This window comes from Zingiber officinale, chromosome 2B, assembly GCF_018446385.1.
Source record: "Zingiber officinale cultivar Zhangliang chromosome 2B, Zo_v1.1, whole genome shotgun sequence".
NCBI lineage: Eukaryota > Viridiplantae > Streptophyta > Magnoliopsida > Zingiberales > Zingiberaceae > Zingiber > Zingiber officinale.
In genome coordinates, this window is record NC_055989.1 from 9,726,568 (window position 1) to 9,798,656 (window position 72,089).

At 39.7% G+C, this 72,089-nt stretch overlaps 2 protein-coding genes across 2 annotated transcripts; one reads left to right on the forward strand and one right to left on the reverse strand.

Annotated features, from left to right (window-relative positions):
* Positions 1 to 20,901: 20,901 nt before the first annotated feature.
* LOC122048140 lies at positions 20,902 to 22,785 on the reverse strand. The gene is made up of 2 exons (XM_042609741.1): positions 22,567 to 22,785; positions 20,902 to 21,135 (listed from the first exon to the last, which is right to left on the reverse strand). The coding sequence occupies exons 1-2, from the start codon at positions 22,783 to 22,785 to the stop codon at positions 20,902 to 20,904; spliced, it is 453 nt and encodes a 150-aa protein (XP_042465675.1).
* A 9,710-nt stretch (positions 22,786 to 32,495) lies between these two features.
* LOC122048141 (pentatricopeptide repeat-containing protein At1g12775, mitochondrial-like) lies at positions 32,496 to 55,434 on the forward strand. Its single transcript, XM_042609742.1, has 3 exons — positions 32,496 to 32,872; positions 32,988 to 33,070; positions 55,109 to 55,434. Exons 1-3 carry the CDS (start codon positions 32,496 to 32,498, stop codon positions 55,432 to 55,434), a joined length of 786 nt encoding a protein of 261 aa, XP_042465676.1.
* Positions 55,435 to 72,089: the final 16,655 nt, after the last annotated feature.

The following is a 72,089-nucleotide window of genomic DNA, read 5'->3' on the forward strand; positions in this document are numbered from 1 at the left end:
TTATTCAAAGTCCGGATGAGTCTTGTGTATATAAGAAGTGTAACGGAAACGTGGTGGTATTTCTTGTACTATACGTAGATGATATTTTGTTAATTGGTAACAATGTCAAGGTATTATCAGACGTAAGGGTATGATTGTCCAAACAATTTGATATGAAGGACTTAGGAGAGTGTGCACACATTCTTGGGATCAAAGTAATAAGGGATCGCAAGAAAAGAATGTTGTGTCTGTCCCAAGCTTCATATATAGATACAATCCTTGCTCGTTTTAGCATGCAGGATTCCAAGAAAGGTTTCTTACCTTTTAGGCATGGAATAGCTCTATCTAAAGAGATGTCTCCTAAGACATCAAAGGAGATAGAAGACATGAAAGCAGTTTCTTATGCTTCGGCTGTAGGAAGCCTTATGTATGCAATGCTATGTACGAGACCTGATATTTGTTTTGCCGTGGGCATGGTCAGTAGATATCGAGTAACCCGGACAAGGACATTGGACTGTCGTAAAGCATATATTAAAGTACCTGAGAAGGACTAGAGATTATATGCTAGTTTACCAAGCAGACGATATGCTCCCTGTGGGTTACACGGATTCAGATTTCCAATCAGATAGGGACAACAGTAAGTCTACATCAGGCTATGTGTTTTCTTTAGGAGGTGGAGCCATTTCATGGAGGAGTGTTAAGCAGAAATGTGTTTCGGACTCAACCATGGAAGCAGAGTATGTAGCAGCCTCTGAGGCAGCTAAAGAAGCAGTATGACTCAGGAACTTTCTAATGGACTTAGATGTGATTCCTGGTTTGCCCAAAATCATCACAATTTATTGTGATAATAGCGGTGCAGTTGCAAACTCGAAGGAACCACGAGCTCATAAGGCAAGTAAACATATAGAGCGCAAGTACCACCTGATACGAGATATCGTGAAGCGAGGAGAAGTTATCATCGCCAAGATTGCATCAGCGAATAACCTGGCAGATCCTTTCACTAAGGCCCTTCCGGCGAAAGCTTTCGATCGGCATGTGGAGGGAATGAGAATCAGATGTATGGTAGAAGATATGACAGCTTAGTCATTAGTATAAGTGGGAGATTGTTGGAGTTTATACTGAAAACCTAAGCTTTGTAAACATTCATTATGAATAAAGAATCACATTTGGTCAAATTATCTACATTTGTTTGTAGTTGTTCAATTAATTTATATTGTAGATAACATAGTATGTGGTGTCACATATAGAAGATGATGTTATCAGTACCTTATAAATTATAAACAGTAGCTCACGACCAAAATGGAAAGGAACAAATCATTGGAAGGTCGTAGTGTACTTAGGAATTAGTTTATCTTGACTATATAATTACACTAGTACACTTAGAGTGTATTGAGTAGGACCATTTGAGGTTGTTTCTTATATACTGACTTTATAAAGGAACAAATACCTAAGTTATTATAGAAGTGTGTGCTCTTAATCCTAATATAATAACAAGCACATATATTTGATATTTATTTCTTTAATTTATCAATGGGTGAGATTTAGTTCGATGAATCAATAAGCCCGATAAATTGGGAAATGGTATCACTTATAGTGTGTGTTGTTGATTATAGAAGGAAGCTGTGTTCTAGAGATACTAGGTTGATAATGTCCTCAAGAGGAGCTCATAAGGATTGTCATATTAAACCCTGCAGGTGGACTTAGTCCGACATGATGATAAGGTTGAGTGGTACTACTCTTGGACTAAGATATTAATTAAATGAGTTGTCAGTAACTCACTTAATTAGTGGACATTCGATATCTTAAACAAAGGGAGACTAACACACTCATAATAAGAAGGAGCCCAAAAATATAATTTGGGATTGGTGCGGTAGTTCAATAATAGTTCTCTAGTGGAATGAATTATTATTGATAAAATTAAGTTGTGTGTTCGGGACGAACACGGGATGCTTAATTTTATCGGGAGACCAAAACCAATTCCTCCTCTCGGTCCCTATCGTAGCCTCTTATTTATAGAGTACTATATCCACCTATACCCACCTTCTATACCCATCTAAAGGGGGTCGGCCAAGCTAGCTTGGAATCAAGCTAGGGTCGGCCTAAGCATGGGTTTAGGGTGGCCGGCCCTAGCTTGAACCAAAGCTAGTAGGGTCGGCTATAATTAAATTAAAAAATATTTTTAATTTTAATTTTAATTATGTGGAAGATATAATTTATTAAAGAGAATTAAAATTAAAATATCTCTCTTAAAAAGATCTACAAAAGATTAAAGAAAGAGATTAGATCTCTTTCCTTATTTGTAGATTGGAAAGATATTTTATTTTTTCTCTTTAAAAATTATTCACATGATTGAAAATTAAAATTATAGAAATTTCTTTTTATCAACCATGAAGGGATTTTAAAGGGAAATTTTATTTTTTAAAATTTCCAAAGACAAATAAGGAAGTTTTAATTGTTGATTAAAAATTGGCTTATTTGTTCTCCATGAGGTGGCCGGCCACAATTCAATTAATTAGGAAATTTTATTTATTTTTTCTTAATTAATTATTGTCAAATAAAGTTAATGAAATTTTATTATAAATAAATTTCCTTATTTGACAAAGCCAAGGAATATAAAAGAAGGGGTAGGGGTGCCTTCATGAGGTATAACTTCTATTATTTCTCTCCCTCTTTTGTTCCTTGGTGTGGCCGGTCATTATCATCCTCTCCCTCTCTTCCTCTTGTGGTGGCCGAACCTCTCTCTCCCCATGGAGCTCTCGTGGTGGCCGGATACTACTTGGAGAAGAAGAAGAAGAAGGAGAGAAAGCTAGCATCCCTTGGAGCTTGGTTGGTGTTTTTCCTTTCATCCTTGGTGAAGCTTTCTTTGTGTTGGCCGAACCTAGCTAGGAGGAGAAGAAGGTTCATTGGTGGTTTCTCATCTCGGAATATCGTTGCCCACATAATGTCCGAGGTTAGAAGAGGAATACGGTAGAAGATCAAGAGGTTTTTCTAAAAGGTATAACTAGTAATTTTACTTTCCGCATCATGCTAGTTATTTATGGAAATAATACCAAATACAAGAGGCTTACGTTCTAGTATTTCGAATATATTTTTCGAAGTTGTGTTCTTTTGTTTTATTTTTCCTTGTGATTTGATTGTTCTTTTCGGTTAACCTAAAGTTATTTTAGGAAATTAAATATTAAATTTCTATAAAAGGTTTTGTCTAGTCGGTGGTGGTTGCTCCCATATCCAAGAAGGTCATGTGCCTCGCCACGTCAGTACTGGGAACCAATTATGGAAATTAATATTTAATGGAATTAATAACTTAAGGTGATTTGGGTCGAACGTGTTAAGTTCCGTAGGAGATCCAAGTCAAAACCTAAAAGAACAAATAGATTAAGTTTTGGATCAAACGTGTTAAGTTCCGCAGGCGATCCAAAATTTAATTTAAAAGAACACATGGTAGCTAGGAAAAGGTTCAGACCTTTGTCAAAATTTTTGTATAGTGGAACCTCTAGGCTTTCCGAGTAGCAACCAACAGTTGTGCTTATCCCAAGCTTCATACATTGATACTATCCTAGCTCATTTTAGCATGCAAAACTCCAAGAAAGGTTTTCTACATTTTCAGCATGGAGTACCTTTATCTAAAGAGATGTGTCATAAGACATCAAAGGAGATACATGAGATGAAGGCAGTTCCTTATGCTTCGGCTGTAGGAAGCTTAATGTATGTGATGCTATGTACGAGACCGGATATCTATTTTGCCGTGGGTGTGGTTAGTAGATATCAAAGTAACCCAAGACCGAGATATTGGACTGTCGTAAAGCATATATTAAAGTACCTGAAAAGGACTAGAGATTATATGCTGGTTTACCAGGAAGATGATTTGCTCACTATGGGTTACACGGATTCAGACTTTCAATCAGATAGGAACAATAATAAATCAACTTCGGGGTATGTGTTTACTTTGGGAGGTGGAGTCATAGTATGGAGGAGTGTTAAGTAGAAATGCATTTCAGACTCCACCATGGAAACTGAGTATGTGGCAGCCTCTGAGGCAACCAAAGAAGCTATATGGCTCAGAAACTTCTTGATGGACTTAGATGTGATTCCTGGTTTTCCCAAAGTTATCACAATTTATTGTGACAACAGTGGTGTAGTAGCAAACTCGAAGAAACCACGAGCCCATAAGGCAAGTAAACACATTGAGCGCAAGTACCACCTGATACAAGACATCGTAAAACGAGGAGAGGTTGTTGTTGCCAAGATTACATCAGCAGATAACCTGGCAGATCCTTTCACTAAAGCCCTTCCGGCGAGAGCTTTTGATAGGCATGTTGAGGGGATGAGAATCAAATGTATGGCAGCATTTATGGCAACATAGTCTTTTAGTATAAGTGGGAGATTGTTGGGATGTATACTATAAGCCTAGCTTTTGTATGTGTTGGAACCCCAAGGTTGTTTTGATGTGATCAATAAGTTAAGTTAGGTCCTGTGTGTTTTAACCTTATGTCTAAGTGTGCAAGAGCTTAGGAACACAGGTACTCGAGCGGAAGACGCGGCTAGAGAGAAGGATGGCACGCAGTGCGTCCGAGGGATGTGGTGCTGCGGAAGAGTACCCCGGTGGACGAGAAGGAAGCGTGCGATGGTTCCGAGGGAAGAAAGTCGGAGCGGAAGATTGCTCAGGGAGCAAGAGATGCAGCTAGCGAGAAGGTCGGCACAAGGTGCGGCTGAGGGACGAAGACTGCGGATGAGTACGCTGGTGGACGAGAAGGGAACACGCGGCGATTCCGAGGGACGAGAAGCCAGAGCGGAAGGCTGCTCGAGAAGACCGGAAGTTGGGTTCAGGTGAGCCCTATTCCAGATGGCAGAGATCACCCAAGCGAGCGGATCCGGAGCAGAAGACCCGGACCGAGGCGGGACTGAACCAGAGAAGAGGTCCCAGATAAAAAGTCAACTACTGTTGACTTTTTGCTCCGGGGCGCCCGGAACCATTCCGGGCGCCCGAACCCGACTTTTGACCAGGATCGAGATTTGACTCGATCTAATCATTGGGGGATAAAGTTTATCCCCCCCAGGGCACCCGGAACCCTTCGGGGCGCCCCGACCAAGGCTATAAATATAGCCTTGGTCCAGAAGCTTTTCAACGAACTCATTACTTGTAATTCCAACGCTTGTGCGCTTCTAGTTGTAGTTGAGCTTCTGTTTTCTGTGCTTCAACACTGTAAGAGGCTTCTCCGCCTGAAGGAGTTTTAGTGCTTAATCTTCCTTGGATTAACAACCACATCGGTTGTAACCAAGTCAAATCTGGTGCCTCGTCTTTTAATGCTTTATTTATTTGCTCTGCTTTATTTATGCAAGTGTTAGCTTACAGAGTTCGAGAAAGGTTGTTTGTTTTTATTTTATAGGGTTGTCCAACAACCCCCTCCTAGCCGACCGTAACGGTCCTACAAGTGGTATCAGAGTCGAGACGTCTCAGAAGGACTAACTGCTATTTGAAGCAACAAAACGATGGCCGGAGCTAGCGACTACCCACCAGCATTCGAGGGGGAGTTCTCCTTATGGAAGCAACAAATGGAGTATATTTGAATTCAGATTTTGGTATTTCTTTAATATTGAAATGTGGTTATGAAGCACCAAAGACAACGAATGGAGAAGAACTCGATCTACGCCTCTGGAACAAGAAGCAACGTGACAAGTCAATGGCAAACGGTCGGGCAGAGTTTCACATTCTAACCGTAATACCAAAAAAAGATCTTGATAGAGTTCGCGAATATAAAAGTGCAAAAGAACTTTGGGAGATGTTTTTGAAGCTCTACAAAGAACCTTTGGAAGCCAACAACTCAATGGACACCAAACCGCCGACGGAACAGTCCGAGAATGAAGAAACTGGAGAAATAGTCGAATTCCATCCCGAAGCCACAGAAAGCTCATCCCAGATGAGCATCGATGAAGGGGGAGAGACTTCGGAGGAAAGCAACTCGACAGGGGGAGAAACAACAGCTGATGAGGTAAGTAAGGTATGGCCTCTACCCTCTGAGCAACTAGTTAATTCAATAGAAAAGTTGCCTGAAGATTTTTGCGATTTAAAAATTGAATTATCGAAAGAGTGCTTCGGTTTACTAATCATTTTGAAAGAATTTTGAAAATTAAAAAATACTTTGACAAAAGAATTTTGCAAGTTAGAAATTTTACCGAAAGACTTTTGTGAATTACAAAACATTTTTTCGAGAGAATTATGCAAATTAGAAATATTATCAAAAGAATTCTTCAAATTACAAAATGTTTCGACGAAAGATTCTTATGAATTACAAAATATTTTGATAAAAGAATTTGCAAGTTAGAAATATTGCCGAAAATTTTCTTCGAATATTCTTTTGAATTACAAATTATGTTATCGAAAGAATTTTGTGAAATAAAGTCTATAAAGTCAAAAGAAATAGCTTGTCGATTAAAGTATCTCGACAAACTATTAATAGAAATTAACATGATACAATTTGTTGCATGTTTAATATTTGTTGCTTTAAATCTGAAAAAGTGTGATTTAAGAAGTTTTGATATATTAAAATGAAAATTTAAGACTTTCTGATAAAAGCATTAGAATAAAATATATAAATAAATGCATATAAAATTTCTTTTAATGTTATCAATTTTCTTAAATTTTCTTACATAAAGTTTTGGGCTTAGAAAGATTTTTTCAAAAACTTAGAAATTTTTCAAAAGTCATTTTTGACTTAGAAATTTTTCCTTGACTTGGAAATATTTTCCAGAAAATCAATGAAATAGATTTTGAAATCTGGTGTCAACCCTTAGATTTTTCTTGCAAACCCAATTTTTTATGTGATCAAAGGGGGAGAAGAAAAAGTATAAGTCTAGTGGGAGGTAGTGTTGGTTACTACTCGAAAAACCTAATGGTTCCACTGTACAAAATTTTATACAAAGGTCTGAACCTTTTCTTAGCTACCATGTGTTCTTTTAAATTAAACTTGGATCGCCTGCGGAACTTAACACGTTTGATCCAAAATTTAATCTATTTGTTCTTTTAGGTTTAGACTCAGATCTCCTGCGGAACTTAACACGTTCGATCCAAATCACCTAGGTTATTAATTTCATTAAATATTAATTTCCAAAATTGGCTTCCAGTACTGACGTGGCGAGGCACATGACCTTCTTGGATATGGGAACAACCACCACCGACTAGACAAAGCATTTTAAGGAAAGTTAATATTTAATTTCCTTAAATAACTTTAGGTCAACCGAAAAGAACAATCAAATCATAAGGAAAAGAAAAAACAAAAGAACACAACATCGAAAACAAATTCGAAATACTAGAATCGCATGCCTCTTGTATTTGGTATTATTTCCAAAAATAACTAATATGATGCGGAAAAGAAAAATACTAGTTATACCTTTTAGAAAGACCTCTTGATCTTCTACCGTATTCCTCTTCTAATCCCGGACGTTGTGTGGGTAACGATCTTTCGAGACGAGAACCACCAAGGCACCTTCTTCTTTACAAGGTTCGGCCACCACATGACTCCAAGAAAGGATGAGGTTCGGCCACCACCATCAAGCTCCAAGGGATGCAAGAGCGAAGCCACAAGAAGGACTCCAAGAGAACAAGATGGTTCGGCCACAAGAAGGAGAAGAGAGAAGAGGAAGAGGCCGACCACCAAGGAAGAGAGGGAGGAAAAGAATAATAGAGTTGTCTTGCATAAAGCCTCCTCTACCCCCTCTTTTATAATCCTTGATCTTGGCAAATAAGGAAATTTAAATAAAAACTTCCTTAATTCTTTTGCCATGAAAAGGAAAATTTTATTTAATTAAAAATAATTTTTCTTTTCATTATAACATGGCCGGCCACTTATTTCCCCAAATCAAGGAGAGTTTTAATTAACAAGAATTAAAAATTCCTAATTTGTTTCTGGAAATTTATAAAAATTTCTCCAATAATTTTATCCCTTCATGATTGGTTTATAAAAAGAAAATTTAATAAATTAAAATCTTTCTTTTAAACATGTGGATAAAAAGAAAGTTATCTCTAAAAATTAAAATCTCTTTTAATCTACAAATAAGGAAATATATCAAATCTTTTCTTAATCTCTTGTAGAAACATATAAAAGAGAATATTTAATTTTTAAACTCTCTTTTAAATCATGAACATGGTTAAAAAGGAAAGTTTTCTTAAAATTTAAAATCCACCTTTTAATCAACAAATAAGGAAATATTTCAAATTTTAAACTCTCTTTTAAACATGTAGATGATTTACAAATAAGGAAAGTTTTTACCAAAAATTAAAATCATCCTTTTAATCTACAAATAAGGAAAGAGATTAATCTCTTCTCTTAATCTTTTGTAGAAAGCTATAAAAGGAAATTTTTAATTTTTAAACTCTCTTTTAAAATCATGATATCCATATAAGAAATAATTTTAATAAAAATCCTTTTTAATATTCTAGTGGCCGGCCACCTAAGCTTGGGACCCAAGCTTTGGTAGGCCACTTAACTCATCCACTTGGTCTTGGCTGACTCTAGCTTGGGTTCCAAGCTAGCTTGGCCGACCCCATTGGATGGGTAAGAAGGTGGGTATGTGGTGGGTATAAATCTCTATATACAAGAGGCTACGGTAGGGACCGAGAGGAGGAATTGGTTTTGGTCTCCCGATAAAATTAAGCATCCCCGAACACACAACTTAATTTTATCAATAATAATTCATTCCACTAGAGAACTATTATTGAACTACCGCACCAATCCCAAATTACATTTTTGGGCTCCTTCTTATTATGAGTGTGTTAGTCTCCCTGTGTTTAAGATGTCGAATGTCCACTAATTAAGTGAGTTACTGACAACTCATTTAATTAATATCTTAGTCCAAAAGTAGTACCACTCAACCTTATCGTCATGTCGGACTAAGTCCACCTGCAGGGTTTAACATGACAATTCTTATGAGCTCCTCTTGGGGACATTCTCAACCTAGATTACTAGGACACAGTTTCCTTCTATAATCAACAACACACACTATAAGTGATATCATTTCCCAACTTATCGGGCTTATTGATTTATCGAACTAAATCTCACCCATTGATAAATTAAAGAAATAAATATCAAATATATGTGCTTGTTATTATATTAGGATTAAGAGCACACACTTCCATAATAATTGAGGTCTTTGTTCCTTTATAAAGTCAGTATAAAAGAAACGACCTCTAATGGTCCTACTCAATACACTCTTAGTGTACTAGTGTAATTATATAGTTAAGATAAACTAATACCTAATTACACTACGACCTTCCAATGGTTTGTTCCTTTCCATTTTGGTCATGAGCTACTGTTTATAATTTATAAGGTACTGATAACATGATCCTCTGTGTGTGACACCACACACCATGTTATCTACAATATAAATTAATTAAACAACTACATTTATCATAAATGTAGACATTTGACCAATGTGATTCTTATTTGTAGATAAATGTTTATACCAAAAGCTAGACTTTTTGTATACATCCTAACAGGTAGAAATTGAAAATTGGAATTTTTTTGAAATTTAATTTTTTTATCTTGTTGCACATTATTGCAAAATAAATTGTTTAATTTTCATATCTATTTTTGTAACTTGGGTTGATCACATCAAAAAGGGGGGAGATTGTTGGAACCCCAAGGTTGTTTTGGTGTGATCAACAAGTTAAGTTAGGTCCTGTGTGTTTTAACCTTGTGTCTAAGTGTGCAGGAGCTTAGGAGCACAGGTACTCGAGCGGAAGACGCAGCTAGCGAGAAGGATGGCATGCGGTGCGTCCGAGGGACGAGGTGCTGCGGAAGAGTACCTCGGTGGACGAGAAGGAAGCGTGCGGTGGTTCCGAGGGACGAAAGCCGGAGGGGAAGATTGCTCGGGGAGCAAGACACGCAGCTAGCGAGAAGGTCAGCACGGGGTGTGACTGAGGGACGAAGATTGTGGATGAGTACGCTGGTGGACGAGAAGGGAACACCCGACGATTTCGAGGGACGAGAAGCCGGAGCGGAAGGCTGCTCGAGAAGACCGAAAGTTGGGTTCGGGTGAGTCCTATTCCGGATGGCAGAGATCACCCAAGCAAGCGGATCAGGACCAGAAGACCCGGACCGAGGCGGGACTGAACTAGAGAAGAGGTCCGGGATAAAAAGTCAACTATTGTTGACTTTTTGCTTCGGGGTGCTCGGAACCATTCCGGGCGCCCGGAGCAGTCCGAGGCGCCTGGAATGCTTCCGGGCGCCCGGACCCGACTTTTGACCACGATCGAGATTTGACTCGATCTGATCATTAGGGGATAAAGTTTATCCCCTCAGGGCACCCGGAACCCTTCGGGGCGCCTCGATCAAGGCTATAAATATAGCCTTGGTCCAGGAGCTTTTCAACGAACTCATTACTTGTAATTCCAACGCTTGTGGCTTCTAGTTGTAGTTGAGCTTTTGTTTTCTGTGCTTCAATGCTGTAAGAGGCTTCTCCGCCTGAAGGAGTTTTAGTGCATAATCTTCCTTGGATTAACAACCACATCGGTTGTAACCAAGTCAAATCCGATGCCTCGTCTTTTAATGCTTTATTTATTTGCTCTGCTTTATTAATGCAAGTGTTAGCTTATAGAGTTCGAGAAGGGTTGTTTGTTTTTATTTTACAGGGCTATCCAACACCCCCCTCCTAGCCGGCCGCAACGGTCCTACAGTATGAACATCTGTCTTGAAATATTTTGAAATGAGAATCACTTTGGTCAAATGTTTGTATTTTATATTTATATATATATCAATGCAGTTGTCCATTTAATTTATATTGTAGATAACATGGTGTGTGGTGCCACACAGAAGATCATGTTATCGGTTCCTTATAAATTATAAATAGTAGCTCACAACCAAGATGGATTGAGACAAACTATTGGAATGATTGTAGTGTAATTTGGTATTAGTCTGTCTTGACTATAAAATTATACTAGTACACTATGTGTGTATTGAGCAAGACCATTTGAGGTTGTTCGATTTATATTGACTACATAAAAGAAGAAAACCTCTGTTATTATGGATGTACGTCCTCTTAATCCCTATATAATAACAAGTACGTATACTTAGTATCTATTTCTTTAACTTATCAATGGGTGAAATTTATTCGTTAAATCAATATGCCCGATAAGTTGGGAGATAGTATTATTTATATAGTGTGTTGTTGATTATAGAAGAAATATGTGTCCTAATTATTTAGGCTGATGATGTCCCCTTGAGGAGCTCATAAAGATTATTATGTAAACCTTGCAGGTGGACTTAGTCCGGTATGATAATGAAGTTGAGTGGTACTACTCTTGGAATTAGAAGTTAATTAATTGAGTTGTCAGTAACTCAATTAATTAACGGACATATGATATCTTAAACACAAGGAGATTAACACACTCATGATAAGAATGAACCCATCTTGTAATATGAGATTGGTGCGGTAGTTTAATAATAAGCTTTTAGTGGTATGAGTTATTATTGATGGACTTAGGTTGGGTGTTCGGTCCGAACACAGGAAGCTCAAGTCCATCAGGAGGCCTAAACCAATTCCTCCTCTGGGTCCCTATTGTAGCCTCTATATAAAGTGTAAAATACCGAAAATAGACGAATATTAATAAGGGAATTTTCTAGAATTTTTGGATATTTTTCGGAGCTCGTATGGACGAGTTTACGGGAATAAAACGGAGTTCCAGAAAAGCCTGTTTAGGTTACTCATTTAAGCGAGGAAATGTTATTTTCTTAATTTCCTTTTCTATTTTCTTTTCTTTATTTTCTTTATTTGCTTTCTTTTCCCTTCCTCGCCGAACCCCGCGACCCTTCTTCCCCATCGCGATCCCTTGCCCTAACCGCCGGCCACAGCAGTTCCTCCTCCTTCTATTTCTTCTCCTCCGCGCGGCGCCAAAACCTCATTTTTTTCCCCTCCGCTGCCGAGTATTTCCCTTCGTTTCCCTTCCCCATCTCCACACCAGCGACGCCGGTTCACAACCCAAGCGCCGGTATTCGAGCCCTAGCCGCCGTCGTCGCCCGGAGCAGTGCCACCGACCTCCCTCTCGAGTGCCCTAGCCGAACCTTGCCGACGCTGCTGCCCTCTCTGGACCGGAGCAGCGCCAGCCGTGCCCTAGATTGGGTTGTGCCACCGCAGAGTTTGCTTCACCGCCACCGACCCAGCGCTGCCGCCGGCCTTCCTTAACCCTAGAGCCTTCCCTCCGATCGTTGAGCAGAGCCTCTGCCCTAGCGACGACAACCAGCCACCAGGTTCTGCCGAGCACTAGATTTCCACTGACGGGTTCTTTCTTCACCCATCACAGCAACCATTTCAACTTTGGTTTCGTCTCCAAGAGCAAGAGTCTCTCCAGCATTCAGCAGTGGGTTTTCCGGATCATGAGCCAACAGTAGAGTGTTATTGGTTAGATGCACAATTTGCCAAAGAGGAAGCCATTGGCACCGCTTTAGGTAAGACATGGTTGATATTAGATTTTTGTAAGTGATGTTGTGCAAATTGGCGTAGTTTGTTTTGGCAGTAACATCTCTTAGGGTTAATCACTTTGCTCTATAGTAGATCCTATTCGGCAGTGACCTAATAGTTGGGCATTCAGTTTTGGGGCTTGTTGATTTATTGCAGCGATCTTGCTTCAGTTGAGGATTGAAAGAAGGAGGTTACTAAGGTTAGTTTCCATGTTGAGCACTAATCCGATCAATGAATATTGTGGAGTTGGTTATGAAGTGATTTAGGTACGTTTTGATACATGCTAAATTATAGTTCATGTTTCGAACTTGATATTAGTTAGGTATTATTATTTTATTGTAGGTGGGTTATACTCGATGGTTAGGTTGGTTAGGGTTTTATCCTAATTTAACCTTAAGGATTTTATTTAGCCATTCATTTGAATATTAGCTAAATAATATATATATATTTTGGTGACACAGGACTTTGACGCGAGACGAGTATCTCGGAGTCAGATTTTGGACCATTTTATCGGAGGCGGGTACTTTTGACTTATGTCATTTGATATACATAGTAGTGAATATAACAAGTTGCATTAATTATGTTCTTATTTGTTCCGGTTAATCACTACCCGATACTTGTTACATGATTGATTGATTGCTTGTTTTGCATCTCATGTATTCCTTACCTATTGATACATGCTTATAGGGGTAGTGATATACCATGCTTCACCATGTTCAGGACCTAGGTTTTATACCTTCTGTGTACCTTTGATTTGATTTGATTCATTGACCTATGATGCACTTTTATATATATATGGATTAGGTCAGGATATTTTGTGGTTAGTGCCATGCACCATTTGCATGATTGCATGCTGTGCGATAGTTCGCTCCATTATTGTTGAGCACATCGCCAATTACATGGATCTGCACACACCACCACTCATGGGTTATTGGTCGATTCAGGCAGAGTGTGTTGCAGCAGGGACTCTGTTAGGCACCGTTGGTCCGCTCATGGGTAGTGTGACACAACGTGTTATCCGGCAGGGATTCCTCCCCGTCATCGTGTACCGGGAGTTGAGAGCATTGCGCTCCCCCATTTATGATTTGGGGTAGGAGGATAGGTGTACTCCAACAGCATCCCGTCCACTCGATCACTCATCAGGAGTAGTGACGACAGAGTGCACGGTTGTCACAGCCCTACCCACTCGGCCTCACTATTGTGTGAGATGATCGACTGACGTCAGGGGTGACCAGGACGCATCATTGGCATCATATACATGATGCATTTATTGCTTGTGTTTGTGTTTGCTGCATTTATATGCTGCATATTGTTTGGATACCTATGTTTAACATGCATACAGGATTTCCATATCACTCGGACTGTTTGTCCTTATACTCAGGTCCTGGTTAGTACAGTTTCTCTCCTGTTTACTTCAGATGCATTTTTATCTTTCTTATATCAGGAGACTGTACGCATGATTAGTGCTAGGTGTTATTTCCCTACTTTGTATATCAGTTGTACCTGCTGAGTGTTAGACTCACCCCGCCTCCATTGTTGATATTTTCCAGGTTGATGCTGTCAGGAGAGAGTTCCAGTTGCTAGTCCCCTGCAGACCACGAGGACTTATTGATCTTTTGGTTTTCTTCTTTATTAGACTATGTTTTGAACTTGTTATGTTTTGGATTGTTTTACTTATGGATCTTGTATGGATCCTTATCGTTGATGGACTTTGTTGTGGTTTGGATATGTTTTACTCCATGCCTGCCTGGATGGCAGAAGAGGTGAGTTTGTCGGATTTGAGCTTTACGAGTGTAGTGGAGTAGGGTTGATTTCGAGTCAGAGTATTATTCTTTCGTTTACTTGTTATATAAACTGCGTGGAATGTCTGTGTATTGTATTTTATTTTTGCTATTATTCCAACCGCCTGTGGCTGAGGTATATAGATATGTAGAAAGTTTCAAATTGTCCGTCGTACAGGGGAGATGCTGTCGAAATTTCTTCGGACAGGGACTCCTCCGGGGCGTGACATAAAGCCTCTCATTCACCCATCCATATCCTGGTTTGGTTTAACTTGGTTTGGTTTAACTTGGTTATAAAAGGGAGATTTTTTATAAACAGAATTATGTTATTTTTCTTTCTTTGTAACCGACGGCAAAAGTTATAAAAGGAGTAGGTGGTGCCCCCTAAAACCTAATTGTCCACAATTCCCTTCTCCCTTGCTTGTGGTCGGCGCCACCTCCTCTTCACCTAGGGTCGGCGCCACCTCCACCTAGGGCCGGCGCCACCTCCACCAAGGGTCAGTGCCCCTTCCTCCTTACCTAGGGTTGACGGTCTCCTCCACCTTGCTAAGGGTTGGCGCCCCCTCTACTCCTTGGTGGGCGTTGGTTTAAAGAAGAGGAAGAAGAGGAAGAAGAAGAGAAGGAAGAAGATTAGAAGTTGTCCCATCCTAGAGCCTCCTTTTGTAGCTGACGGTTTGGAAATCGAGAAGAGAAGGAGGGTGGTGTTGTCTTGGTAGATCATCGCCCACACGACGTCCAAGAAGAGGAGAGGAATACGGCAGAAGATCAAGAGGTCTTTAGCTACAAAGAAAAAGTACAACTAGTTCTTTAATTTTGCTACGTAATTAGTTTGGTTTTCTTTGTATCAATTTTGAATACCAACACAAGAGGCCAGCGATCTTGTACTTTGATCAAGGTGTGCTTTGATTCGTTAAGAACTTGCTTGATTGATCAAACACATGTCTGATCGAACATGCGGGTTGTTAGAAAAAGTTCTGTACTTGTACAGTTTTTGTACATGGAAATTTAAACAGAACAGAATTCCAGGGCCCTTCATATCTATCTTAGTCTAAGCATGTATAATAAAGATAGTAAAGCAAGAATCAAACAAATTTATTTATCTATAAAGATGATCTTTCTATTGGCTCCCCCTGGATCATAGCCTCGATAGGGTCTATCAAGGTAGTGGATTTGATCCTTGGTGATCCAATATTGATCAAGTCCAACTTGATTAATCAAGTTCGACTTGGGGACCCATGCTTGGACTAATTTTCTATTTGATCGATTTACTAATGATAAGTAGGATCTAAACCTTTGTTTGACCTTGTGTCCAAGCCCAGTTCGATTATATACGACCCTTTGTTTTCCAAGAATCAGATCAAGATTCTTGGAACCCAAAGTGAACCATTCCAATGAGTCCTTGAGTTCTTTGACTTGAGTTTTCAAATTGTAATTTTCTTGAACTTTCTCAGCCAAAGAACTTAGGTTAGTCTCCTCCTTATGGATTGTTACCTCCTTTTGGAGTGACTTGACCTGAACGTTGGATTTGACCAATTTCTTCAATAAATATGAAACTAAATTTTGTAAATCATCTATGTTAGTACCAGAAATTAGAGAGCTTATAATGTGATTAGACCCTTCAAAAATGGATATGAATCCATGGTTTCTCTCAGACTCGATTTCTGATTCACTCTCGATATCATACTTGGACTCAGTTTTGGCAACACACGCTTGTACCGGTAGAGAAAGGTACCTTGCTTGCTCGTGTTCTTCGTCAGAATCTTTAGAGGACTCGTACTACGTTGCTTTCAAGGACTTCCTTCATAGTTACTTCTGGTCCGGACACTCTGGCTTGTAGTGTCCCTTCTGGTTGCAGCCGTAGCATATAACTCCAGACTTGACCTTCGTATTCGATTGAGTCACCTTCTTCTTTTTACACATTTTCCGTACCAGTTTTTCGAGTTCGACGATAATCTTATCATCTTCTGAGTCTGATTCATCTTCGATCTTGGGTTCAGTTATGTGCTTTGCTTTTGATTCTCGTATTCTGTTTGTTCCTGCAATCAAAGCAATACCTTTCTCAGTTGGAATAGTATTAGTTTGTTCATGAAGTTTGAATTTAGAAAATAATTCATCTAATTTGATTAATGACAAATTCTTAGATACTTTATAAGCATCTACCATGGATGCCCACAAGGTGTTCCTCGGAAATGCATTTAATGCATACCATGGATGCCCACCTACCCCCTAAAATGGGTAGGTGAGAGCTTTCCCGCCATTCTCAAGGGCGCCTCGCTTGTGTGGGAGGCGCCTCCGAGAGGCGCCTGAGGTTTGATTAAGAATGATTTTTTAAAATTTTTATAAGTTTTTTTTAAAATAAGTTTTAAAAAGTTTTTTAAATAAGTTTTTAAACGATTTTTAAATAATATTAAAATATTTTTAAATAAGTTTTTTAAAAGATTTTTAAATAAGTTTTTAAAATGTTTTTTTTTTAAAAAAGATTTTATTAGATTAAATTATTAAATTAATTAATTGGATTAAACTAAATTCAACCTAAATCTATCTCACCCGATTCTAAGTTATCAATCAGGGAACCTTGAGTAGTTTTATGATATGGTTATCTTTGATTTAGATTATTTCTAAGGATTAATTTACATTTGAGTTAAACTTAGGTTTTCTAATTGGTTAATTAAATATACATTTCGAAGATCGGCTCCCAGGCTATGGCGAGGCACTAGGTCTTCTTAGGTATGAGATCATCCACCACTTGTAGACAGAGCTTTTCAAAGAAAATATATATTTAATTTCCCTTTTGAAACCCTTAGGTTTAACTAAACAAGTGTAAATTACGCCTGGGTCCTTAGTCTATCCTAGTCTAAACATGCTTATTACTAGGAAAAAATAAACAAGCATCAAGGAATTTTATCTATTTATTAAGACAGTTTTTCTATTGGCTCCTCCTGGATCATAACCTCGATATGGTCTATCAAGGTAATGTACTTGATTCCTGGGGACCCAATATTGACCAAGTCCAACTTGATTGACCAAGTTGGACTTAGGTACCCATGCTTGGACTATCTTTCTATTCGGTCTGTTAACAAGCGATAAATAAAACTGATATTTCTTTTTAGTTCTAAATCCTAGTCTGGATCAATTGTATACGGCTTTCTGATTTCCAAGAATCATGTCGAGATTCTTGGAACCCAGTGTAAATTATTCCAATGTTAACTTCAAATCTTTGACTTGACTTTTTCAGGTTGGAATTCTCCTCCTCAAGCTTTTAGACTTGATTTGAGGTTCCAATCTGAACTGGGTCAGTCAAGGATTCGGAGTTAGTCACTTCTTTAAGGGAGGTTACTTCCTTTAGAAGTGACTTGATCCGAACATTAGACTTATCTAGTTTACACATTAAATAATTTATTAAATTATATAAACGAAATGTACTTACAGAGGGGTTCGACCTTTCAGAAACGGATACAGATCCATGACTTCTCTCAGACTCAACTTCTAATTCGTCCTCGCTTCCGGATTCGTTGATTTGGTCCCGGACCGTCATTGCGAGGAAACTCGTCTGTTTGAGTTCTTCACCGTCGGACTCTTTCGAAGAATACTCGTCCCAAGTTGCTTTCAGGGCCTTCTTCCTTCTGGGTTTCTTTGCGTCTTTCTGGTTCAGACAGTTGGCCTTGATGTGCCCCTTTTGGTTGCATTCGTAGCATGTCACCTTGAACTTCACCTTTGGTTGGGCCTCCTTGGATTGGATCACTTTTCTAACATCCTTCTTTTTGAAGCCCTTCTTCTTTTTGTAGAGCTTCCTCACCAAGTTGACAAGTTCGGTCATGAGCTCATCATCATCATCATCTGAATCTGGTTCTTCTTCCAATTCTGGTTCGGTTCTGTGCCTTCTGCTTGTACCTACAACCAAAGCTTCACCCTTCTCGACTGGGCGTGCATTAGTCTGCTCATGCAATTCAAACTCAGAAAAAAGTTCAAATAACTTTATTGACGAGAGATCCTTGGATACCTTGTAAGCAACTACCATGGATGCCCACAGGGTATTCCTAGGAAAGACGTTGAGTGCATACCTTATAATGTCCTTGTTCTCCACCCTTTGACCGATGCGTGGAGTCCGTTCAATAGGTCTTGTATGCGAGCGTGCAGTTGGCTTGCTGTTTCATTTTCCTACAATTTAATGTTATACAGTTTATTTAAAATAAGGTCTCTCTTGCTTACCTTTGTGTTTGATGTACCCTCATGTAGTTCGATCAGCTTTTACCACAACTCCTTTGCACTTGAGAAAGGCCCTACTCTATTGAGTTCCTCCTTTGTCAGGCCACACTGGAGGGTGTAGGTTGCTTTGACATTAGCTTCTACCTTCTTGATTAGGGCTACATCCCAGTTCTCGTAAGGTAGTGGCTTGTCGGCGCCGTCAGTTGGTAATTTCAGCCCAATTTTGACGATCATCCAGACTTCAAAGTGAGTATGGAGATACGCTTCCATCCAACCCTTTCAGTAACCAAAGTCATCTCCGGTGAAGAGCGGTGGGCGGGCGGTGCTATATCCTTCTTGGAGAGCCATTTGAGATCTTGCATAAAAAAATAAACAGAAAACGAGTCTCAGGGCTTAGGGGTGTCAATTCGGGTGGGTCGGGTCAGGTTGGGTCGGGTTGAGTTTTTTTTTTTTTTTTTTAACCCAACCCGAACCCGACCCGAACCCGAGTTCAACCCAAAACACCTCAACCCGAACCCGAACCCGACCAACCCGATCAACCCGAACCCGACCCATATAACCCGAAAATCCGATTCAAAATGACTTTTTTTTGACTATTTTCCCTATAATTCTTCACTTTTATCTCAATACTCCATCATTATCATACAAACATGATATTAATATACATTAAAACATCTAAATTTTTAAAATAAAATTTGATTTAACCCCAAAAAAACCCAAAAAACCCTATATTTAAGCCAACCCGGGTCAACCCGAACCCGACCCGACCCAACCCGACCCAACCCGAAATTTTTTTGCTCTCCAACCCTCCAACCCGAACCTGACCCGAACCCGAAAATGCCCAACCCGAACCTGATTTTTTTCGGGTCGACTCGGGTTGGGTCGTCGGGTCGGGTTCATTTTTGACACCCCTATCAGGACTTGATCTTGGATTAGCAATGCGGTATAAAAGTAAAAATAAATTACGATCTTGAGTGGTGTTGCACCAACTTCGAGACAAATCCGATTACGAAAGAAAACTAGATCGAAAGACGGTAAGAATACTGATTCCGATCAACTCCGAAAAATTGAAAAATACCACGAAAAAGTGCTTGACTGGTGGTTGCACCAAGTCGAAGCACCTCTGCACTGATACCAATTATTGGATTGAGAAGCGCTAGAGGGGGGTGAATAGCGCTCGTGGCTTTCACTTTTCGTATTCAAAAAACATACGAGTAAATGCACAGCGGAATAAGAAAAATAAACACAAAGACATCAAGAATTTACTTGGTTCAGATCCTAGGGTGACTCTGACTCTAAGGCCCGCGATCGTTGATCGCTTTCGGTGGGCAACAACTATAATATCGTAAATTCAGTATATTAAGTGTTTACAATTAAATGTGGAGAAATCTTATACCGACAACAATAAAATGTAAAATCGCAGCTCCAGGTTGTCGGGGACTTGTCATAGCTAAATCGGAACGTCTCTTTCATAGCTTGTTGCAGAAGGATTGCTTGGGAATTGATGCCTCAAGCTACCGGTCGAGATCTTCTTAAATAGGTTGTTGGAGGTGCCTCAAAGCCCCTTGAGGGCGCCTCCAATATGCCGAGTCAACCATGTGGATGAGCTGAGAAGAGGTCTTCATCTATCCTCTTGAAGGCGCCTCCATAAGCCTTGAAGGCGCCTCCAACCTGCCGTCTGAGGCACCTCAAGCTTCCATGAGGGCACCTCCAATGTTGCTTCCAGCGCAGCTTCTAACTCGCACCCGAGGCGCCTCAATCTCCATGAGGGCGCCTCGGGTACTATTCATCCGAGGCTAATCTTGCTCCTTTGTCCCTGCAAAACATGTTAGTCCACAAACCAACCACATATCTTGTAAAACAAAGTTAGCACACACAATAAACATAATAATGTGAAAGTTTGACAGTTACGGACTGTCCGATTCTGACTTCGAATTTTCGACCGGAAACCCTAGGTCGAACTGACGCTTACTGTTCCCACTTCTGGGGAACGCGTCCTCACCTACTCCACTCAGGAGAGCATACCTGATGCCAGTCCGATCCTCCAGACCGACTGGACTTTTTGCCTAGGGTTACCACCCCCTAAGACCTAGGGTTACCACCCCCTAGGGTTTTTCGCCACCTAGGGTTACCTCCCCCTAGGACCTAAGGTTACCCCCCCTTTTAGAATTTCCTCCACCTAGGGTTACCACCCCCTAGGACCTAAGGTTACCACCCCTTAGGGTTTTTCACCACCTAGGGTTACCACCCCCTAGGACCTAAGGTTACTGCCCCTTAGGATTTTCCATCTGCCTAATCGCAGTTAGGACTTTCCTACAAACTCATTCAAGCACATAAGATAACACATAATATTAACTTTGAATCCTTTGCCATTATCAAAACTTGAGTTCAATCGTCAGATGCTTCCCACACCAACATCTAACTTAGCCAATTCGTCTGCTGCTTGATTGTACGATCGGGGGATCTTTTGTATAGTGACCTCTTAAAAATTTATCTTCAGCTTCTCAAAAGCTTCTACATATAACTTGAGTCGGGAGCTGCTAATCTTGAACGTCCCTGATAGTTGTTGGGCGACCAATTGATAATCCGAGTGAATGAGGACTTTTGTGGCTCCGACATGTCGCGCTGCCTGTAAGCCGACTATCAAGGCTTCATACTCAGCTTTGTTGTTGGTGGCCTGATAATCCAGCCGAATGGAAGGTTGCATCCGGTCTTCCTGTGGTGAAATAAGCAGAATGTCGATCTTGCTGTCTTGTCGAGTGGACAAACCATTGACATATATTCTCCAAGTTACTACTGACTCGGCATTCTGTACCTCTGTAAGAAAATCAGCCAAGGCCTAAGCTTTGATCACCGTTCGGGGTTGATATTGAATATCAAGCTCACTTAGTTCGGTTGTCCATTTGATTAGTTTCTCGGATGCATCTGGGTTGAAGAGAACTCTTCCCAGGGTACTGTTGGTCATGACGATGATCAGATGAGCGAGGAAGTATCGGTGGAGTCTCCGAGTGGCAAGAACCAAAGCGTAAGCTAATTTTTCCAGACCAGTGTAGCGGGATTCGGCGTCTTTCAATATATGGATTAAAAAGTACACGAGTTGTTGTTCATGGTCGTTCTGCTTGACTAATGTCGAGTCGACTGCATACTCGATCGACGATAAATAAATCTAAAGCGGTTCCCCAGCGCTCGGCTTAGCTAACACATGCAAGGAGTTAAGATACTCCTTGAGCTCTTCCAACGCCTGGTCGCACTCCGCGTCCCACTGGAATCTTGTTGCTCGGCACAACATCTTGAAGAATGGTAGGCTTCGATCGGATGACCTGGATATGAATCTGGACAATGTTGTGATCCGTCCGGTCAGCCGTTAGGTTTCTTTCAGGCTACGGGGCGAGGGCATGTCTTGCAGTGCCTTTACCTTGCTCGAATTCGCCTCGATCCCTCGCTCAGTGACAATGTATCCGAGGAATTGTCTACTCTTAGCGCCGAATAGATACTTGTTTGGGTTCAGCTTCATCCCGTATATCCTTAAGGTTCGGCGTGTTTCTTTGATATCTGCACACAGATCAGCAGCTCGGACTGACTTTATTAATATGTCATCAATGTATACCTCCAAGTTGCGGTCGATCTACTTCTGAAACACCTTGTTCATGAGACTTTGATAGGTGGCGCCGACGTTCTTTAGTCTGAATGTCATGATATTGTAGCAAAACATTCCGTCGGCCGTGATAAAGCTAATCTTTTCTTGATCTTCTTTAGCGAGCAAGATTTGGTGGTAGCCTTGATATGCGTCTAGCATGCAGATCAGCTTGTAGCCCGCCGTAGAGTCCACCATCTGGTCTATCTAGGGTAGTGGATAGAAATCCTTTGGGCACGCCTTATTCAAGTTGCAAAAGTCGATGCACACCCGCCATTTATTGCCTAGTTTGGAGACCAATACAACATTAGCGAGCCAACTCAGGAACTGGACTTCCCGGGTGTGGCTGGCTTCCAGTAATTTCTCTATTTCTGCCTAGATGATCAGGATCTGCTTCGCGCTGAAGTCCCTTTTCCACTACTTAATAAGCCAGACATCTGATCGGATATGAAGCTCGTGCTGAGTGATGCTTGGTGAGATCCCAGGGAGCTCGTGGGTTGACCAGGTGAATACGTCATGATTTTGCCTGAGGTAGGCGGACATCTCCGCCTTTTTCTTGCTCTCTAGATCGGCGGCAATGAAGGTGGTCGGATCCGACCGGTTTGGGTGAATTTGGACTTCTTCCTTTTCTTTATAAACCCTGGCAGGGGGCTTCTCAATGATGGCGTTCACCTCTAGGCGTGGATTTTTCGAGTGGTCCTTGCTTCTGATCTGACAATCTTGATGTAGCATCGCCGAGCGGCCAATTGGTTACCTTTGACATCTCCCACCTTGGCATCTACCTAGAACTTAATCTTCTGGCAGTAGGTGGACACCACCACTCGAAACTTGTTTAGGACCGGTCGACCTAATATAACATTGTATGCTGATGGTGCGTCTACCATAATGAAGTTCGTGGTCCTTGTCCTCTTTAGGGGCTCCTTGCTAAGTGAAATGGCTAGGTTGGTCTAGCCGATCGGCAACACTTCATTGCATGTGAAACCTTAGAGCGGGGTCATCATCGACAGCAGTTCGCTCTAGTCGATTTGCAACTGATAGAATGCCTTTTTGTATATGATGTTCATCGAGCTCCCTATATCAATAAAAGTTCGATGGATTGTATAATTGGCAATTACCACTCAGATGATCAGTGCATCATTGTGAGAGATCTATATTCCCTCCAAGTCTTTGGGGCCGAAGCTGATTTCGGATCCTTCAGCTTTCTCCTTGCTGCAGACAACAACGTGGATCTCTCGAGTCGGCGAGCATGCAACTCCCTTGCTCGGTTAGAATCTTCGCCAGTCGGCCCGCCTGCGATCATACATATCTCCCCCCGAGTGACGTAACTCCGGTTCTCTTCCTCCTGTGACAATGGTTCGTTCTGCTCCGCGAAGCATCGGGCGGGACTTGGATTGCTCCCACGCTGAGGCCAATGGTGGCATGATTCGGGCGTTGTCCTTTCTCCCTCCCTTCGGACAATTGATCGGTGCCTTTGTCGCCGATCAGGTAACGGTGATTGACAGTGATATCCCTGAGGGGTTGGCCTGCTGGCTGTCAGGTTATAACAGTCCCGGGTGTTGTGCGTCGTCGACTAGTAGAAGGAGAAGAACATCGGCGTCCACACCTTGCCTTTTGTATCCTTTGGACGAGCGGTCGCCACATGCTGTACGACATGTGTCCTAAGCTCGTGTGGTAGGGCTCCTCCTGATCAAGGCCCCTTGGGAGGTTGATGGCTGCTCGGCTGCCGCCGTTCAGATACTCTTGCAGGTTCGGCATGCGTCTCCTTCTTCCTTGCCGCTTGGGCTTCTTCCACGTTGATATATTCATTATCCTTATTTTGAAGGTAGCCAAACTCCCTTGGCATCCTCGAAATGAGCAACCAGAAGAACTCTCCTTTGGTGAACCCTTGGGTGAAGGTATTCACCAACACGTCTGAGGAGACTGCTGGGATGTCTATCGCCACCTGATTGAAGCGCTGAATATAGACTCTTAATGCTTCTCAGGGATTTACACTCGTCTTCTGATGGCGGTGACTACTAGCAAAGTGGTGCAGGAAGTAGACCTGACCACGGTTCGGAACTGATGGTTCGACTGTTCAGAACCGCCGGTTCGACGGTTCCAGACAGGTCGACCCTTAACCTTAACCGCTCAAGATGGTTATGGTTCACGGTTCGGAACCGTCGGTTCATGGTTCGTAACATTTCACCATGGTTCAAGATTATTATGTTAAAAAATTAAAAATTAAATATTACAAATTAAATATTACAAATTACAAATTAGAAATTAAAATTTATTGGAAAAAAGGGCTTGCACTTATTTAAGTTGCCTACGTATCCCCTTAGGGGAATCAAAGCCCACGTAGTTCTTTTACATTTTTATCCTTTTACATTTTCACCCACTTCCATTTTCTGTTCCTGTTGTATTTGTTCCTTCAGTATCAAAATCTTCAACTTCGTCATCTGAAAGTTGCATCCCTTGGATTCTTTTCTCCGCTCTGGTCCAATCGCCCAGTAATGCTTGGGCTTCTAATGAGTCGGGAGATAAAGTTAATCGTCGTTCATCTAATATGTTGCCGCCGGCACTGAATGCCTGCTCCACAGCAACAGTTGACACTGGACAAGCTAATATTTCTTTAGCGATCACGGAGAGGACGGGAAAGCTTTGAGCCTTCTGTGACCACCACTTTAAGATATCGAAATTTTTGCTATCTGCTTTATTAAAATCAAAAGAAGTCGTAAAATAATTCTCAAGTTCCTGTGTGGAACTTGAGGATCCTCGTGGACGTTTTGTCCATTCTTTTAATAAGAGTTGTGCTTTTGTAAGTTTTAAATTACTACTAGTAGTTTGTTGTATTTCAGAAATATTAGTTTGTGTTCCATATTTTGCATAATATTGATTATAAATATCATATACATAAATTCTAACATTATATATAATATTAACTAGATCAGGGAAAGAAGAATCTTTAATTGGAATTAAAGGGTCATAATATAAAGTTAACATTTCTTGTAAAACTTCTAATTTAAATCTAGGATCTAAAGCGAATGCAATTAAATAAATTTCAGAAATCAAATAAAAATATTTTTCCCATTTAGTTTTCATAGCTAAGATGCAAGAAGATAAAGATTCATTATTAATATTTTCATTTAAAACTAATACTATATTAGAAAAATTTTCTAAAATTAATTGAGCAGTGGGGTAATAAATACCGGAAAGTTGTTCAGTTGCATCATTAAATACTTTTAAAATTTCACAAATACTACTACAAATATTTCATTGTTGTGAAAATAAATATATATTAGTATTAGTATTTTGTGCAAAAAATGAACATAATAATTCTTTATATTGAAATGAATCTTGTAATAATTGGTATGTTGAATTCCAACGTGTTGGTACATCACGTGGAAATTTTTTAGGGCTCATTCCATTAATTTTACAAAACCTACCCCATTGTTTCATTATAGATGGATGAGACCATAAATAAGAAATTGCAATTCTAATTGGTTTAATAACTTTCTAAAATTTTTAAACCATCTTGAACACATAAATTTAAAACATGTCATACACAACGAATATGAAAAAATAAACCGCCAATAATAGGTTGACAAATAAATTTTAGATCATCTATACAAGCGGTATTGGAACTAGCATTATCTAATGATATTGAAAATATTTTATGAGTTAAACCATATTCTTCTAAAATTAAACATAATAATTGTGCGATATTATGAGCATTATGTGATTCATCAAAAACTCTATAAGCTAATAATCTTTTTTGGATGTTCCAAGAGTTATCGATCCAATGACAAGTCACACCCATATACGTATGTGTTTGCCAATGATCACTCCAAATATCGGAACATAAAGAAACTTTATTATCTAATTTACTAAATTCATCAATTAAATTCTTTTTTCCTTGTTTTACTAATTTTTTAATTATACGAGTAAGTGTAGTCCTAGGAACACGTTTAACACATGGATTAAGAGATTCTTTACAAAAATCTTCAAATGTGCATTTAAATCCAAAACTAAAAGAAAGATGTTCTACGGAAATAAATTTAGTTAATGATTCTCTTAATTTATTATCCGAATATAAAACTAAACCGAAATCGGTATTATCGCTAGTTGAAGAAAATCTTGATAATTGTGTTTGAGAACGGTCGAGTCCATATTCCGTCGGGTGCTTCGTTTCTACATGTCGTTTCAACGACCCATAGCCGCCACCGACTTGGAATTTGTAGGAAGCATTGTAGTGCTTACATTTTGCACGCATTTCTTCTGACGGAAGAGTGACCTTCTCAAAATGTTTAGTGAAAATAGAAGACTTTAGAGGAGGAAGTTCCCGAACCTTAGAAGTAATTGCATCGGTACTTCCTTGTGTTTCGGGTGTCGGATTCGGAAGATGCTCGATCTCATCATCGGTGGATTGAATGTTGGGGTCCTCCTCCCGCGGATTCATTATTTGCTTTCCCTTCCGAGATCGAGATGATGCACCTCTGCGGCCTCCTTCCATTGTAATCGAAAATTGGAAACGAAAGCGTGTAGAGATTAGAGAATACGACAATGAGATTAAGAGTAGAGAAGATGTGTGTGAAAAATGATGAAATGAGCTATCTATTTATAGAGTTTTGATAGTAACGGACACTAAAGCATAGCCATTGATCAAAAAACGGTCAAATGATCCTAACCGTTGAAAAAAAATACCCAAAAAATCCTCCCAACGACTACAAACCACCGGTTAACCGGCGGTTCCAACGGCTATGAACCGCCGGTTCAAGCCGTTCAAAAAAATAATAATTCTTTTGCGGCTGAACCGCCGGTTCAACCCACCGATTAACCGGCGATTTGCCGGTTTTTACAGCCAATGAACCAGAACCGGACCAACAACTTGCCGGGTCGGTTTCGGTTCGACCCGGTGAACCGGGTCAACGGGAAACCGGCCCGTTGACCCGATTACGAGCCCGGGCCGGGTCCGGGCCAGACCCGACCCGGGGTTGAGTCTAGCAGGAAGGTCGTTCGGAAGTCCTTGAAGCTGTGGATCGAGTTGCTCGGCAACCGCTTGAACTAGCGTTGCGCTGATCTAGATAATGTGGTGAGGAAGACTCGACATTTTACCCCATCCGTGTACTGGTGAAGTATGGCCGCATTATCAAACTTGGCTAAGTGGTCATCGGGGTCGGCCACTCCATTATATTCCCCGATCGTCAGTGGCGTATAATATTTCGACAGAAGGTCATTTAGAATCCCCTCCGAAAGCTGTTGATTGACCCGCTCGGGAGAATTATCCTCTCTGGGTGCCTTCCTTTTCCTTGTGTCTCGAGCGAGTTCCTCATCTGAGGAAGATCCCCGATCTTTGTCCGCTCGGGCCCTCTCTTTTGCTGGAGTCCATAACAGTGCTCGATGTAAGGGGACTGGCGCATGAGGTGCTTCCCCATAGGTGCCGTGCCGATCGGCCTCTTGTTCGGGTCCCGAATGGAAAGTTGTTCCGTTCGGTCCCCTTGCTCAGCCCGGCGACCTACCGCGGAGGTTGCAAGCTCTTGCGCTTGGCGATCGACCTACGCCTATTGTTGTTGTTGCTCCAATATCTGTTGGAGTGTATACTGAAAGCCTAAGCTTTGTAAACATTCATTATGAATAAAGAATCACATTTGATCAAATTGTCTACATTTTGTAGTTGTTCATTTAATTTATATTGTAGATAACATAGTATGTGGTGTCACATGCAGAAGATGATGTTATCAGTACCTTATAAATTATAAACAGTAGCTCACGACCAAAATGGAAAGGAACAAACCATTAGAAGGTCGTAGTGTAATTAGGTATTAGTTTATCTTGACTATATAATTACACTAGTACACTCAGAGTGTATTGAGTAGGACCATTTGAGGTCGTTTGTTTTATACTGACTTTATAAAGGAACAAAGACCTCGGTTATTATGGAAGTGTGTACTCTTAATCCTAATATAATAACAAGCATATATATTTGATATTTATTTCTTTAATTTATCAATGGGTGAGATTTAGTTCGATGAATCAATAAGCCCGATAAATTGGGAAATGGTATCACTTATAGTGTGTGTTGTTGATTATAGAAGGAAGCTGTGTCCTAGAGATACTAGGTTGATAATGTCCTCAAGAGGAGCTCATAAGGATTGTCATGTTAAACCCTGCAGGTGGACTTAGTCCGACATGATGATAAGGTTGAGTGGTACTACTCTTGGACTAAGATATTAATTAAATGAGTTGTCAGTAACTCACTTAATTAGTGGACATTCGATATCTTGAACAAAGGGAGACTAACACACTCATAATAAGAAGGAGCCCAAAAATGTAATTTGGGATTGGTGCGGTAGTTCAATAATAGTTCTCTAGTGGAATGAATTATTATTGATAAAATTAAGTTGTGTGTTCGGGACGAACACGGGATGCTTAATTTTATCGGGAGACCAAAACCAATTCCTCCTCTCGGTCCCTATCGTAGCCTCTTATTTATAGAGTACTATACCCACCTATACCCACCTTCTATACCCACCAAATGGGGGCCGGCCAAGCTAGCTTGGGAACCAAGCTAGGGCCGGCCTAGGTATAAAATTGGGTGGCCGGCCCTAGCTTGAACCCAAGCTAGTGGGGGCCGGCCAAATTAAATTAAAAAGGGATTTTAATTTTAATTTTTATTATGTGGAAGAAATAATTTATTAAAGAGAATTAAAATTAAAATATCTCTCTTGTAAAAGATCTACAAAAGATTAAAGAAAGAGATTAGATCTCTTTCCTAATTTGTAGATTGGTGAGATATTTTATTTTCTCTTTAAAATTATCCACATGTTGATAAAATTAAAATTATAGAAATTTCCTTTTATCAACCATGAAGAGATTTTTAAAGAGAAATTTTATTTTTTAAAATTTCCGGAAACAAATTAGGAAGTTTTAATTGTTGATTAAAACTTGTCTAATTTTTTCCTTCATTGATGTGGCCGGCCATTGGAGTTTGATTTGAGAAATTTTATTTTATTTTTCTCAATTAAATCATGTCAAGAAAATTAAGGAAATTTTATTATAATTAAATTTCCTAATTTGCTTAGGCCAAGGAATATAAAAGAAGGGGTAGGGGTGCCTTCATGAGAAACAACCTCTATTATTTTCTCTCCCTCTTTTGTTCCTTGGTGTGGCCGGCCATCCTTTTCCCTCTCTTCCTCTTGTGGTGGCCGAACCCCTCTCTTTCCTTGGAACTCTTGTGGTGGCCGGATACTACTTGGAGAAGAAGAAGAAGAAGGAGAGGAAGCTAGCATCTCTTGGAGCTTGGTTGGTGTTTTGATTTTCTTCCTTGGTAAAGCTTCTTTATTGGCCGAACCTAGCTTGGAGGAGAAGAAGGTGGTTGGTGGTTTCTCATCTCGGAAGATCGTTGCCCACACAACGTCCGATGTTAGAAGAGGAATACGGTAGAAGATCAAGAGGTTTTTCTACAAGGTATAACTAGTAATTTTTCTTTCCGCATCATACTAGTTATTTATGGAAATAATACCAAATACAAGAGGCTTACGTTCTAGAATTTCGAATATGTTTTTCGATGTTGTGTTCTTTTGTTTTTTCTTTTCCTTGTGATTTGATTGTTCTCTTCGGTTAACCTAAAGTTATTTTAGGAAATTAAATATTAGATTTCTATAAAAGGTTTTGTCTAGTCGGTGGTGGTTGCTCCCATATCCAAGAAGGTCATGTGCCTCGCCACGTCAGTACTGGGAACCAATTATGGAAATTAATATTTAATGGAATTAATAACTTAAGGAGACTTGGGTCGAACGTGTTAAGTTCCGCAGGAGATCCAAGTCAAAACCTAAAAGAACAAATAGATTAAGTTTTGGATCAAACGTGTTAAGTTCCGCAGGCGATCCAAAATTTAATTTAAAAGAACACATGGTAGCTAGGAAAAGGTTCAGACCTTTGTACAAAATTTTGTACAGTGGAACCTATAGGTTTTCCGAGTAGCAACCAGCAATATCTTCATCACTCGAGCCTGTATTAGTATGTCAAGATCCTCTTGTGTTAGTGTTACTGTTGTGAGTCGTCTAGCATCTTCCATCTTCTTGTTCGAATGCAGGCTGCGTTCCCACAAACGGCACCAAAATGATCATGTTCGAAGGCGTGAAGCTGGAAAGCTGGGGATGTGGTGGTTCCGCTGACTGAATGAAGACCTCGCTCCTATCTGCAAAACAAATCAAACCAGGGAAGGAGTCTCTGGTGTTGGTCCTCCGATGCTCAAGTTAGAAATAGAAGAAGAGGAATCGAAAATAATAGGGATAGAGATGAATCTTGCCTTTTTTTTCATACCTAGCATACTCTTTTATACCTTTCTTGGTGACTTTCCATCTCCCCCTATTTAATGATATTAAATTACCGACAGAAGGCATCTTTGTCTTAGTTTCTTTGCATTTAATGATAGATGGAGTGTTCTCCTTTGCTTTCTTTTCCCCTTATTAAATATCTCAGTATTTTCCTCTTTTATTATATCGGTTCATTATTTACTGTCAATGACGTACCCTAAGCCGGACGGATGACCCGCTCGGCCGGCTCTCCTGTCGATCGGGCAGATCAGACGTTGTTTCCTCCAGATGGCCGACCGGACATCGGTTCCTCCGATCGGCCTGTGTATTCCCCTCTTGCTCTGGTGACGCAGTTGAACCACGTTGATCGTCTTGACTTTAACTTCCATCGTGACCGTTGACCCATACCAGGCGGGCCCCTTCTTATCGCCACATCAACACCCTTAAAGTTTTATTAAGTATTGCAGCTAAACACATCCTTACATGTTCTTGATATTATTTTGCGGCAAAACAGTATGTGTTCCTTTTAGTCATTTATTATTGAAATTAGGATTACATAATTGTCGGTTTGTTTGTTGCAAAAAAACATTCTCGATAGTATTAATTCGATTTTCCCCCTATTTTCATTTGCTTCATATCACAAATGCCTATGTCTTATATTGTTTATTTCTCGATAGTAAAATGAAGCATCAGAGTGATATTGATGCTAATCAACATAAATAAAGGATTCAATTTAAAGTTTAGAGTCTTAACAGACACAGTGAGAGTACATGTTCAACCAGAATCAATTTTTTGTGGTACCATAACTCGCTGGAGATTATTCGAGTAGCCTCGATATCAATGGAGTTAAGGAAATGAATCATCCTTGGAGATTCAACAAAGTTAATAGTGGAACTCAGCTGAATGTGAGTAATTCAATAAACTAACTCACTTCCAATATGAGCTGATTGCATACCAAATATGTTGACGGATTACCTATCAAATTTCTCTCAATAAAAGGAAATGTTCATGGAATGTTCTTGCAATTGAAAACGAAGAAGAATAAATCATTACCGGGGGAGCTAAAAGAGGTAAAAGAGGCATCAACTCTTCAAAAATATTTATTTTGCATGTTAATTAAATGTAAATTGAGTTATAGAAAGATAATCGATATTCAAGGTAAACACGTATATATGATAATATTTTCTTCAGATACTAGCTCGTCTTTATCCCTATTGGACAGTTCTTTTTCCCTACCAAACACAGTGGTCGCCATAGCATCATTCTCCTAGAATTATATGTATAAATTAAGAAGATTTTTTATAGCATGACAAATTCAAACACAGTGGTCACCTATGTATTTATGTCAGCAGTATGTGTTATCTTAAATGAATAAGGACAAATAATTGAAAAACTTTATAATATTCATAAAGCACTCAAAAGGTTCATAGACAGTGAAATTGAAGTTTGGTTTGCTCCATAATAATCATATTGCCTCTTTATATATTGTTGAGAGAAGTTTATTCTTTAGATGTTGATAAGTTATCATCTAATAATGGATATTAAGTTATTTGTATGGTGATCAATGATGACATGAGTCTCCTCTATTACTATCTGCAGTGAATATTCAATGCAACTGGATATTAAGTTATTCTTTACGCTGAATACCTTTGTAAATGGAATGTGCAGGCATGGGATGATCGGAAGTGCCCTAGATTTTTTCCGAAAGAAAAAGGTCAAGTGGCCGGAAGTTAAAGGCAATGCTATCACCTATAAAATCCTGATTGGTGCTTTTCTTCATTCCAACAAAGTAGGAAGGGCGATGGCGTTGTTTGATGAGATGATCAAGGAAGGAGTTTCCCCTGATTCTACAACATACTCCACTCTCATCTGTGGGTTGACTCAAGTTGGTAAATTGGATGATGCTTATTCTAATGCGTTGTTGATGAGAAAGAATGGTTTTCGAGTAGACATAAAGAGCTATAACATTTTGATCAGTGGGTTTTGCAAGAAGAAGATGTTGGATAATGCATTCGAGATATACGACTGAAATGTGCAAGGAAGGGCTTAGGCATAACATCTTCACATACACTACCTTGATTGATGCTTTTTGCAAGGCTGGTGATTTTTCGAAGGTTGATAAATTCCTCAGCGAAATGGTCGATCATGGATGCAAAACCTAATGTTGTCACTTATGGAACTCTGATCAACGGTTACTGCAAGGCTGATGAACTTGACCAGGCCATGAGGAGCATGGAAATGTCAGTGGTGCCGGCCACTGTTATTTATACCATCCTCATTGATTCTTATTGTAAGAATCAAAAAGTTGACCTCTTCAATGAGATGCAGAAACAAGATATATTGCCCGTCGTCAAGACCTACACCTCCATTTTCAAGGGTTTTGAGGACCATAACATGTCTCAGAAAGCCTTCGAGCTTATGGACAAGATGAGTTCACAGGGATGCAAACCGGACTATGTGACAATGAATCTTCTTACAGGATGGTTAACTGCGATCGACGAGGAGAGACTGAGACTATTTGTGTAACGAACGACATCTTCTGATATCCAATCTGGCAATCCTGATGTTTCATAAGCTTCTACTTAGTATGATTTCTGAAGCTTCTTTTCATGATTCATACCTGTCACTGTGTTTCAGACCATTGTCTGAACTTGCAAAGAAAATTGGATTGAAATTGGATTTAGTAAGTCTTTTGCAGTTCTTTGTTGAACAAAATCTGTGTATAATTGCACATTTTAATTTGTAATTTGAAACTGTTTAGTTATTCCATAAGTATTTCCTTTCTCATCCTAATCATTTTCAACCCTTCCAATATTTCATAAAGTTCATGCCTCAAGTTGCAATTTCTCTGTGCTTTAATGTATGACAGTATTAGTGTGATGGGTTTGATTAGGACACTTCACATCTACCTGGAGTTAGATTTTGTATGGATTTTCCTTTGAATAGAAGTTCCATATTATAGCCTATTTCGATTGAGTCATCTAACCGCGACAATCCTATCATCTTCCTTTTAGGGCATTTGATTCTTGGTCGCCTCTAGGGCCTTCTTTTCCTTTCTTTCATCCCATGCCCAACAATAATCTACTTTGTTTACGGTACGACATTTTGGGTCGTCATCAGTTCCTAACAGAATTCTGAAACACTCAAAGTAGTTAGGGACAAGGTTAGGATTATGGTAGATAACTAGGGAATGCACCAGTTCCTAACAGAATATCTAGGACAGCAAACAAAAGTCTCAACTGATAAATGAGAAAGAATAGAAAATGCATTTTTGTACTGCTAAATAAGGCAGTAGAAAAACTTAATGAAAGACATGTTCCCATAAACTACATTCATAATATTATGCATTCATAAAAACACTTCCTCTGAGCCTATTAGATTCATCAAAAATGCATGCCTTAGACTCATTCCTCCTTCAATTCGACTTGAACACAATCAAATCAATAACTCTCACATAGCAATTCCTTTGTTTGCATCATTACTGAGATCGAGACTCATTTCACTTCGTAAGATGACCAATCTAACCAAAAAAAAACTCAGTTAATTTAATTAATATTAGAGCAAACTCCCAAAAAAGAAAAGTATTATATTATAAATATGCAAATTCATATATGTGCATAAAGAAAGACACTCAAAGGAACTCTAAGGAGACTTGATTAACTTTCTTAAACGCTCAAAGGAACTCTAACATCACCCTCCCCCTTCATTCATTTAATTTAACTAAAATAAAATTATATACTCTTGATTTAATGAACACGAACCAAATCAATATAATTAAAATTCAAACAAACTATTGGTTTGCAAATCAATATAAATTATAAATTTTCAAATCTTGACCAGAATATCATTTTTGAAAACAAAAATTCTAGAAAAAAAAAAAATTATAAAAACAATCAAATCTATTGGTTTGCAAATCTAGATTAATCAAACAATCAAATCTATTTACTGTTGGCTTTTGTTTTGTTCTTTGAGAAAATTTATTTTCGTGATAAAACTCCTATCTCTATTTATTTATTTGGTCGTTATGATTTACTTTTTTTTCATATAATTTAAAATAGACTGTGAAGAGATGAATGTAATCATCTTTACTAAAGATACTACCTGGTATTTGCAATGTCATAGACATCCATTGATGATGTCATTCCACTTCAAAAGGTTCTGTAAAAAAAATGATGTGCGAAGGATTTTTCCGTAGGATTAGATGAGAACAAAATGACATTAGGGTCTAAGATATCTCTTTTGTCAATTGGCCTCGGGACAATTTATGTAGTCACATAACTACGGCCAGAACTTTGTTGACTGCTATGACCCGATGCCCATCAAAGAACTATTATCATTCTTGTGCCAAGTCACTTAGGGTTTGTTGGCATGCTCATGAACTAAAAAAAGCAAGGAAAAAAAAAAGATGAATATGATTATGAATGAGAAACTCCATCAAAGAACTATTATCACTCTTGTGCCATGTCACTTAGGGTTTGTTGGCATGTCATGTTCATGAACTAAAAGCAAGTTAAAAAAGAAAGAAAAGTTAAAAAAAGAAAGAAAAGTTAAGAAAAAAATACGAAACCAAGTAACACTTGTTGATTATTATCAAGGTTAGGAATCTACCTATGATGTGGTCTTCTTATCTAGAAGGTTGTTAGACTAATATGATGTAGCATATGTAGGTTTTAGAAAGTTAAACAAAGGATCCTTATCATTCCAGTAAAATATCATGGATCGTCAAGTCTGTTGGTGCAACCTTAAGTCAAGGTTGACCTCGGTGACCCGACTCGAGTTGACCTGATTCGAGGTATATTTTGATGTTTGACAAGAATAGAGAAGTTGTATTTTGATGTTTGACAAGAATAGGAACTTGGGGGATTGTGGGTGCAACCTTTGGTCAAGGTTGACCTGGTTGACCCGACTTGAGTTGACCTGATTCGGGAAAAGTCCAAGTATGGAGACTTGGCACGGAAAAGTCCAAGCAGGGAGCTTGACACGGGAAAAGTCCAAGTAGGGAGCTTGGCACGGGGAAAAGTCCAAGTATGGAAGCTTGGCATGGGAGGTCGGAGAGGGCTCGGTAGCTCGTTCTCTAGACCGGACGAAGTCGGAGAGGACTCGGTAGCTCATTCTCCGGACTAGGTCAGAGAGGGCTCGGTAGCTCGTTCTCTGGACCGGACGTGGAAGTCGGAGAGGGCTCGGTAGCTCTGTAACACCCCGCCCTCCTCACTACTAGACTGTGAGGGCGGAGCGCTACTGGCCTACTAACTTATCTTAACTAACATTGTACACATGTTGATAGAAATTCCTAAAACTCTCGGAGAACTCAAAACTTACAATTAACTAACAGCGGAAGACTAAATGACTCATCTAATACATTCTACTCAACTCTTTGTTAATAAATTCTTATGCTAAATCCCAAGGCTTCTATAGTCCAGGCATCACACATCCATCCGCACCTCCTTGTCGTCTTCCTTTGCTATAACTTTTCCTTTCCTTTATCTGCAGTAAGAGGAAAATGCATCTATAAGCAAAATTGCTTAGTAAGCACTATCTAACTCACAAAACTCGAATATGCATGTGAATATACTGAAATCTAAAAGCTGAATGCTCAAAAGGAAAACTACTCATGCTCATCTACAAGCAAAAGAAACATACTGAAATGCTAAACGTGTATAACAAATCTATACAATCATGCTAGCATAATCTTGCTGAATTTTAAACACTTATCTTCACTTGTTTAAAAACTTATACTTTAATACTTCAAAATAATAATCAACTTTCTTCTTGGGCCCAGGCGTAGTACCATCTTATGCGCGTTCCCTAATAGGTTGGGGTAGCGAGCCACCAATCCTAAAAGAGCATACCTCGGTCTACCAGGGCCAAGACCTCGGGATTGGACACCTGGATTTGTTTAACGACAACCTCGGAAGTCGGGTACTAGCCTCTTAAATAAAGTAAAATACTTGTTATCTTTTATTACTTCTAATATATAATGCCTCGGCATTTTCTTTAAGCACCTTGTGTGCCAAAATCCCTAAAGTCTTGACTTTGGGATCTACTTAAGGCCTTGACCTTTTTCTTTCTTTTCTTTATCTTTCTTATACTTGTTAATACCTTTAGTAAAATAATGATTCTTTAAAAACTGAAATGTTTAAACAAATTCTAACTTTGAAATGGATAAACAAAAATCTGCATACTATGCTAATCAAAATTCTGCATACTATTCTAATCAAGATTTTGCATTTTATGCTACTCTATTTCTACATACTATGCAAACATAAAATCTGCACTATAAGCTTAATTAAAATCTGCAATATAAGCTCTACATAAAAATCTGCATTATAAGCTTAATTAAAATCTGCACTATAGGCTTAATTAAAAATCTGCACTATAAGCGCTTAATTAAAATCTGCAATATAAGCTCTACATAAAAATCTGCATTATAAGCTTAATTAAAAATCTGCACTATAGGCTTAATTAAAAATCTACACTATAAGCGCTTCTTATGCTTCGAATTCAAGAAGAACAAAGGTCCGAAACTACTCCTACTGCAGGTGAGAAGCACTTACCTTGCTTCTTGGACTCACAACCGAACAAAAAGGGTTTCTAGGACCTTAGCCGTCCGCCGCAAATGATGCCCTAACTCCCTTTCGTTTTCTGCCCGAGCTCCGCCATCGTACGCAGAAGAGAAGGAGAGAATGGTTTAAGTTATGGGAAAACAGAGCATCAACTTATCCCTTTTTATAACTTAATATTTCTGTTAACTCCTTAAATAAATTCGCTATCTTTTCTTAGCAGACAAATCCAACATCAACTTATCCCTTTTATAATCCAATATTCTGTTAATTATTTTAAATAAATTCGCTACTTTTTCTAAACAAACAAATCCAACATCAACTTATCCCTTTTATAATATTCTGTTAACTATCTTAAATAAATTCGCTACCTTTCTAAACAAACAAATCCAAGATCATCTTTTCCCTTTTATAATATTCTGTTAACTATCTTAAATAAATTCGCTACCTTTTCTAAACAGAAAAATCTGTTTTGCCCACCTGGTCAGCTGGGTTTTGACCGAGTCAAAGGTCGTGGGTTCAATTCTCGGCTTGGACATTTTTTTGTCGAAACTTCCTTCGTTTAGTAAAAATACCAAACGACCTCCAAAAATTATATAAAAATACTCTAAAAATTTCTAAAAATCCCTAGAATATTTCTATAGTATTTTTAAATATTTTTAAATTACTTTTAGGACTCTAATTGAGGAAATTTGGGTCGTTACAATTCCCCATATCTTATAAAAAGTTCGTCCTCGAACTTAGAATAATTCTATAGCATGTTCTCTACCTTCTACATGCATTAGTTAGCGTCCATAATCTAATATACTAAGGAAAACTACATCAAAGGTATCTTAGGACCTCCTAACCTACATACAATGAACATAAGCATAAGCAGTGACATAAGCATGAAAACATAAACGTAAGCATGGTAGATGAACTAAACATGATGATAGACTCGATCACAAGCATGTCCATATGCATAGGCAAGAACATAACATGAACATAACGTGGACCTAAACATAAACGTAAATATAAATATAACATGACTTGAACATACTTGCATGCATACTTATAAACATACTATTGTGGTGGCCTAGTTGCACTTAGTAGTACTGTAACATAAGTTGTTGATCAGACAACTACCCTAGCGCTAGGTTGGTAGGGATCCGAACTTAGGATCGGAGTTCCCCTTTATTCTGGCGCGCTCACCGGGCTTAGGTCCCCGGATCATACCACCATCCCAGAACATATCTTGTTTGATTCTGGCGTGCTCACTGGGCTTAGGTCCCCAGATCATACCACCATCCCAGAACATATCTTGTTTGATTCTGGCGCGCTCACCGGGCTTAGGTCCCCGGATCATACCACCATCCCAGAACACATCTTGTTTCTAACGCGCTCACCGGGCTTAGGTCCCCGGATCATACCACCATCCCAGAACATATCTTGTTTGATTATGGCGCTCACTGGGCTTAGGTCCCCAGATCATACCACCATCCCAGAACATATCTTGTTTGATTCTGGCGCGCTCACCGGGCTTAGGTCCCCGGATCATACCACCATCCCAGAACACATCTTGTTTGATTCTGGCGCGCTCACCGGGCTTAGGTCCCCGGATCATACCACCATCCCAGAACACATCTTGTTATGTACAAGAAACTAAGCAGAATTCTTAACTTTATAAGCACTTCTAAACATCTCCCTATTCTGTACATATAATCTAATACTTCTAAGGATTTCTCTTTACTGTAAAGAATAAAGAAAAGCATACTAAAAATTAAATACTTTCTTACTTGAAAACGGCAAGGTTGGTGCTGATGTGTGATGCTGGAGAATAGGAACTGCTCTGATACCAACTGTAACACCCCGCCCTCCTCACTACTAGACTGTGAGGGCGGAGCGCTACTGGCCTACTAACTTATCTTAACTAACATTGTACACATGTTGATAGAAATTCCTAAAACTCTCGGAGAACTCAAAACTTACAATTAACTAACAGCAGAAGACTAAATGACTCATCAAATACATTCTACTCAACTCTTTGTTAATAAATTCTTATGCTAAATCCCAAGGCTTCTATAGTCCAGGCATCACACATCCATCCGCACCTCCTTGTCGTCTTCCTTTGCTATAACTTTTCCTTTCCTTTATCTGCAGTAAGAGGAAAATGCATCTATAAGCAAAATTGCTTAGTAAGCACTATCTAACTCACAAAACTCGAATATGCATGTGAATATACTGAAATCTAAAAGCTGAATGCTCAAAAGGAAAACTACTCATGCTCATCTACAAGCAAAAGAAACATACTGAAATGCTAAACGTGTATAACAAATCTATACAATCATGCTAGCATAATCTTGCTGAATTTTAAACACTTTCTGAATCTTCACTTGTTTAAAAACTTATACTTTAATACTTCAAAATAATAATCAACTTTCTTCTTGGGCCCAGGCGTAGTACCATCTTATGCGCGTTCCCTAATAGGTTGGGGTAGCGAGCCACCAATCCTAAAAGAGCATACCTCGGTCTACCAGGGCCAAGACCTCGGGATTGGACACCTGGATTTGTTTAACGACAACCTCGGAAGTCGGGTACTAGCCTCTTAAATAAAGTAAAATACTTGTTATCTTTTATTACTTCTAATATATAATGCCTCGGCATTTTCTTTAAGCACCTTGTGTGCCAAAATCCCTAAAGTCTTGACTTTGGGATCTACTTAAGGCCTTGACCTTTTTCTTTCTTTTCTTTATCTTTCTTATACTTGTTAATACCTTTAGTAAAATAATGATTCTTTAAAAACTGAAATGTTTAAACAAATTCTAACTTTGAAATGGATAAACAAAAATCTGCATACTATGCTAATCAAAATTCTGCATACTATTCTAATCAAGATTTTGCATTCTATGCTACTCTATTTCTACATACTATGCAAACATAAAATCTGCACTATAAGCTTAATTAAAATCTGCAATATAAGCTCTACATAAAAATCTGCATTATAAGCAAAATTAAAATCTGCACTATAGGCTAAATTAAAAATCTGCACTATAAGCGCTTAATTAAAATCTGCAATATAAGCTCTACATAAAAATCTACATTATAAGCTTAATTAAAATCTGCACTATAGGCTTGATTAAAAATCTGCACTATAAGCGCTTCTTATGATTCGAATTCAAGAAGAACAAAGATCTGAAACTACTCCTACTGCAGGTGAGAAGCACTTACCTTGATTCTTAGACTCACAACCGAACAAAAAGGGCTTCTAGGACCTTAGTCGTCCGATTTTCTGCCCGAGCTCCGCCATCGTACGCAGAAGAGAAGGAGAGAATGGTTTAAGTTATGGGAAAACAGAGCATCAACTTATCCCTTTTTATAACTTAATATTTCTGTTAACTCCTTAAATAAATTCGCTATCTTTTCTTAACAGACAAATCCAACATCAACTTATCCCTTTTATAATCCAATATTCTGTTAATTATTTTAAATAAATTCTCTACTTTTTCTAAACAAACAAATCCAACATCAACTTATCCCTTTTATAATATTCTGTTAACTATCTTAAATAAATTCGCTACCTTTTCTAAACAAACAAATCCAAGATCATCTTTTCCCTTTTATAATATTCTGTTAACTATCTTAAATAAATTCGCTACCTTTTCTAAACAGAAAAATCTGTTTACCCACCTGGTCAGCTGGGTTTTGACCGAGTCAAAGGTCGTGGGTTCAATTCTCGGCTTGGACATTTTTTTGTCGAAACTTCCTTCGTTTAGTAAAAATACCAAACGACCTCCAAAAATTACATAAAAATACTCTAAAAATTTCTAAAAATCCCTAGAATATTTCTTTAGAATTTTTAAATATTTTTAAATTACTTTTAGGACTCTAATTGAGGATATTTGGGTCGTTACAAGCTCGTTCTCTGGACTGGATGGAGTCGGAGAGGGCTCAGTAGCTCGTTCTCCGGACTGGGTCAGAGAGGGATCGGTAGCTCGTTCTCTAACCCGGACGATGGAGTCGGAGAGGGCTCGGTAGCTCGTTCTCCGGACTAGGTCAGAGAGGGCTCGGTGGCTCATTCTTTAGACCAGGAAGACATTAGGGTTTAGGGCTGAGAAGCTCTAAAACCAACAGAGGCATTGGATCGGTCTGTTGACCGATCCAGTGATACTTTGGCTGTCTGGATCGGTCTGTCGACCGATCCAGTGATACCTTGGTTATTTGATCGGTCTGTGGACCGATCAGTAACTACACAGAAACTTTCTGTGAGTTATCTGATCGGTCTGGTGACCGATCAGTAAGAAGGCGATATGATTCAGATCTATAGGCTGATCGATCTGTGGACCGATCCACCTATAGGCTGATCGGTCCACAGACCGATCAGGGATCGCAACCAACTCTCTGTGAGAGTTGGGATCGGTTTGGGGACCGATCAGCGTAGGGTCTGATCGGTCCCCTGACCGATCAGATCCGCCCTGGACCGATCAGGGTGGAGCCTGATCGGTCCAGGTCTAGCCGTTGAGTCACAGCGGCTAGATTTCTGCTTCTTCTTTGTCTTCTTCGCAGGTTCAGGATATAAGGGCCTCTACATCAACAATGCTGGGAACTGATTACTCTTCTTCCTACTTGCGATCTGAGCTTTGTTGAGCGCTCCACTGCTGAAGCTTCGTGTGAGCTTCTCTCGGCTGGGTTTCCAACTGAACAGTTGCTGCTGCGGTTGGCATCCGTGAAGTTGCTGCTTCATCAACAGTCGACGAGAAGGCAAGCAAACTAGTGTTTTACATTCATATTGTTCTTGACTTCTTGCTGTATTTCTTGTACTCTGATCTTGCTGTTACAAGAGAGATTGTGGCGAGGTTTCTCCACCCAGAAGGAGTTTTTATTAGCCGGTTTTCCGGGGTCTCATCCACCGACGGATTGATAGGATTCGTCCACCTTACGGACACGCCGAGGAGTAGGAGTATCATCTCCGAACCTCGTTATATCGTCGCGTTTGAGGTTTGATCTTCTCCATTTTCGTTTCTACTTTTTATTTCTGCTGCGCTAACTCAAATTGTAGGAAGAAACGAGAATTTGGGGTCGGCTATTCACACCTCCCCTCTCTAGCCGCTATCCGAAGGTCCTAACAAGTGGTATCAGAGCGAGGTCGCTCTTCGTCGGATTAACACCCCGGGGAGCACGAGCTAGAGAATGGATCAACTTGGAGAAGACATCACGATTCCACCCTTCTACGATCGCGATGACTTCGCTTATTGGAAGGTAAGAATGAAGTATTTTCTTATGACTAACCTAGTAAATTGGAATTGTGTACAAGTAGGTTTTATTCCTCCGGTGGATAAAGATGGAGAACCTCTCGAAAAGAAGAAGTGGACGAAGGAACAAATCCACCAATCCATAATCAACGACGAGGTAACGAAAATCTTTGAATTTTCATTACCTAATGATATCTTGTGTAAGATAGGTAGATACAACAATGCCAAGGAGTTGTAGAACAACTTGGCTAAGTTCCATGAGGAGAGCTCCAATTCAAGTCATGAAGAGGAGTCAAGTGAGCTAAGTAGCTCCCATCATGGAGGTATGGAATTAGAAGTTGAGGGCTACTCAACATCTAAGGAAGAAGAGGAGGAGAGTTCTTCTTCAAGAATGGAGCAAGAAGAAGAAGCCTCTACCTCCGGAAGGGATGAAGGAGAGAGCTTATATCCATCCTCAACCCTAGGTAACTCAAGCAACTTAATTTCAAATAAATCACATATAATGTGCTTTGAGTGTAGGGAATATGGGCATTACAAAAGTAAATGTCCAAAGAGGATTAGGAAGACTCCACCGGCACCAAAAGTCAAGGAAGTCGGAGTCCCGATACGCAAGGGCAAGGAGCACGTGGTGTGCTTCCAATGCAAGCAAAGGGGACATTATAGGAGTCAATGTCCAAGGGGGAGACAACCTCACAAGGACAAGAGACCAAGCACATCTATGTGGGGAGCTAAGGCAAACCCTAAGGTATCCTTTAAGGCACATTCTTGCAATTCTAATAAGACACATGCTAGTAGTTTTATTGCAATTGTCAATAATGATAAGCATGATAACCATAGAAACCGATACATGTGCTTAGGTGCCAAACATGTTAGCCTAGATAAGGACAATGCTAGAAATGTCAACCCTAGAGTTAACTCATCTAAGGTTAAGGAAAACCTAGATAGGAATCCCAAAACAACTAGACATATGCCTAGGAATACCTCAAAGAAAAATGGAAAATTAAAGCTTGAGGTATTAAAGAAGGAAAATCAAGTCTTGAGGTCAAGACTTGACACTTTAGAAAAGGCCCTTAAGAATTTGGAGAAGTCAACTCTAGGGTCTAAGGGTCAAAAATCAAAGCCCAAGGACATGAGAGGTTTGGGTCACAAACCTAAGTCTCAAGTGGTCAAGCCCGCTTATCATAATGTTCCATTCGATTATGGAACAAGACCTAGGGCTAAGAAGACCATCACCAAGGTCACAAGGGGAGTCACCCCTAGAGTTGATCTTGATGAGTCCCAAATGACCAAGGCTTTAAAGCCTAGGAGGGTCATTAGGAGGGTTGCTAGGGAAGTCATCCCTAGTGAATATTTAGTGAACCCAATGAGCTCAAATAGGTATTGGGTTCCTAGGAGCGTGATTTCTTCACGTTAGATGGTTTAGGGTGTGCCAACCTTAATTGGATAGGTAGTTAACCTACTCATGGCAAAAGGTGGCATTTTAGGAATTTTCAAGGTGTAATCAGACCTTGAAAATGAAATTAAAAATTATTACTAAGGTGATTAGGATGTGTCAACCACATTTGAGGAGTTTTCTAGGGTCAATCTAATTGACACATAGTGATCTAAAAATCTTTAGTATATGACTTTAGGTCTATTATACTTAGGAATATAGAATTTATGGCAAAATGATCAAAATTATCAAAAATGGCAACTAAGGCTAGAATTAGGTATTTTCTATACCTTTATATGTTATTTGTCATACATTGTTTGTCATAAGCCATGTCATGACATCATATTTATTTTATTATCATTTGAAATGTTATGATAATACTTGGGTTAGTTATATGTCATGCCTTATTTAAGTTTCATACTTTATGCCATGACATCATGACATTGGCACATATTTCCACTTATGATATTATTTTATGTCATGTCATCATCTCTTGCATTTATGATCAATTAAATTGATTTAAGGATAAAAACACAATTTGATATGGAGATCAAATTGTTGTTTAGAGAATGCATGAGAACTTAGCTTAAGATGACCTAAACCCATATCTCACATCAAAATTGACTTGGATGTGTTTGATACACCTTAGATGTGTGTGAGATATTAGGATTATGAGTTAGGATCAAGGTGCATAGTTCTTGTACCTAGATGAGCCTAATTCGAAATTGAGGATCATAGGGAAAACTTGTGTACAAGTCATGTACATTTAGCCCTAAGATTGTGGTCATAAATTGAATGGTTTAAGATCATTTCAAAATTGATTTGAAAAACCTTGATGAAGCTTTTCTAGTGATAGCATTCATCATTGAGCAAGTTGATACAAAGATGGATTAACCAGCTATTTCAAAGTCTTTCGAACTTTGTATCAAGATTTAAAAATGGGAGTTATTTTCATAGAAAACTATTTTTCCATGATAATATATGTTATGAGGAATGTATCCTCAAGATTTTACAATTTTTGGAATTTTCTGTAATTTTTTAGGGGCTTCTGAATTTCGGGAGAAAAAATAGAAATTCATATCAGAGAGTCGTGGACCGATCAGAGGAGATCCTGATCGGTTCAGGGAAGTCTGGATCGGTCACTGGACCGATCCAGGGCAGTGTGGATCGGTCTGGTGACCGATCCAGTGAAGTCCTGATCGGTCTGGGGACTGATCAGAGTGTGCCAAAATGTTGATTTTCGACTGTTGTCTGAAATTTCAGCTATGGAAGTTGGTGCTTTAGATTTCTAAAGGGTTGAAACTCTCCAAGACATTGTTGGTGCAATGGTCAAGGAGGAGTTGACCTTTAGGGGGAGTTTTTACTTGTCAAGATTTCTGAGGATGAGTGATATGGGATTATCACTAAGTTGACTGTGGATTTTAGTATCAAGGGGGAAATTAAGGGTTTCAATGAAAGGTATGGGACTTTCATTAGGAAGAAACTCTTGACCTTGATTCACTCTTTTTGATGTGTGTCAAAAAGGGGGAGAATGTCCAGAGAATGTTCAAGGAAGAACATTGGAGTTTGGGGAGAATGTTCAGAGAATGTTCGAGGAAGAACATTGGAGAACTATTGGAAAGCCTAAGTTAGGTTATCGGGTTAACCTAACTTGATTATGGTTTTTGTCAAACATCAAAAAGAGGGAGATTGTTGGTGCAACCTTAAGTCAAGGTTGACCTGGGTGACCCGACTCGAGTTGACCTGACTCGAGGTATATTTTGATGTTTGACAAGAATAGAGAAGTTGTATTTTGATGTTTGACAAGAATAGGAACTTGGGGGATTGTGGGTGCAACCTTTGGTCAAGGTTGACCTGGTTGACCCGACTTGAGTTGACCTGATTCGGGAAAAGTCCAAGTATGGAGACTTGGCACGGAAAAGTCCAAGCAGGGAGCTTGGCACGGGAAAAGTCCAAGTAGAGAGCTTGGCACGGGGAAAAGTCCAAGTATGGAAGCTTGGCATGGGATGTCGGAGAGGGCTCGGTAGCTCGTTCTCTGGACCGGACGAAGTCGGAGAGGGCTCGGTAGCTCGTTCTCCGGACTAGGTCAGAGAGGGCTCGGTAGCTGGTTCTCTGGACCGGACGTGGAAGTCGGAGAGGGCTCGGTAGCTCGTTCTCTGGACTGGATGGAGTCGGAGAGGGCTCGGTAGCTCGTTCTCCGGACTGGGTCAGAGAGGGCTCGGTAGCTCGTTCTCTAACCCGGACGATGGAGTCGGAGAGGGCTCGGTAACTCGTTCTCCGGACTAGGTCAGAGAGGGCTCGGTAGCTCGTTCTCTAGACCAGGAAGACGTTAGGGTTTAGGGCTGGGAAGCTCTAAAACCAACAGAGGCATTGGATGGGTCTTTTGACCGATCCAGTGATACTTTGGCTGTCTGGATCGGTCTGTCGACTGATCCAGTGATACCTTAGTTATTTGATCGGTCTCGTGACCGATCAGTAACCACACAGTAGCTTTCTGTGGGTTATCTGATCGGTCTGGTGACCGATCAGTAAAAGCGATATGATTCAGATCTACGGGGGATCAATAGGTGGATCGGTCTGATCGGTCCACAGACTGATCAGGGATTGCAACCAACTCTCTGTGAAAGTTGGGATCGGTCTGGGGACCGATCAGCGTAGGGCCTGATCGGTCCCCTGACAGATCAGATCCGCCCTTGACCGATCAGGGTGGAGCCTGATCGGTCCAGGTCTAGCCGTTGAGTCACAACGGCTAGATTTCTGCTTCTTCTTTGTCTTCTTCGCAGGTTCAGGATATAAGGGTCTCTACATCAACAGTGCTGGGAACTGATTACTCTTCTTCCTACTTGCGATCTGAGCTTTGTTGAGCTCTCCACTGCTGAAGCTTCGTGTGAGCTTCTCTCGGTTGGGTTTCCAACTGAACAGTTGCTGCTGTGGTTGGCATCCGTGAAGTTGCTGCTTCATCAACAGTCGACGAGAAGGCAAGCAAACTAGTGTTTTACATTCATATTGTTCTTGACTTCTTGCTGTATTTCTTGTACTCTGATCTTGCTGTTGCAAGAGAGATTGTGGCGAGGTTTCTCCACCCAGAAGGAGTTTTTATTAGCCGATTTTCCGGGGTCTCATCCACCGACGGATTGATAGGATTCATCCACCTTACGGACATGCCGAGGAGTAGGAGTATCATCTCTGAACCTCGTTATATCGTCGCGTTTGAGGTTTGATCTTCTCCATTTTCATTTCTACTTTTTATTTCCGCTGCGCTAACTCAAATTGTAGGAAGAAACGAGAATTTGGAGTCGGCTATTCACACCTCCCCTCTCTAGCCGCTATCTGAAGGTCCTAACAAAGTCACCGGTCAATGAATGATCCAACTCACGCATTCTCTGGAGATTGCTAGTGTGGATGATGAAAAAACCCTGAAACACACTTCAACAGAGAGTTAAACTAGAGCCAGGGAGATTCTGACATGCCACTCTGATGCTCAAGTTAAGATTTGCTTGAAGTGGTATACAGGAAAAAGAAAGTAGAGAAGGAGAAGAGGACCTGGTGGAATCGTAGAGAGTTCGAAATCCCTTTCCATTACTTTCGTAAGTGGTTATATAGCTGTCGAGAAAGCATCTCCATATCAACTGCTGCAAAGCATGCCCCTCCATCTTCCTTGTATGAGTTAGCCAAGGGGACCAGATTCGATAGCCATTAGTTACCTTGTCATTCACTAAATGTCAAGTGTTTGGAGGGAGGTATCTAAGATACCAGATCTGATAATCGTATAATTGCCTCTCCATTCATCAAGCAACACGTGTTCTGGAGTATTTGTAGAGAAATGATTCTCAATGATGAAGCTCCTTACCCAGATGCTGTTGGATCGAAAAGCGCTAGAGGGGGTGAGTAGCGCTCACGGTTTTCACTCATTTCGTAATCGTAAAACAATCGAGAAGTAGCAGTGGAAGAAGAACAATACACAAAAGACACCAAGATATTTACTTGGTTCGGAGCCTAGGGCGACTCCTACTCCAAGGCCAGCGATCGTTGATCGCTTTGTGTGGGCAACAACTATATCACGCAAATTTAATTACAAAGGTATTACAGTAGTGCAGTAACAATAACAGAGTTATACCGACGACAGAATCAAAGTCTCGAAGCTTCGGGTCGTCGGGGACTTGCAATAGCACTTCAGGGTGTCTTTTGGAGCAGCACGTTGTAGTATAGATCTCTAGAATTCGTTGAATTAGCTGCTTCCTTGAACACTCCTTTTATACACTGTTGGAGCTGCCTCCAAGACCATCCAAGGCGCCTCCAGGCCTCCGAGTCACCTGCGTGGATCATTGCTGAACTCGTCGCACCGATAGCTTGAAGGCGCCTTCAAGCCACTCCAAGGCGCCTCAAAGCCTTGGTCCAAGGCACCTCCAGCTCCATCCGAGGCACCTTCAGCACTGCTTCACGGTCAGCTCACATTCTACACCCGAGGCGCCTCCAAGCTCCATGAAGGCGCCTCCAAGCTCCATGGAGGCACCTCGGACACTGTTCATCCGAGACTTGCCTTGCTCATTTGTCACTGCAAAGCATGTTAGTTCACCAAACACACACATACCCTGCAAGACAAAGTTAGCACACATAAAATATAGTAAATTAAGTGATTGACAGTCATCAGACTGTCTGGGTCTGACTTCAGATTTCCAACCGGAAACCCTAGGTCGACCCAACGCCTACTGTTCCCTCTGAGGGGAACGCGCCCTCACCTACTCCCCTCAGGAGAGATTACCTGATGTCAGTCCGGTCCTCCAGACCGACTGGACTTTGCGCCTAGGGTTACCGCCCCCTAGAGTTTTTCTCCACCTAGGGTTACCACCCCCTAGGACCTAAGGTTACCCCCCCTTAAGATTTTCCTCCACCTAGGGTTACCACCCCCTAAGACCTAAGGTTGTCGCCCCTTAGGTTTTTCCTCCACCTAGGGTTACCACCCCCTAGGACCTAAGGTTATCCCCCCTTAGGATTTTCCTCCACCTAGGGTTGCCGCCCCCTAGGACCTAAGGTTACCACCCCTTAGGATTTTTCACCTGCCTAACCGCAGTTAGGACTTTCCTGAAACCTCATTCAAGCATGTTAGAAAACAAGTAATCTTAACTTTGAATCCCTTTGCCATTATCAAAACTCGGGTTCGATCGTCGGATGCTTCCTGCACCAACAGATGCCACTCCCATGCCTTCAATAAGCCACGCAGAGTGTGGGCTTTATCTGAGAATGAGGGAATAAGAAATTGAAGTCGGTGTTAGAGTTGCCTTAAGAGTAGACAAAGTCGACGACTAAGGCTGAGCTAGGTAGATCGTGTCAGGAGCTGAGATTGAACAAGGGTGGATGTAGCGATTGAGGTTGAGTCAGGTAGGTGGTGCCGGAATCTAAGACTGAGTTGAAGTGGATGTTGACGATTAAGGCTGAGATAGGTAGGTGGTGTCGAGATCTGAGACTAAGCTGGAGTCGATGTCAGTGATTAATACCAAGACATAGGCAATGTCGACGACTAAGGCCAAGCTAGGTAGGTGGTGCTGGGATCTGAGACTGAGGTGGAGTGGATGTCAGCAACTGAGGTTGAGACAGGTAGGTGGTGTCGACGACCGAAGGCGAGCTAGATGGCGGTGCTAGGATATGAGATTGAACTTGATGGTATGTCGTGGTTGGGAGTTGAGAGAGATGGAGGATGTCTAGATTTGAAGTTGAGATTGGATGCATTAGAGGCGTTGAGAATCAGAGGATGTCTGAGTTGGAAGTCAAGACAGGAGCAATGTTGGTGACTGAAGCCGAGATGGATGTCATGATCAGGAGCTGAGATAGGAGCCACTGTAACTGACTTACACTTAACCAAAACTTGAATCTTTGGGATGAGCATAATGAGCCAATTCAATTGAACTCGACTCTCATCTAAGCAGAGTCCAATTCCCTTTGGGTTATATTTGACTATCTTGACTTTGATTGATAAATCAACATGATTTTTGACCCCGCGAGACATGTGGGGGTTGTAGAAAATTGTCATATCGCAACACTTCCCTCCAAGTCTAGTTAAAGAAGGCGTAGTTTGACTAATTGGATTGTGTTGAATTGTCATTATGCCCACTAATGTTGACCTATTAAAAATGTTGAGCTAAGGTGGCGACATTTCAACTGGACAACTGGTCGAGTCTTGGTCTCCGGAGGGATAAAGCATCACATTTAATGAACGCAATACGCGAGATCGCGTATCATGTTTATAATTGGTGCATTGTACCACTACAGTAATGGGTGACATGTGGTATCCATCTCAATCTACAAGAGCACATTACTACCTTAATTGTATAGGCATGTGGTGGCATTACTGCTGACATAACCTTGTATCCGACAATGATGATGTACTAGCACCTATTTAACCTTTGCATTTAATGGTTGCATTTGAATTACCTCATAGGTTGATGCGTCACTTCGTAACTTATCAGTATTGTGCTTTAATAGGGAGAGGTTATGTCATAGTCATAACCGTTCGGCTGAGTGAGCTAATGGCTATGCTGAGACTTTGTGACTTCATTTTCTCTATGCAATGGCTTGGTTGGTTGATGCAACAACCCTACTGCACCACTGCTAAGGTATATTAGGTCATCCGAAAGCGACTTGGCCTTCATCCATTTATGCTTATGTCTTCGTCTTTGCCACCCTTTTTTGTCTTCTCTGCTTTAGCCAATATAGTGAGTTTGTCATCTTTCGTCCTTCATTTCCAATCCCTTCCTTCTTGACCTCATGGCTACCAAAAGTGTTAGTATTAGTAGACCGACTAAAGGGGGGTGAATAGCCTGCAAGTTAGAATTTTGATTCTCTTGCTAACTTACTTTAACAATGACACACAAATTAATTAATAAAGTAACATAAAATAGAAAGTAGGGACTCAAAAGATTTACTTGGTTACAACCACGATGGTTGTTCATCCAAGACTATGGAAAGCACTATCAAGTTCCTTTGACAATGGTCGGAAACGGAATAACCTCTTACAATGTTTGAAAACAAGAAATGAAATACAGAAATTAGAAATGAAGAACTTAGTGTGATGTTATAATTTAGAGCTCAAGAGCTCTTTTTATAACGTCCTAGTCAAAATAGTCATTTTTTCATGACGTGGCACATCAGAGACGCCTCGGTTCAATTAGAGGCATCTCAGCTCGGCTGATTGTGATCTACAATGTCTTACTAGTTGATCTGGAAGATTGGAGTCATCTAAGTTCATCTGAGGTGCCTTGAGTCAGTTGACATGGACTTCACTACTTATCTTCGCAGTAATGACTCCAACTCTTCGGAAGCACCTTGAGTAATCGGAGGCACCTCAAGTCCCATCTGCGACAACAACTCCTCTGGGTATCCGAGGCATCTCGAGTCTTCAGGACGCCTTGAGTCAACCGAGGCATCTCAAGTCAACCAAGGTGCCTCGAATGCTTAATCTCAAAAGTTGACCAATCTACATTCCATTCACTTGGGTGATGCATCAGTCATCTAGAGTTGAATTCACCTAAACCGAACTCTGATTTTCTCCTCGAACAGACTTTTTTTTAACTTGTCGTCCCTCAGATGTGTCTCACGCGTCCTTCTCGCTTCACCAAAGTACTCTTTCGCAGCTCCTCGTCCCTCGGATGCACTGAGCACTCGCTTTCCATGCTACTCTTCTCGTTCACTGCGTATTCCATTCGACTTCTTGTGTTCCTAAACCTCTGCACATTTAGATACAAGACATCAAACATATGACCTAACTTAACTCAATTGATTAATATCAAAACTAATCCAAAGTACTTGCAATATCGTATTTTTTGATGTGCATCAACCCAAGTTAATTTTAGTGAAATCAAACAAGAAATTATATATATATATATATATATATATATATATATATATATATATATATATATATATATATATATATATATATATATATATATATATATATAACAATTATAGTATCTTAACACAAATATTACAATTAAGTCCTCCCCTTAACTTAACACTTATTAATTCTCCCCCTTTAATCATGTCAAAAATATGGATAAAAAAATAAAAATAGTAGAGAAGAATTTGAAGAAAAAAATCTAGGGGATGTACATATGTAACGCAAGTTTGTGTATATGTATAGAAATTATTTTTAAAATAAAATAATATTGAAGAATGAAACTTCAGATTTTCTAAAAAAAAAATAAAATTATTTTTAACTTTTAAAAAAAAATACTAAACATGGTTTGTCAATGTAAAGCATATAAATCTGATCATAAAAAAATTATAAGAAAATCTCTTTTTCTTATAGTTAGAAAATATTTTTATTTACAAAAATAGTTATTTTTAAAATTAAATACTTAAAAATAGATTTTAAAGTTAAAACAATTTTATATTATTTTTTTTGAACATTCATCATATAACAGTTATATGTAGAAAAATCAAGTTTTTCAAAAATCAATCTTTGATAATTTAAATTTTAAAATTTTAATTTTTATTAAAAAATTCATAAAAATTATTTAATAGTTAAAGAATTTTGAAAATTTTCCTTGTAGACAATTTTCCAAAAAAAAATTTTGAACATAATGTTTATGAAAAATATTTTCAAGTAAGTCATAAATTTCTAGCAATTAAATTTCTTATAAAATTTCTAGCAAATACTAAAGGAAATATAATAGGTTAATAAAGATTTTAGAATCTAAAATAAATTTTACCTATTGGATTAACTAAATATTTTCTAGGAATATCATTTTTTTAACACTTTTATAATTTGATCCCTATGATTTCTAGCATACTAATTAAGTCTTCTACAATATCTAAAGTTTCTTGTTGGAGCATGTAAATTTGAACATATAGAATTGTTGTTAGATTTTAAAATTTTTATTTGTTCTTTTAATTTTATATTTTCATCTTTAATTTTACTAAATTTTACTAATAAGCATGCATATTCTTTCTTCAAATTTATATATTTGGTCCTTATTTTATATAATGTTCTAAACAACATTTTTACTGCTTCATACAATTTATCTGAGGGAAGTATGCGTACCTCACTTATCATTTCTGACTCATAGTTTGAGACTCCTCCTTCATCGTTGCTCTCCTTTGAAGAGCTTTGGTCATCTTTAGGCAAGTAATTGGCCGTTAGTGCTAGTTCGGCATATTCCTCGATCTCTAACTCTTTTGACAATGAGTCGCTTCAAGTTGCCTTAAGATTTTTGCGCTTAGACTTTCTTGATCCTTGTTCTTTTCTTTTCCCATCTCTTTTAATTTGGGGCAGTTGTCCTTGATATGTTCTTCTTCATCACAGTTACAACACCTAACTTTCCTTTTAATTTATAAAAGCTTCTTTGCCTGTTTCTTATTAAAATTGTTAGAATTAACAATCTTTTAAATTTTCTTACCATATATGTTTCTTCATCTTCATCGACAGATGATTCTAAATTTAATTCATTCTTCTTAGCTGTTAGCGCTAGGTTCGGATTTGACTCCTTTTCTTTTCTTAGTCATGTACATCGAGATTCGTGAAGTTTGAAAGTCGAAAATAAATTTTCTTAACTACTTACCTCGAGATCTTTGGAAATGTAGTAAAAGTCTACGTTTGATGTGCATTCCAGGATTCTTAGAAAGACATTTAATGCATATCTTAGCAAATATCTTTTTGTTACTATTTCACCAAGGTCATTGAGGCTAGTTATTAACTACTTTAATCTGGCATACAGTTGTACTACTCTTTCTCCCTTTTTCATCCAGAGGTTGCTTAGCTGATTTTTGAGCAAATCTCATCTTGCTAGCTTGGCCTTCGAGGTTCTTTCATGTAACTCTAGGAACTTCTTCTAAAGTTCTTTGGCAGAGGCATAAGTGCTGATCTAGTTGACTTCTTGCTTAGAAGATAGAACTCGGCCTATTTACTATGAACTCAGTCTACTACTTCTTGTTCTATTGGAACTCTTCTTTTTCTTCTTCATTCTCATCCTTGGTACTTCAAAACCATATTTAATAATTAATAATATGTCGAAATCAATTTTGAAAAATACCTCTATTCGATGCTTCCAAAGTGTGAATCCTTTAATGACTACATCGATGCTGGATCTAGCCATCTTCCTTATTGCTTTAGTCGACGATTAGTCCTTCTAAAGTTGTTGGACTTTGATACCACTTGTTAGTGTCGGTGGACTAACTAAAGGGGGTGAATAGCTTGCAAGTTAGAATTTTGATTTCTCTTGCTAACTTACTTTAGTAAGGACATACTAATTAATTAATAAAGTAATATAAAATAGAAAGTCTAGACTTGAGAGACTTACTTGATTACAATATGAATGGTTGTTAATCCAAGACTATGGAAAGCACTATCAAGTTTCTTCTTTGACAATAGTCAGAGGCGGAGTAACCCCTTATGATGTTTGAAAGCAGTAAATGAAATATAGAAATTGGAAATTGAGGAACTTAGTGTGTTGTTATAATTTCAAGCTCAAGGGTTTTTTTTACAGCCTCCTGGTCGAAATAGTCATTTTACTGACATGGCACTTGGGAGGCTTCTCGATTCAATCAGAGGCACCTTAGTTCAATCAAAGGCGCATCAGTTCAAAAGGAGGAACCTCAGTTCGGCTGATTGTGATCTACTTCACAACGTCTTTCTGGCTAATCTAGCATATTAGAGGCACCTCAGTTCATTTGAGACACCTTGGGTCGGTTGGCGTGAACTTTGTTATTTATCTCTGCGATAATGACTCTAACTCTTTGGAGGCACCTCGAGTAATTAGAGGTACCTCAAATCCAATCCATGACAACTGCTCCTCTGGCCCATCTAAGGTGCCTCAAGATATCTGAGGTGGCTCAGTCTTCAGGTGGCCTCGAGTCAACCGAGGCACCTCGAATGGTCAAATGGTCAACCTTAGAAGTTGATCATTTTGCATTCTGCTTGCTTGGGTAATGCATCGGTGGGCCGAAATTGATCTTCTCCTCAAGTAAGCTTTCTTCCAGCTTCTCGTCCCTCGGATGTGTCTCGTGTATCCTTCTCACTCCATCAAATTACTCTTTTATAGCTCCTTGTACTTCAAATACACTGAGTCTATCGACTCGCTTCTCGTGCTACCCTTCTCGCTTGTTGCATCTTTCTCTTGACTTCTTATGTTCCTAAATCCCTATACACTTAGACACAAGACATCAAATACACAGGACTTAACTTAACTCAATTGATCAATATCAAAACTAACATGAGATACTTACAGAAAGCTCCTTGCACAATGATTGGAAGAGCTGCTTTATTTTCATAAAACTCCCTCATTCATATATCTTGCTGATAGTCTGGCACAATGACTTACCGGTGCAACCACTATTGGGAATTACAAGAAGGACCAAGTGTATTTGGATACTCTCGAGATTCTATCGAGGTTGACGTTCATTGCCAGCCTATTGGTGGAGAATGAACCCTTCTTTACCTGGTCTGACTGAGTCCAAATCTGATCAAGTTGGACGATCGACTGAGTAAGACCCTATTTCTTTTAGATTTCTCTTTTTACTGACTAACTTCTCTTGTTTTTATAGGTCAGATCATGTTTAATGATTCAATGAACAAGGTCTTGAAGTGGGACCTAACTTCCACAAAGGGCGTGTGGGCCTTAGAAGATGTAGCTGAGGAGTCCTCAGAAATGTCACCACCCCATTGCTCTATAGCAGTTGAGAAGTCCATGGTGACGGTTGTATCCTCTGGAGCAACAATAGAGTTTGGGATTGTGGCTGAGATTGGAACCACCACTAAGATTGAGGCTTTTGCCTCTACTTTACCGATTGCTCCTACCACTAAGACATCGGCTCTGATCATCGAACTAGTGGAGTCTCCTAAGACGATCGATCATACGACAAAGACTTAAGTCGAAGACCCTTACATCGGTGCGATAAAGTTCTGACCCTACCTTACCACCCTAAGGTCCTCGTGTTGAAGAAATACCCAAGGGATTTGGCCCTTCCTTAGCCGAGCAACTTTGATCCTATGAGACAAAAGTCATGTTGGGGCTAGGGCTATTGGATATATCTGAGAATATAATCAGTACAGCCTCGAAAGTAAAGTTTATTATTTGTGCACAAATCCCCTTGGACATTGCTAACTTATGTTCTCTATATTTGTGCAATCCGAAATAGAGGTGAAGGTATTGCACTGACACCTTCTTCATTTTGTGAAGCATCACCATTACATGGAGAAATGAAAAGCAGAGCTAGAAAGCCAATATACTAGATTGACCCCCTCTAAGCATGTGCTTGCAGAGGCTCTGCCCGCTGTTGATAAAGCCAAAGTAGAATAGACTATGGCGTAAATAGTGCAAGAGAAGGCCGAAGAAGAAATGGAGAAATGAAAGAAAAGGGCCAAGACCTATTCCAACTGACTCCACGAGCTGGAAAATGAGTTATCCCAACCTCAAGCTACTACCAAGCCTCGGAGGAGCTGGCCAAGAAAACACAGGCTGCAGAGGAGCCGACCAAACAAGCTTAGGAAGAACTGCTTCGAGCCCAGCAGGAATTGGTTGTGCAAGAGGTGAAATGGTCTACTTCTGAAACCTAGTTGTTGTAGGTCCAATTGGACCTTTGTGACGAGATCTTGGCTAAGGAAAGGTTGGGGTTTCACTTGTCAGAGGCTAAGGAGAATGAGGCGAAGATGACCTCTGTGCTAGAGGCTACCCAAATTGAGGTGGAGGCTTCTAAGATTGAGTTGGGGATAACCAAGACTAAACTAGATGCCACTAAAGTAAATTTGGTTGACTATCGGGCTAAAGAAAAGAGTCACCAGGAGTATCAAAAGAAAGTCTTTCTTTCTATAATCCAAAGAATTTTATAACTTGCTTGCACAAATAAGCAATAATATGCTCAAGCATGGGTTTGAAGGCATCATCCACTATTCTCAAGGCCAAAGCTGATCATGAGGGAGAGTGATATGTCATTCTTGATTTAAAGAAAGTTTGGAATGAGCTACCTACCTTTGAGAAGGTCGACTGATCATGCCTCTCACCTCTACGATTGTGTTAACCACTGCACTAGTGTTTGTCTTAGTAGAAGTGGTGTTAGCTCATCTAGTTTATTAGAGTTCTGTAATAAATACTGTCATTATGTATGAACCGTGCTATTTTGTTCAAAGTTAGATTATGTGTTAACAAACTTATTTAAAATTATGTTGTGTTAACAAACTTGAAAATTTATTATTAAGTTAATAGCATGTTTCTTATAAATGATCTATTCATTTGTTCTAAATTTGATGGGTTTCATGTAATATAATTGATCAATGTTGGTTAGATTGGATATCGTATGAATAATGAGTAGAAAATAATTGCCACTTGATCTTGTAAACTAATTCAAATTAACACTGAGTCAATTATTAATTGTATGCACATGAATTATACTGAATTACTAAGTAATATGTTTATTTATGTTAGATCATGACAACTAACAACATAATAGATGAACTTAATAAGGGAGAGAAATATATGGGGATAACTATAAGATATGTCACCTTAATATACAATATATTCTTGAGAAACAGAAAGTTCTAGAAGTTGTAAATAAGTTTATGGAAGAACTTACATATGGTTCTACAACACAGCATAAATGTGATCTTAATGTTTATAAGGTATGGAAGAAAAAAGACTCTACTACTAAGAGAATATTGATTAGTTCAATATTAGATGACTTGGTATATGAGTATGGGTACTCATTACCATCATCTCATGTCATCTGGGTTGCTCTGAGAGATAAATACAGTGGAGTTAGCTTGAGTAAGTTTTGTCAGCTGATAATTAATTTTAACAACAATAAAAAGTGTCTGAATATATTCATGGTCAACATATCTCCATAATGGTATGATATTGTCCATTTTGAGTCTAAACTCTTATGGTTTTATTTTTGTGTTTTACCCAAAAGATTTCATACCAATGGAGATATCTTCATCCTTTTAAACTCATAATTTTGAGAATCCATGTATTCCCAATAGTACTTCAGCTCGGAGGAAAATTGACTAAATCTCAAACTTAATTTTTTTCTCATAAACTTCATTTCCTCATGCATTGCAACTTTCCATTTTCTCTAACTAAGCATCTCAATGCTTCCTCTGTAACGACCCACCTTCTGGGTACTGGCTGTAAGGTCGGTCGCTACAATTATGCTAAACTATACTGTGCGGAAAGCTGGGCTAATTAAAATTTTAGTCTACTAATGACGGATCCAACTGCTAAGAAAGGTCTAAAGACCTTGTTTGCTGGTGTACATATGCTAAGGAGGGGAAACTGAACATCCCAACTGGGTTAGGGACTAGAAACTAAACTTCCCAACTAACTACAGACCTACCGATCGATCCGCAGATCGATCGAAGCTATGGGGCATTCGGTTCCCAACTGGATCGGTCGGGCAGACCGATCCATGTGTGGCTGGATCGGTCGGCAGACCGATCCAGGTGTGGCTGGATCGATCGGCCGACCGATCCAGGCACATGAAACCCCTGGAACGCTACTGTATCGTGCTGGATCGGTCGGCTGACCGATCCAAGAGGATACAGTAGCATACTGTATCTGTCTGGATCGATCGGCTCACCGATCCAGAAGCCTGGCACACTGCTGGATCGGTCAGCAGACAGATCCAGCGTCTGATTTCCTGATTACGAAATCAGAGATGCTGATTTCGACACTTTGACGTGCCAAAACCACCTGCGACAACTCTAAACCAATGCAAATCATACTAATATAAACTCACTAATATTCTAAACCTGGCATACTACATAGTGCATGGTTTACTATTTCATAACACGTAACAAATCAAAAACTGAATAATAAAACTGAAAACGCTAAGTGCTAATACTGAAGTAAAATTGTTTAGATCACAAAGGTCTTTGTTCCAACTCCTGCCCACACACATCCTGATAGTATTGCCCTCCAGCCTCCGCTACTGGTCCACTTTTCCTTTACCTTTATCTGCAGTATAAGAAAAGTAGTATCTATAAGCTAAAAAGCTTAATAAGAAACCATCTACCTCACAAAAACATGCATACGATGCAGATATGTTTTAAAACATCTGTTGGAAATAAGATAGGCTGATCATGGCATGGCATTTATTCATACAAGCATGGCAATCATACTTGCAACAATAGAGCTGAGCATGAAAACTGAAACTGAATACAAATCATGGAACTGAACTACGCTGATCATGATCTGTACTAAACTAACTGAGCTGGTACTGAAACTAAGCTGAACTCACATAACTGGTCGTGAGTTTGAAAAGCTATACATATAATAAGTGAAAATACTAAACATGCTGCTGAGGGGCCCTGACAACTGTACTTGCTGTGCGCGCATCCCTATCTAAACCCGGGATTGCAAGTTCCGAATCTAGTAGGGTTTACTAGGTTAGCTAAACCTAGGGACGACTATGGGAGTCCAGCCCAGTGGATATCTAATCCAGTACAGTGCCGCTGCTGAAAGTAAAATACTGAATGCTATATACTTATTGTGCTTAATCTAGGTTATCTGAACCTAGAACTAGGTTGTCTGAACCTAGAGGCTACTGTGGGAGCCCACCCATTGGGCTGTAGTCCTACATAAGTGTTAATAAAACTAATTTACTGTTTTAAATGCTTCTAGTGCATTTAATAAGTTAATTAAACTGTCTATTACTGAGCTAGACATTTAATCGAGCACCTAGGATGCTCTAACTCTTCTCCCTATTAGGGAGACCACCTCTAGGCACCCGACAACGTCTAACCTCCTATCTGAAGAGGGAAAACGTGCCCGGCCCATCTAGAGGTGCTCAACTAAATCCCTAATCTGCGAAGAGAGTTAAATACACCCTAGATATCGATAAAAAATCTGCATACATCCTAACTAAAGCATAAAAACTCAAACGGAAGCTATTATACTGCAGGTGAGGGGTTTCTTACCTCGTACGCTAGTTTCCTTACGGTTCTAGTCGCTAGGTTTCCGGAGAAGACGATCCTTTCGATAGTTTTCTTGCGCCAACACGTTCCTCTCGCGAAGGGGAGCGTCCTGGTGTTGGAGCCGCTGCCGGAAGATGTCTTTGGGGGCCTAGCCTTGGTGCGCCGAGAGAAAGAGGAGGAAGAGAGGTTGGCGTCGGTGAGGGCTTGGAGAAAAGTGGCGTGAGGTTTTGTGAGGAGAGGGCTGCCGAACCAAAAATAAACCAAAACCTACTTGAGTTTTTAATTTATATTAAGTGGGTAACTAGGCCCAACTCAAATATAAATATAAATGTTTCCCTTCTTTTTTAGCACGGCCCTGCTGGGTTCACCGGTTATTAAGGCTAACTAAAGGTTTAGCGGACCCGAGAGGTCCCGGGTTCGATTCTCGCTTAAGCCTTTTTATTCTTCTAATTATTTTTGCTACTTCCGCTACTCGGAAAATTCCGGAAAAATATCTAAAAATTCCAGAAAAATCACGGAATAATTCTAATGCAAGTTTGAGAATTTTCGGGCGCTACAATCCCCCATACCTTATAAAAAGTTCGTCCTCGAACTTAGAACAATTTTGGGTACTTCTGTCTCATGCTGGCTTCTGTCTCCCAAGTTGCCTCTTCTGCTGTGTGACTGTGCCAAATGACTTTGAGTAATGGTACTTCCTTGTTCTGCAATTTCTTAACTGCTCGGTCTATTATCTGATTAGGCCGACTATCATAGCTGAGGTCCTCACGGAACTGGGGCTCAATCACCCAGGTGGCATCTGGGGTATGCTTCTTGAGATAGAGACATGAAATACGTTGTGGACGGCTGACATTTCCTGGGTAGCTCTAGCTCATATGCTACCTTGCCCACTCTTATGCTAATAAGGTATGGTCCACATATCTGGGACTTTGCCCTTTTTCCCAAACGCATTACTCCCTTCATGGGAGCCACTCGAAGGAATATTGAATCCCTAAGGGTCTGCGTCGCGTATCGGCATAGCTCTTCTGGCGGCTCTGTGGTGTCTCTATCCTCTGGCGGATCTGCTGTATGGCTTTGTGGTATACGCTACTAGATCATCTCAAGCTCTAGTTCTTTACGTTCACCACTCTCATACTAGCAGTTGGAGATCTACACCTCCGTGAGAGCCTCGTAAGGTGCCATCTTGATAGTGGCACGATAGCTGTTGTTGTAAATTCTGCTAAGCTCGGATATTTGCACCAACTTCCCTTGAAGTCTAGGGCACTGCTCGGAGCATATCTTGAGTACTGGTTTACTCGCTCCGTCGACCATCCATCCGAGGATGGAAGGCATCTTGAACTTTAACTTAGTGCCCAACGCTGACTGTATGCACTCTCAGAAGTGTGATGTGAATCTGCTGTCTCTGCCTGAAATGATGGTTCGTGGGACTCCATGTAGTCTGACGATCTCCTGGAGATACAACTGAGCTAGCTTCTCCATGGAGTAGGATATCTTGATAGCTAAGAAGTGGGCTGATTTAGTCAACCTGTCTACTATTACCCAGATGGCGTCAAAACCATTCGTGGTTCTGGGCAGTCCCACTATGAAATCCATAGAGATATCCTCCCACTTCCATTCTGGAATCTGTATAGGCTGCAGAACTCCTCCTGGTCGCTGATGTTCTGCCTTGACCCTCTGACAGGTGAGGCATATGCTAACATATCTGGCGATGTCTCGCTTCATCCCGGGCCACAAAAAATGGTTCTTCAGGTCTTGATGCATTTTGGTGGAACCTGGATGCATCGCATAGGGAGTCTTGTGAGCCTCATCTAAAATCTGTCTCCGTAGCTCCTCTTGATCTGGAACACAGAGTCTGTCACCAAAGTACAACACCCCACTATCGGACACTCTGAATTCCCTACTTTCTGATTCTGCTAGCCCTTGCTTGATTTTCTGAATTCCAGGATCCTGCTCCTGAGCTGACTGAATATCACCAAGCAAGGTAGACTCTAAGGTCATAGTAGAGAGCTGTCCAACGATGAGTTCTAGACCGAAATCTACGATCTCCTTCTGGAGGGGCGGTGACATGGCTGTAAGAGATAATAAGGTAGCACTGGATTTTCTGCTAAGTGCGTCGGCTACCTTATTGGCTTTTCCTGGATGGTAGAGGATGTCTATATCGTAGTCTTTGACCAGCTCAAGCCATCTGCACTGTCGCATGTTCAGATCCAGAAGTACTTCAGACTCGATGATCTGTATACACTCTGCACCGAGCTCCATATAAGTAATGTCTCCAATTTTGAGGGCGAACACTCTGCTGCAAGCTCAAGGTCATGAGTAGGTAATTCTTCTCATAATCCTTGAGTTGTGGAGGCATAAGCGATCACCTTGCCTTGCATCAGTTCTGCTCCTAGTCCCAACTTAGAGGCATCACTATAGATGTCAAAGTTCTTTGGTGTTGTCTGGTAGAGCCAAAATGGGAGCACCTGGTCAATCTTCTTTTAGCTCATTGAAATTTGTTCTCGATGCTACATCACTGAAATTTCTGTTCTTTACGGTAAGAGTCGTTGGGAGGCTATCTGGAGAAGTCCTCTACAAACTTTACGTAATAACACCTAATCGAAGCTTGATTTCCAGGCGTTCTTGGTCTCTTCGGTTACTTACGCTTCTATTTCTTTGGGGTCTATGACACCATCCTTTGAGATGATGTGACCTAGGAAAGACACACGATAAGCCGAATTCACATTTCGTGAACTTGACATATAGCTGATTCTGCTGAAGTGTCTGTAATTTTCGTGTGCTCTGCATGTTCTTCCTGAGTTCCTGAGTAGATAAGAATGTCATCGATAAACACAATAACAAACTTATCTAAATACTCCCTGAATACTCTGTTCATGAGATCCATGAATGTAGCTGGAGCATTGGTCACGCCAAAGGGCATGACTACGAACTCGTAATGTCCGTATCTGGTCCTAAATATTGTCTTCGGTATATCACCCTCCTTGACTCTGACTTGGTGATATCCTGATCTGAGGTCAATCTTAGAGAACACTGCTGCTCCCTTTAACTGGTCGAACAGGTCATCTATTCTGGGAAGAGGATACCTGTTCTTGATCGTGACCTGATTCAGTGCCCTGTAGTCTATGCATAGTCGCATGCTTCCATCCTTCTTCTTCACTAACAGTACAGGCGCTCCCCATGGTGAGTGACTAGGGCGTATGAAGCCCTTGTCAAGCAGCTCCTGTAGTTGCTCCTGAAGTTCCTTCAGTTCTGCTGGAGTCATGCGATATGGCGCTTTGGAAATAGGATTGGTGCCGGGGAAGAGCTCTATCTCAAATTCAATCTCCCTGACTGGTGCTAAGCCTGGTAACTCCTCAGGGAAGACTGCTGGGTAGTCACATACAACTCGGACCCCTGCTAGCTGTTGGTCCTTGTCCTGGCTGGTATTGACTACATGTGCTAAGTACCCCGTACATCCCGAATCCATCAACTTCTGTGCCTTCATAGCTGAGAGAAATTTTCTGGCTTTTCTCTTTGGTTCTCCGATGTACTCGAACTGTGCTTCTGCTTCGGGTTGGAATACGACTTTCTATTTACGGCACTCTATGGAAGCATCGTATCTGATCAGGAAGTCCATTCCAAGGATGACGTCGTAGTCAGTCATTTCCAGCAGGATCAGATCACAAAAGAGTTCCCTGTCTGCTATAATGACCGGCACTGCTCTGAGCCATTGCGTGGATGCCATGATCTCTCCTGAAGTAGTGCCGTCAAAAACTGACCACTGAGTACCTCGGAGGGTATTTCTAATTTTTCGAAGAACACCCTGGCTATATATGAATGGGTTGCCCCAGTATCAAATAGAACAGTAGCACTATACTGAAAAATGCTAATCTGACCTGTGACAACTGTCGAGGCATTGGCTACGTCCTCTCTGGTGAGTGAGTAGATCCTCGCATTCGCCATAGCTGGAGGGGCTTCTAATCTGCCCTGGATGATAAGTGGACCTTCTAGAGCGGCCTGCATCTGATATAACTGAACTGGCTGGCCTGCATACTGAATCCGCTGTGGCTGAGGAAGACCGGTCTTGTTCGGGCACTGCTTGGCCATGTGCCCTTCTTGTCCACATTCAAAGCATCCTCGTGTGCCCTTGCGACAAACCCCTGGGTGAAATTTCCCACAAGTAGCACACTTTGGATAACTGGGTCGCTTGCTAGATGGTCCTCCCTTTGGGTCACTCCCTGATTTGCGCTTGCTGTTGGAGTTCCCTTTCCAGTTAGAGCTGTGGCCTTGCTGTTTTTGAGTGTGAGGGTTTCCTTGGCCTTTGGACTCTGAGGAGACCTGCTTCTGCTGCTTTATGCTGTTCTGGTAATGTTCTGTGGTCAAGGCACTGCTCACTAACTCCTCTGTGGTTTGTGGCCTATGTATGCCACCAGCCACGTTCACTGCTATCTCTGGTCTCAGCATCTTGAGCATCAACCGGATTCGTTCCTTCTCTGTGCTGACTAGCTCTGGGCATAGACGAGCCAACCTGTTGAATTTCTTCACGGCTTCCTCAACTGAAAGGTTGCCCTAACGAAACTCAGTGAACTCGTCGTAGTGGCGGTTTGTGACCCGTATGTGAAAGAACTCCTCGAAGAATTCCCTCTCGAAGTCAGCCCATGACATCTGGTTCACTTGGTGCTTCGTTCTGATTCTTTCCCACCACATGCGTGCGTCTCCTATCAGGCAGAAGGAGGCACACTTCACCTTCTCGTGTTCTGGCCAGTCCAGAAGCTCCATCGTGCTCTCTAGTGTTTTGAACCAGGCTTGTGCATCCCATGGTTCACTAGTGCCTGAGAAGTTCTCTGGCGACACTGGATCAGATAGGCTGGGACTGCTGGTGCTGGTACTGGTGCTGGCGTTGGCGCTGTAGGCTGAGCTGGTGGAACCTCTAAGACTTCTGGAGTTGTCAGATTCGGTTCCGGGGTGACTGTGGGGGTATTCTGCTGATTAGCCTTTAAGGTGGCTATTTCCTGTTGCTGTTCAGCTAGCTGCTGCTGTAACTGAGCCACTAATGCTGTAAGGTCGGGAGGAGGCACTGAACTGCCTGCCTCTTGCTGGGGCTCAGTAGCTAGTGCCCTTCTAGCTGGGCGTCCTCGTGCCATTTCTAAAGACATAGAGAACATAACATAACTAATGTAATCACAGTTATATAACTACTGATATCATGTTTAAAAACTATCACATACTAACAAGCAGTAGGCATATAAACATGAACTGTAATAACAAAACAAGGAGCATAAATTAAGTAGAGGTATTCTTACTTGGAAGCTGCAAGTTCAATGCTGATGTGTGTGTAGGAAGTATGAAACTTTGCTCTGATACCACTCTGTAACGACCCACCTTCTGGGTACTGGCTGTAAGGTCGGTCGCTACAATTATGTTAAACTATACTGTGCGGAAAGTTGGGCTAATTAAAATTTTAGTCTACTAATGACGGATCCAACTGCTAAGAAAGGTCTAAAGACCTTGTTTGCTGGTGTACATATGCTAAGGAGGGGAAACTGAACATCCCAACTGGGTTAGGGACTAGAAACTAAACTTCCCAACTAACTACAGACCTGCCGATCGATCCGCAGATCGATCGAAGCTATGGGGCATTCGGTTCCCAACTGGATCGGTCGGGCGGCCGATCCATGTAATGGATCGGTCGGCGAGGCCGTCCGTGTGCTGGATCGATCGGCCGACCGATCCGAGCACATGAAACAGACTGTATCGTGCTGGATCGGTCGGCTGACCGATCCAAGAGGATACAGTAGCATACTGTATCTGTCTGGATCGGTCGGCTGACCGATCCAGAAGCCTGGCACACTGCTGGATCGGTCAGCAGACCGATCCAGCGTCTGATTTCCTGATTACGAAATCAGAGATGCTGATTTCGACACTTTGACGTGCCAAAACCACCTGCGACAACTCTAAACCAATGCAAATCATACTAATATAAACTCACTAATATTCTAAACCTGGCATACTACATAGTGCATGGTTTACTATTTCATAACACGTAACAAATCAAAAACTGAATAATAAAACTGAAAACGCTAAGTGCTAATACTGAAGTAAAATTGTTTAGATCACAAAGGTCTTTGTTCCAACTCCTGCCCACACACATCCTGATAGCATTGCCCTCCAGCCTCCGCTACTGGTCCACTTTTCCTTTACCTTTATCTGCAGTATAAGAAAAGTAGTATCTATAAGCTAAAAAGCTTAATAAGAAACCATCTACCTCACAAAAACATGCATACGATGCAGATATGTTTTAAAAACATGCTGTTGGAAAGTAGGTGCTGATCATGGCATGACATGGCATTTATTCATATGAACAGAAACTGAGTATGGCAATCATACTTGCAACAATAGAGCTGAGCATGAAAACTGAAACTGAATACAAATCATGGAACTGAACTACGCTGATCATGAACTAATTTGTGAAAGTTTGAAAAGCTATACATATAATAAGTGAAAATACTAAACATCTTGTTTGGGCCCTGGCAACTGTACTTGCTGTGCGCGCATCCCTATCTAAACCCGGGATTGCAAGTTCCGAATCTAGTAGGGTTTACTAGGTTAGCTAAACCTAGGGACGACTATGGGAGTCCAGCCCAGTGGATATCTAATCCAGTACAGTGCCGCTGCTGAAAGTAAAATACTGAATGCTATATACTTATTGTGCTTAATCTAGGTTATCTGAACCTAGAACTAGGTTGTCTGAACCTAGAGGCTACTGTGGGAGCCCACCCATTGGGCTGTAGTCCTACATAAGTGGAAATAAAACTAATTTGCTGTTTTAAATGCTTCTAGTGCATTTAATAAGTTAATTAAACTGTCTATTACTGAGCTAGACCTTTAATCGAGCACCTAGGATGCTCTAACTCTTCTCCCTATTAGGGAAACCACCTCTAGGCACCCGACAACGTCTAACCTCCTATCTGAAGAGGGAAAACGTGCCCGGCCCATCTAGAGGTGCTCAACTAAATCCCTAATCTGCGAAGAGAGTTAAATACACCCTAGATATCGATAAAAAATCTGCATACATCCTAACTAAAGCATAAAAACTCAAACGGAAGCTATTATACTGCAGGTGAGGGGTTTCTTACCTCGTACGCTAGTTTCCTTACGGTTCTAGTCGCTAGGTTTCCGGAGAAGACGATCCTTTCGATAGTTTTCTTGCGCCAACACGTTCCTCTCGCGAAGGGGAGCGTCCTGGTGTCGGAGCCGCTGCCGGAAGATGTCTTTGGGGGCCTAGCCTTGGTGCGCCGAGAGAAAGAGGAGGAAGAGAGGTTGGCGTCGGTGAGGGCTTGGAGAAAAGTGGCGTGAGGTTTTGTGAGGAGAGGGCTGCCGAACCAAAAATAAACCAAAACCTACTTGAGTTTTTAATTTATATTAAGTGGGTAACTATGCCCAACTCAAATATAAATATAAATGTTTCCCTTCTCTTTCAGCACGGCCCTGCTGGGTTCACCGGTTATTAAGGCTAACTAAAGGTTTAGCGGACCCGAGAGGTCCCGGGTTCGATTCCCGCTTAAGCCTTTTTATTCTTCTAATTATTTTTGCTACTTCCGCTACTCGAAAAATTCCAGAAAAATCACGGAATAATTCTAATGCAAGTTTGAGAATTTTCGGGCGCTACATCCTCAGCCGTTCGAGGTTCATAAATGTGTCATTCTCAATGTTAAACCTTCTCCGAGGAATAATGTAACAACTACTTTTTCATAGGTTGGGTTGTTGAGAAATCATCTCATGTATTGGCAAAATCATTGCCACTAGGTTGACTTGATTCAGGCATCCCTTGTGACACCTAATTTGTTGATAAAGGAACATTATTCTCCTCCTCTATTACAAATAAAGAATTGTCTTAGCAATTTTACCTCTTGTTGGGAACTCAGTTTTAAGAAAAATAACACTTCTTGACTCTATTTCAGAGATGATTCTATCTTATTGCTCACCAATGAAAATATAACCCTTAGGTTGTGTTTGGTTGGGTGTAATATAATCAAGCTTGTAATGTAATCAAATTTATAATGTAATTAATATTACATTACTATGTTTGGTAAAAAGTTGTATACTATGCTTGTAATCTTTGATTACAAGGGTGATTACATTCTTTTGTTTGGTGTCCATTATTTTTTATAAGAAATGTAATTCATATTATTATAAAATAATAAAAATATCTTGCGACCTCTGCCGGCGATGGTGGCGGCGACGACGACGGCGATGGGCTATCGACGATCAACGGTGGCCGTGACCGATTGGTGCTAGAAATATACTAGGGGTATATTTGGCATATTAAATTTTAGGATTGGAATGCAATCCAAATTACATGCTATTAGCCTTGTAATCTAGATTATAAAAGTTTGTTATCCTTTGTAATGTAGATTACATTACATTACAAGCTTAAAATTGTAATAAAAAAAAATAATCAATCTCGTAATGTAATCATGATTATATTACAAGGTGGATTACCCCTTACTAAAGGCAGCCTTAGAGGTATCAGAATACCTTACAAAGATACACTTTTTGCCACTGGATCCCAATTTTTCATGTTTGTGAGTCTTATGATGAACATAGGCAATTGACCCTTAAGGTCTCAGATTACTCAAATTTAGTTTTATGCTTGTTCAGCATTCATATGGAGTACATGGAATATATTTAGAAGACACTTGGTTAAGTATATAAGTTTCTGCTAATAATGTATCTCCCCAATAGAAAATTGACAATTGACAAATTAGCTTGAGTCATCTAGACTTAACCACATCTAAAAAAGTTTGATTTTTTCTTTTAGCAACCCCATTTTGTTGTGAAGTTCCTGAAGTTGTTAGTTGTTTAATAATCCCTTTATCATTACACATTATCTTGAACTGGTCAGACAAATATTCACCCTCATGGTTTGTGCTAAGATTTTAACCTTATAATCTAATTGATTCTCAACTTTGTTCATATAACATTTGAAGCAATCTAATGCTTCATATTTATGAGAAATCAAATACACGTGATTAAAATGTATGAAATTATCAATAATGTAATGAAATAGAAACCCCCATATCTATCATTCACATTCATTGGACCATAAATATCTAAATAAATTAATTAGAATGGTGATTCAGTTCTAATAGTTTTACCAAATGATTTTCTAGTTGATTTTCTAGTAATGTAATGCTCATATACTGACCAGTTAATCTGAGCCTGATAGGCTCTCTTTAGCTAATCTATTTATTCGTTCTTGTCCAATATATCCTATTATAGCATGTCAAACTTCATCATTTATATCAATATCACTAGTAAAAGTAATGTTTGAAAAGCAACTATTAATTCTATAATTAATATTTGATTCTACATCAAGAACCATGAAATCGTTCGTTATATAACCACACCTAATTACCACAGAGTTAATTTGAATTTCTACATATTAACTGAAAAAGTTTATACAATAATCCAAATCAAGAAAACTAGTAACGGAAACTAGATTCCATCAAAACTTAGAAGCATAAAGGGCATCATGTTGAAACAAGGTATGCCTATCACGTAGTTTGAGTTTGCAAGTGTCAACTCCTTTAATTTCAATCCTTGCATCATTTTTGACATATCCATTTGTTACTAGCTAGTACCTAACAGTACTCCACATATGTAGCTAGATCGTGAGCTACATGGTTCATTGGTCCTGAATCTATAGTTCACAAAGAATAAGAATTATATAACAATACTGAACTAGCAATATAATGTTTATGAAAAGAAGATACATATGAATCTATCTTTTTTAGCTCAGTACATTCCCGAGTAAAGTGATCATTCTTGCCACAGTTATAACAAGTCAGCTTGCTTCTAGGTTTCTATCCATACTTCTTTCCTTTAAAATTCTTCTTGATTAGTTCTTTTCCAATAGTAATACCAGCTTCTTTTCCCTTTTCCTTTTTCTTCTAGAACTAATTCTTTTTATTCTTAGATCCGGATGCTTGAACAGATCCTTCAGTTACAAAAGCTTATTTAGAAATCCTTGTGGAGTCTATCTCTCTCTACCTCTAGTTAAACATGACATGAGACATTAGTGAAAGTCTTTATATTTTTATTGTATGTAAGTATTGACGGGTGACTCATATATGAATAAAGGTTAATGTGAGGGATGTCGTGGAAGAAAAATCTATTAAGGTTTTATCGTAACAGAATTTGTTATGATTTTTTATAATAGAATTCTGTTACAGTTTTTCATAACAGAATTTATTACTATTTTTCATAATAGAATTCTATTATGGTTTTACGAGGTCTAACATTTATGTATTATTTATAGGACTATTGTAAACCTATTGTATTATGAGAATTATTGAATGTAATACTCTTGTGTAGAGAGAATTCTAATAAATCTCTGGCCATTTTTTTGGAGTAGGCACACCGTCAAACCATGGTAACTCTTCTTCTTCTTCTTCCTCGTGTTTGCTCTTTCATATGCATCTTTATCTCGTTGCTCCGTGTGATCTCTTTCTCTCTTCTTCTTCTTCTTTCACATTAGAGGTTGAGAGGTGTTGCCCCCCCCCCCCCCTTTGTATAATAGTAAGATTCTGTGATCTTCCTCCGTGCTGAAGAGCTATTGAGAATAAATTCATGGATTCTCAAAATTAAGAGGAAAGCAGATAGATCGATTAATTGATATAAATCTTGTCTAGTTGCAAAAGGATATATCCAAATGTAGGGTATTGATTTTTAAGAGATATTTTTCCATATTATGAAATTTATGTTAATACGTGTCATCTTAGCTATAGTAGCATATTTTGACATGGAATTACATAAGATGGATATAAAAATGGATTTCCTTAATGGTGGTCTTGATGATAAAATCTATATAGCATAGTTAGAAGGTTACATTGCTGAAGGCTAAAAGAATAAAGTATGTGGACTTAAAAAGTCTATATACGGGCTAAAGCAAGCGTCAAGATAATAAAATATAAAATTTATAAAATTACTTTATTGTATAATTTCAAAATGATTAATGAGAATCATTGTGTTTACCTAAGAAAGGAAAATGAAAAGTTGGTCATCTTATCATTATATGTTGATGATATACTAATAGTTGGAAATAATATAAAGTTTGTGATAGAAGTCAAATCATGACTTTCATCACAATTTAACATAATAGATATAGGAGAAGCTGAGTAGATCTTAGGAGTAAAGATCATTAGAGATCGATCAAAAAGATTTTTGAGTTTGTCTCAAGAGGCTTATATCACTAAGATGTTACAATACGTCAATATGTCAAATTCAACATTGAACAAATACTTGTAGCGAGAGATACTGTTCTGATCAAAAGTATGTATCCCAAGACTCCGGAATAAATAGCTGAGATGAAGAAAAAATCATATGCTAGTGTCATTGGTAGTTTAATATACACTATGATGTGTACACGTCTTGATATCAACTATGCTATTGGCTTAGTTAGTCATTTTCAATCAAATCCAGGATCGAGATACTGGAAAGTGGTGAAGAGGATATTTAGATGAGTTAGAAGGGCTACACAGATGCAGATTGGGCTACACAGATGCAGATTGGGCAGGGGACCTTGATGACAGAAATTCTATATTTGTCTATACCTTCTTGTTGAATGGTAGCGTCATCTCATGGAACAACAAGAAGCAAGTTTGTTTAGCCTTGTCGACAATGTAAGCTGAGTATGTGGCTTGTGTAGCGGCTGTGTAAGAAGCTATTTGGTTAAAAAGGTTTATGAAGTATCTAAAAATTGCTAAGGATAGCGGGCATCCTATTACAGTATATTATGACAATCAAGCTACTATAACCTTTTCTAAAGATCCCAAATATTACAGCAAAGATAAGCATATATAAGTTTAGTATAATTTTATAAGGGATATTATTGATAAAAAAAAAAAGATAATTCATGTGTATATCCTTATATGTGCTGCTTGTAGAGCTTTTTACTAAGTCATTGACTAACGAGTCATTTCAAGAACATGTGAAGTCTTTGAGACTTCAAAGAATGTAACATATTGTTAAGACAATGAGATATGTGAAATACTATGATCTATTCAATGTATATGCCTTTTTTATATTTGTATAAAGTCTTGATGAACATGTTGGTAGGTTGACATTTGTCTACTCACATAAACAATCATTTCTATTTGTTAAGTATAAAATAAAGGTAAGACCATTACTTATAAGACAACTTGTTAAGCTATGAATGAAGACATACCTATAAATTGGGATCGTCTGGATAGTTGTATCAAGATAAGATCATTTATGATATTAGAGTAAATGTACCAACTATTTATTGAACCTGTTAGAGGCCAGATTAGAATTCATGAGTTGAATTCAGGATTAGGCATTGGGAATGTCTAGATCCAAATATGTACGATGTTAAAATTACAAAAAAAACATGGACTCTTTATTTGATAAAGAGAAAAACATTAGAGAATGTGATTCATATGACATGTGCAATAGTGATAATAAGGCTAGTAGGAGAATAAACCATTATTTCTCTACTATATAAGACCCTTAAGATTATAAGTTAATCTCAATTTTACCCTAAGTGACTATTTAACTTTATACTTAAAGTGATAATCAGTATCTGCTACTTTAGTATGTATTCTATTGATTTTGGATGAT

What these genes read in the sequence shown, in the direction of transcription:
- LOC122048140 (XM_042609741.1), bottom strand. Translation starts at nt 22,785, where the DNA reads ATGCTACATCAAGATTGTCAGATCAGAAGCAAGGACCACTCGAAAAAT. An exon ending in ACCTCAGGCAAAATCATGAC is followed by an intron (nt 21,136 to 22,566) that starts GTATTCACCTGG and finishes ATTTCACCACAG; the next exon opens with GAAGACCGGATGCAACCTTC.
- LOC122048141 (XM_042609742.1), top strand. Translation starts at nt 32,496, where the DNA reads ATGGATGCAAAACCTAATGTTGTCACTTATGGAACTCTGATCAACGGT. An exon ending in GAGAGACTGAGACTATTTGT is followed by an intron (nt 32,873 to 32,987) that starts GTAACGAACGAC and finishes ACTGTGTTTCAG; the next exon opens with ACCATTGTCTGAACTTGCAA. An exon ending in CTTTGTTGAACAAAATCTGT is followed by an intron (nt 33,071 to 55,108) that starts GTATAATTGCAC and finishes TTGTTTTTATAG; the next exon opens with GTCAGATCATGTTTAATGAT.